Genomic DNA, 72089 nt, shown 5'->3' on the forward strand with positions numbered 1-72089 from the left:
GCATAGTTGCGATATAGAAGATGACATATTTGTGACGATTTGTTTTATGTTTCCATGAAACATAAGTTTAAATTTAGATGGAACGTGTTTATAATTCCTAAAACTATTTATGTCAGATTAAGTTTTCCCAAATTTGCTTAAATAAACATATATGTCACATTGACATGATATAACTATAACTTTGCATCATTGCATGCTTGATAATATAAAACTTTTTGTTATAATAATTTGTCATTGTAAGTTAAAAACTCATGCTAGCCAACTATGAAATGTAAAGTTATTTCGTGTACCTACTTTACATTCACGTATCATCACATTTATCGTAAAGTGTAGAGATCTAACTAGAGGCGGTAAATGGGTTGGGTTGGGTTGGGTTGGGTCGAAACGGGTCATGGGTCGGAACGGGTTAGGGTTGAAACGGGTTAGGGTCGAAACGGGTCACTTAAAAAAGGGTTGTTTTGGTTCAGGTTGGAACGGGTTAGGGTCAACAGGTTCGGGTGAGAACGGGTCAAGGTTGGAACGGGTCAAAACGGGTTTGGGTCAAAACGCGTTTAAGCGATTTTTCAGTTCGTTTCAGCACGTACAGCTCGTTTAAGCGACTTTTCAGTTCGTTTCAGCGCGTAACGGCTCATTTAAGCGACTTTTCAGTTCGTTTCAGCGCGTAACAGCTCGTTTAAGCGACTTTTCAGTTCGTTTCAGCGCGTAACAGCTCGTTTAAGCGACTTTTCAGTTCGTTTCAGCGCGTAACAGCTCGTTTAAGCGACTTTTCAGTTCGTTTCAGCACGTAACAGCTCGTTTAAGCGATTTTTCAGTTCGTTTCAGCGCGTAACAGCTCGTTTAAGCGATTTTTCAGTTCGTTTCTTCGCGTAACAGCTCGTTTAAGCGATTCTTCAGTTCGTTTCAGCGCGTAACAGCTCGTTTAAGCGATTCTTCAGTTCGTTTCAGCGCGTAACAGCTCGTTTAAGCGATTTTTCAGTTCGTTTCATCGCGTAACAGCTCATTTAAACGATTTTTCAGTTTGTTTCATCACGTAACAGCTCGTTTAAGCGATTTTTCAGTTCGTTTCTGCACGTAACAGCTCGTTTAAGCGATTTTTCAATTCGTTTCAGCACGTAACAGCTCGTTTAAGCGGTTTTTCAGTTCGTTTCTGCACGTAACAGCTCGTTTAAGCGGTTTTTCAGTTCGTTTCTGCACGTAACAGCTCGTTTAAGCGGCTTTTCAGTTCGTTTCAGCACGTAACAGCTCGTTTAAGCGATTTTTTAGTTCGTTTAAGCACGTAACAGCTCGTTTAAGCATTTTTCAGTTCGTTTCAGCACGTAACAGCTCGTTTAAGCGATTTTTCAGTTCGTTTCAGCACGTAACAGCTCGTTTAAGCGATTATTCAGTTTGTTTCAGCACTTAACAGCTTGCTTTGATTTTTCATTTCCTTTCATCACTTAACAGCTTGTTTCAGCATATTTTTGTTTCGTTGTTTTCGACTTTTCAGTTTCGGTTAATTTGTCGATTTTTTTAACGAGGACAGCGGACGAAACGTTTTAGTTTTTTTACATTTTTTGTTTTTAATTTATTTTTTGAGTTATGATTTTTTTATTAATTTTTTTGAATATTTTTTGATGGTTTCTATTAAGATCAAAATTCCTCAAAAAAAATTCAGAAAAAAAACAAATAAAAAATCATAACTCAAAATATAAACGAATAACGAAAAAAGTAAAAAAAAAACTAAAATATTTTCGCCGTTATCCCCGTTCATCAAAAAAAAAAAAGAACCCGACAAATTAACCGAAACCGAAATGTCGACGAAAACGAATCAAAAACCTTAATCGACCCGGTCTAGTGCGAAAACTCGAAAGAAACCGAAACCCAACCCGTCCAGTGCTAAAACTCGTGTCGGCACGAAAGCTGATCCGAGCCGAAACCTAAACCGATATCGTTCCAATCTAAAACCCGTTTCAACCCAAACATGTCACTTTTCCTTAAGACACTAACTCACATCGACCCATGTAGTTAAATTTGTCAACCCATTTTGACCAAAAAATAAGAATGTGAAATTTCAAGTGACCTATTTTGACTCATTTAATTAAAATCTGTGACCCAAATCAACCCGTTTGAATTTTAAAACATCCCAAATTAACCCATTTGGGTTTGGGTCAAGGTTACCACCCCAAGATCTAACTCATAGGATCTTGAGCGGGTGAAATTTTAGGTGACAACTAATTCAAATAACCAATTGTATAACTTTGAGTGTCAATATATTAACATCCAACATATTAAAGTACAAGTTATCCGTTTTATTTTTATTATCGTGTAATAGAAACACGTATACATACATCATACATGTACATATATCACTCAAATGAGTTATGCTGCTATGCACATTGACACATAGAGGATGCTCAACTCGTACTTCATCTCATGTGTAATTATATATTGTATTAGCATTCATATAATTATGTTATATGAATCACTGACGGGTTAATGATCCACCCGATAATCTTTCCACCATTATTTGAAATTAAAAAAAAAAAAAGATAAGAAAAACACACATACAAACTTTAATATAAATTTCAAAACATTTATGGAGGTTTTTGAAGCATCTTTATCATATTAAATAAAAACAAAACAATTCGAATTTTGTCGAATTTTGTGGAAATTAATCTACACATTAATTATAAAACTTTCACATATAATTAACAACAAAACATGTGCATATTGCATGTTTGTTCATGCCTTACACACATTAATTAGATTTGAACATGAAGTAGATGTACTATTTTCACATTATCACTTTGTGACATCTTTTAGTACTTAGGCACCAATATTATTAAATGGCAAGCATGAGCCCGGGCAACGACCGCCTGAAAAGATCTCGAGGCTGGCTCCGCCACACAGTGAAGCAGTTCTTTCCCACCCAACGGTTAAGGGGTCTGGTTTTCAACTCCTTAACCGTCAACCACGTGTTAAAATACTCCCTAAATTGGGTGATCAACCCATCTCGTAGCCCTCAGCAATCACTATCTCGTCACCAATGGCTGTTATACTTTGAGGCTCGAACTTGAACTCGGTGTGTTGGGCTTCACCGGTGAGCATGCGCATCATGTGGTGGCAGTTTAGAGGGCCGTGAAACCACCACTCCAAGTCGGCGGCTAAGATTTCGGTGACACTTTTGGTGTCTCCGGTGGCTAATGTGTTGTAAAGAGCATGAACTATGGCTTGGTTTTGGATTTCTATCATTTCTTGTTCATTTGCATTAATTTCTTCCATTTTTGGCTAGAGCTTTATTAGTAAGTTGAGAGTATAATATTAGTGTAAGGTAGTATAGGATTTTATAGGACAAGTTTGGAGAGTTGATTGGGGCCTACCTTTTTCCAATTAATATGTCTTTATAATATTTTTTAATCTGGCTTTGTGCACAATATTTTTGTTGAACAACTTGGTGCACATATATAACGAACTTTTTATATAATTTCCAAAATTAGTTCTCTCTATATGGATCTTTTTAATGTTGCTTCTAGGGAAATAAGAGCATTCTTAACCCATTCTCTAAAGTTGTCAAATCCATATAATTTAAGGTAAATTTTAAGAAAATCATCAAAATCATCTCTCCAATCCATTCCCTATTATATGGATGAATTATATGGCAACTAAAGTAAATCCCTAAATATAGGGACTCATTTTTAATCCATACCATATAATATATCACATATCTCTCAATCACCATTTACTATTTAATAAGATAAAAGAGTAAAAAATAATAAAAAATTAATTTATGGATATGAATAGGGAATAGAATGTGGAAGAATTTTAAAAAATGATATATAAATTTATGAAATTGTGTTTTTTAACTAAATTATAGGGAAAAGTATATGGAATAGGCTGTGAATGCTCTAAGAACAAAAAATGAGCTGAGAAAAATAAGGAAGAACTTTACATGTTAAAAAGTAGAAAACTAAACTTATATATTTGTTTTAATTGTTTTTATAGGAAAATATGGTCTAAAAGAATTGAATCGCATTTGTAACACCTTAGGCAATATCGATTATCGAATCATTATATTACGTCCATGTAACAAATATTGGACGATAAGTAATGTCTCACTTCAAAGATCACCAACGTGTTTTAGGTACAGTGGTTTTGGATAAAAGAGAGCTCATTCTGCTTGAATGGGAATAATAAATCATTCATGATTGATAACCTCTCGGTTTCCATTTGCCCAACCAAAACCAAATTATAAGTTACTCATGAATAAATCACAAAATATTAATGATACGAGAAGTCGTATATTATATTCACTCTAGTTCTTGCATTTCCAATCATATACACGTCTAAAATATATTCATCTACTTAAAAGTTAACTTTCCTATTATAAAACATTTATTTCATGTAAATGTAAGTGTTCCTTTCTCTCTATTCTCTTGTAATTAAATCTTTTCATTAACTCTTTCTTCATTTATTATATCCATAACTATAAGAGAAGTCCATATAATTCACATACAAATCTAAACTTAATACCTCCTCTAGCTACATTTCGTATAGTACTGCGAAGAAGTAAAGGTGTAGGCAACTAGATTGCGTAATGATCTTAAAACACCACTTCTTCGTTAACTGTCCATACGTAAATTACAAGATTGAAAATGAGAAAACGTTGCACATGCCTTTTATGTGTTTAAATACACAATTAGGCATCTTAATTATCGTTTAGAAAGTAGCCTCTTTTGTACTTTGTTGGAAATGAAGTAAACACGCCTAAAACATGATAAATTATGATGAAAATAGGAGAAAGTGCACATGGCTCAATGCCAACATAACGTGTGAACTTATACTTCACACAATACACCAATAATGACGCATATAAGTTGGCTTCATTAGTTATATGTAGCTTGCAAGCTATGTTACACATGTTACTCTCATTAGACAAGAAGTTGAAGTCATATTACACAAAGGTTTAAGCAAGATGACAGAAAAATGAAGTTTAGTACGTATCTCCACAAATACAATTTACTACTAATGCATGATTTTACTCATATTATAGATAATACGAGTAGAGATAAGAGTAGTTAAGTGGAGTTGAAAACAAATAACAATAGGCCTACACATACACTTGAATTCACATAGGTTTGTTATTTGAAAGATGAATTATGTGATCAACATCCTAATGCCTATGCAAACTTGCAAGCTTGAATCATTGATGTTATAATTAGGGTTGTTCACAACTCGAGCTAGGCCGAGTGGTTTTGAGCTCGAGCTCGAAATTAAACGAGTCAGCTCAGCTATGCTCGAGCTTGATTTTGAAGTTAAACGAGCCTAAGATCAAACCAATGAACCGAGCTGCTCGAGCCTGGGTCGATTTTGGCTTGGTTACAAAAATGAGTCAACTCTGCTCAGGTTGTTTTAAATCAAGTTTTTTAGCTAGTTTTATTCAAGCATTTATCGAGCGAGAGCCACGAGCTTTTTGAACGGTCCTAGCTATAGTTAATTGAGCATGGGTGTGGGCGTGGGCAAGTAGTCTGCCATGATGGTGTCATTTTACACGTAGTGATGCCTCTAGTTATTACTTATTAGTAAGGATGGGGTAGTTATGCTTCTAGGTCCTGACAAATGTTTATACAAGATGGCATGCATTTTTGGTAGGATATGTATAGCATGTCTATCTTTAGTGATGATGGTCGATGGAGTAGTTAAGATTCATGTTCTTGTTGGCATTGTAGTGGCAAACAAAAATGTCAAAAGCAATTTTTAAGTCGTGTTCCAAATAAATGTCTAAGTACACTTACATTATGTATTTACTCAACAACTATATACGGTCCGATCGTTAACATCTTTGTGACTCCATGATTCGAGTTTAACATGATTATACTAATTCCATAACCACAGTCGAATAATTGAATGAACCACCACAACATCTGGTATATGATTAGCCGGTGTTAATTGGCCGCAAATCTGGAAAAATTCAAGAATTGTGTTATAGGGAATTCGGGTTGCTCGGGTTAACCTGATTAGACCCTTTTCTAACCATATACCGATCCAATTACATACAACTGGGTTCGGTTTTTATCTTTGATTGGGTTCGGATAAGTCGAATCTTGCTTATTTTGGCTTCAAAACAGGTTGGTTAAAACCGACACCCCTACCGGAAAACAAGAAAATAGACTCATGAGAGACAATATAAACTTTTTTATACTAATTAAATTGGGTGAATTATCAACTATTAATGTAATTTTGGTTAAATGATATAAACAAAATGCAACTTTGATTTGATATTATTGTTGCTAGTAAATAATAAATTGAAATGACAAGTGAATAAGAGAGAGAAATAGAGCATTTAAAGATTCCAGTTGGAGCCAACCAGTTTTCGTTCGTGTGTCCATGTCATTTGCTTTCGACATTCTCCGTAATGAAACCCCACACAATATGTCGTTCAACTAAACGATCTAAATTATACGATAAAGCTAGATAGAGCGATAATATACGAGATCAACGTATATATAATTAGACTATATGAATGTGGTGATATTACTCCCTCCGTCCCATTATAAGTGTCATAGTTTGAATTTTCAAGTCTTTCTTTTGCAACGTTTACCGTACATATTTTTGTTCGTGTCATATAATACTTAATGAAAGTTATATCAATGTAAAACACGTTTAAAACCCAATCCATTCATATATTTTACATCAACTATTATATAACACAAACAAAAATATTGTCGGTCAAAGTTAAACAAGAAAGACTAGAAAAATCAAACTAGGACACTTATAAGGGACGGAGGGAGTATTTCATAATTTGTAATGGCCATTTTCGTCCTTGTGGTTTGCTACTTTCGCCACTTCAGTCCAAAATTTGTAATTTTGTCAATTTAGTCTTTATAGTTTTAAATATTAGTCAATCGCGTCCCATCCGTCTAACGGCATCCAGCTATGCCGTTAGTTTAAGGGTATTTTTGTCTTTCTCCTTTTTATTCTGAGTTAATGGTCATTTTCGTCCATATGGTTTGATACTTTTGCCACTTCAGTCCAAAGTTTGAAATTTTGTCAATTTAATTCAGTTTTTTTTCTATAACCCTAGAGAGCATTATCCAAGCTCAAAACAGGTCTGCATTTACTCTGTCAACAACAGTAATCATACCCCCTCCTCTCGTATTTAGTTTCTAGACGGTTCCTAAACTCTCCCCCATGGTGGAATTCAATGGTAAAGTGGTCAAAGCAATTCCGTGAAACAGTATTGTACGCGAAAAACTAAAAATCGTTTCTTCGATGAATGCATAATAGCTAGGGTTTAAAGATTAACATATCATAACGAAATCTGGGCCGTAATCAACTATTATACATTAATCAACAAAACGATTTTTAGTTTTTTTGTACAATTCGGTTTCAGGGAATTACCTTGACCACTTTACCATTGATTTCCACCATAGAGAAGATTATAGGAAATGTCTAGAAACCAAATATAGGGGGGGTATGATTACTATTGTCAACAAAGTAAATGCATACCAGTATTTGAGGTTGCTCGATGGTTTTGGGCTTTAATTATACTCTTTAGGGTTATAAACAAAAAAAAAAAAAAAAAAACTGAATTAAACTGAACATTAAATTGACAAATTTTTAAACTTTGGACTGAATTGGCAAAAATATCAAACCACAGTAACTAAGATGACCATTAACTCAAAATTAAAAGGAGAAAGACAAAAATACCCTTAAACTAACGGCATAGCTGGATGCCGTTAGACGGATGGGACGTGATTGGCTAATATTTAAAACTATGAGGACTAAATTGACAAAATTACAAATTTTGGACTGAAGTGGCGAAAGTAGCAAACCACATAGACGAAAATGGCCATTAACTCATTAATGTAAGAACATGTACTAAACTATAATGAACAAATTATATGTAAATATATGGTGTAACGATAAATACAAGTAAACACAAGTAAATACAATCTTAAAATTATATGTTTTATTTTGGTCTACATGTAATCATTGTCGGTGAATGCAGTAAACACTAACCGTGTGATAAAATTCTTAATAAGGCATATCTTAATATTTAGTAGTTTCTATTTGAACATGATAATAATAATAATAATAATAATAATAATAATAATAATAATGGTAATGGATGATGAGATACAGAAAAGGGCCATGTACTTTGTACCCACAAATTCTTATACATTGCGATCATCTTTTGTCATTGATCCTAAATGATCTTTGAGGTCCCTATTCCATAAATGAACCAAAGCAAATGCATGCACACAAACTTGCTGCTAGACTTATAAATTGATTCATATGTTTTTATTAAAAAGATAAGCAATAGAAAGTAGTAGTATTTGATGAGTTCTATAATATTAGGGCATCGTTAATGGTCATTGACTCATTGTTGTGTCGGCGTACATGTATAGTCGCAACTCACGGCTCCATCTTCCAAAGATCCATAGGATATACGGAGATGGGAGACTAGGTTAATTACTAAGAGATTAAAAAAATTATAGGCCGGACTTTATGTTTATAAACTTGTAGAAACCACAAAATATGTTAACCTTATAAATCGTCTTCATGTAGGCCGGATTTTATATTTATAAACTTGTAGAAACCACAAAATATGTTACACTAACAAAAAACAGTTTAGACATATATCGATCTTAATAAATAATACGACTTTAAGTTTATAAACGTGTAGATAAATAATCATGTTGTGTTAAAAACTTTTTCATAATTGCATCATCTGCATACATGTATACATTTGACATACACATTCTTGTTCAAAAGATACAAACAAAAGACTTGCTCACGCTTTAGCCGATCTTCATTTAGTTTGATCCACGACTCTTGTGTGGTAGTCTACTAGTCTTTTAGTACAACACGGAATGATCAGATGAGCATCTCCAACACTAAGATGACGTCAACTATTCTGTAACAAAATGCAAGTTATCTTGTGTTGGTTGCTAACTTGCTACATACTAGACATATAAACAACGTTGGCATTGTCATAAAACCCCAAACAAGCTTTGTATATAAGATGATAGAAAGATGCATGCCCTCGTATTAAACTATGTTGATGTTTTGAAAACAAAGAAAACAAGGAATTTACTTGTATATGTACTGTTTCATTCGATCTTTTAGTCTAACTCTCTTGCTGTGTGCAAACAACCTATAAACAACCAAATGTAAATATATTTTTATAAAAATTTTCAAAAGTTGCCATTTCGTACTTCTTCTTCTTTTTCCTTTTTTTTATATATTTTTTTTAATATTTTCATAAAACAAATACCTATTTCAATGTGAGCAAAAAATAGGTGTGTATAAACTCAACTCACATAGTATCAATATTCTAAGAATAGTCAAGACACAAATATACGAGTCTAGTGGGTTCTCATCGATCCTAGAATTTAATGTGATTGGTCAAAATCAAACCAACTCAATCATGACAAATGAAATGTACTTGTCAATCGCACGTGCACATCGATCTACTTAATTATTTGAGACGGGCCATAGACAACTCATCACAATCATTCAAAGACACACGTAGTAGTACTAGCATTATTTGGTGTTTGATGAAGACTAAAGAGAGTCAATGTAGGTTTCATTTGTTCATCATCTTGAATCTTGATGTATTAAATAAATGTTTCATTTGTGTATACAAACAATACAAATCTATATGTTTATACTTGTATAAAAATAATAATAAGTGAAAAGTGTAAAGATGAAGTTTCATCGTTCTTTTGGGATGAAATAAATAATTGTTAGCATAATCTCTACATTTCATAACCATGGAATCTACCACTTTCCTATTATATAAAGAGATTCGATGAACTTAATGTTGTAGGATCTCGATTCTAGATCACTCCTTTTTCTTAACGGCGTTAAATTGGTGGTAGTGGTGTTTCTCTCAAAATGTCGTAATACTTTCCACCGTCTCGTTACCTAAGTTCGCTCCTAGAACAATGATTTTCTTCCTTTTAAATGGCATACACATGTTAGATTCGAACCTAAGAACCCCCCCCCCCCCCCCTCTTTTTCCCCAAGGAGGAAAGCCTTATTACAAACCCCTTGACCACTTGGATGAACATGTGATGGCCTAGATCACTCTTGACCTCTTGTTATCGGGTTTAGTTGGTTATCATGTTCCAAACTCTAGATGATTGATCGAATGGATATTTTATCAATCCACGATAAATCCTTGGGTTAGAGGTTGGCAAAGAACCCGGTTCCGGACCCAGTCCCCCTGATCTTAGGGTACTGAAGAGGTAGGTCCCAGCAAAGCCCAGTTGGACCCGCAAGACTCACCTTAAACAGGGACGTCTGCGCAGAGACCAACTGGATCCGCAGGACCAACCATGCTCAGAGACGTGACGTCCTTACGCGCAGTACGCAAGCTGTTCCCGCAGGAAATGCCTCCCATGGTGAAGGACTCCGCCTGTTCCCGCAGCCTCGGATACAAGCCATGAGGGAAGGCCACCCGCGCAGCATGGCTACACGCACAAGGTACTTAGCTCTCGATCACTCAGTGTCACCTGAAGGAATGAGCGAAGCCGGGAACTATCCCGCACAAGGGCGGGAGGGGGAATACTCCCGCCCAAATAAGCCAGTCCGTACGATACAGGAAGATCTTCTGTACTGTACCTGACGAGGTATGGGAAAAAGATCTGACTAAAGATACGACAGCTTATGGACAACAGTATGGCGAGCAGCATGCTCCTACACTGTTTGTCACTGTTAGCCGCTGCCTACTCACCAACTCTTGTCATACCACGTGCGTAGCTGGCAGTTGGTGGAAAAGGAATAGTATACAGCAGGTCTGGTCACTATCAGCCGCTACCTACCCACCAACTACCAGCAGGACACGTGCGTAGGCTACTGTTGGTGGAACAGGAACACTGTTGCAGCCGGCCATACCTCCTTGGAAACCTACCTTCGGCTATAAATACCACAAATGGTATGACCATCTCATCTCATCTTGTATTATCATATCTTAACACATCATCATAATATACCTGATATCTGCTCTAGCAATCTCTTAATATACTTTTATATTTAAAGAGCAATCTAGTCTGATTCTCACGCCGGAGGGTGGTCACAAGGAGGAACCCCCCCCTTCTCAGTGACGAGCTCACGGTGTCTGTTTTGCAGGTTATCAGAAGAACCATCTTCAGGGTCTAACCCCTCGTGGGAAACAGCTATCCAACCCCCAGGTTACCAGTAATCTGTCCGGTGTCCGGTTAGTGTTTCTTCATTGGCGCCATCCGTGCATAAAGCTAGAACTTTATCTCCAGTTTTTTCAAACTTTCTACAAAAGATGGTTAGAGAAATTCCGGTAATCACAACCCCAGTTACTGGGGTGAACACCGGTAACACAGTTTTTACAAACACTACCCCGGTTACCCAAGCCGGGACAAGTGAAGTAAATTTTACGAACACTACCCCAGTTACTCAAGCTGGGGCAAGTGCAGTAAACGATCGCCTACTGGGATCCACTGATACCCAGCTTGAGAAACGAAGACTCCCCCGCCAAACTCTCGATGAAGTTAAGGCATGGGCGGAGGCACGACAAAAAGAGTTCCAGGCTGAGTTGGACGAACGCTTGCGTTCCGTGCAACAGGCCGACGAACTCGAATACTGGGAAGATGACTCGGAGGAATCCGACTCCGACGCGAACCCTCGCCATAAGGCAAAAGGGAAGCGTAAGGAAATGGAATCCCAACCGAAAAGGCATTTTGGACAAGCCTTCAAACCAAAAAGCACAGGTGGAAGTCCACGAGACTTCTCCAAAACGTTCAGACCAAACGTAGCAAATGCGGGAACGTCCAAATTTGCACGGGACATTGCGGAAGCAATTGCCCCAAGAAGTGCCAAAAAGATGCCCAACATAGGCACGTATAACGGTATATCTGATCCAGACGATCATTTGAACAGGTTCATAGCGGGGGCAACCGTCAGCAATTGGACGGAACCCACGTGGTGCTACATGTTCCAAATGACGCTTGTTGGGGCTGCTAGAGCTTGGTTTGACCGTCTACCGGTCAACCACATCTACGACTGGGCAGACTTCCAGCAGAAGTTTAGCCAACACTTCAGCCAGCAACGGAAGTATACCGAGGAGCAATGGACAATCCTCAAATGCATACGAGAAGAAGATGAATCTCTGCCAAACTTCATCACTCGCTTCAACTCAAAGAAGCTAAGTTTGGGCAATATCAGCGAAGATCTTGTTCGCGCTGCCTTCATCCAGGGCGCGCACGACTCAGAGCTTATCCGCACCCTAACAGGTAAAGATGGCATGCCATCCACATGGGATGCCATCATGACAGCAGCAAAACGCTATGCGGAAACGGAGAAGCAACTGGGTAGAGATCTTCCACAGAGCACAAACCTCTACACTCAAAAGACGAGAGAAGACAACGTCCTCTCCGCCCGACTAAATAAAAAACGGAAGCAAGGCATTTGGCAGTCAAGGGTAAACTTTGACACCTCATCCGGCTTGCAACATCGATTGGGCGGAAGGGATAATACACAGCCGCACCGGAACTCCAGATGGACGCCACTCAGCAAAAGCGTCACTGAAATATTCGCCACTGAACAGCTCCTGTGGCCAAAGCCTCCAATAATCCGACATCGTCACGATGCTGATCGGAGCAAATACTGTGACTTTCACAGGACTAAAGGCCACAACACTGAAGAATGCACAGACGTGAAAGACATGGTCGAAGCATTTGTCAGAGATGGGACGCTCGCGCACCTCGTGGCGCAATAAATGCTGAGCAAGCAGGTGCGTGTAGAACCCCAGCTGGGGAAAACACGAATCAATTCCAGCTTCAATATCGAGAATACATGCTGCGTAAAGAACGAGATCCCGAACCAGGTGCGTATCGGCTCGATGGCACTCCCATCCCAACATGGAAGGGAGCTCATTTACACAGTTTGCATGTAAATCAATTCCAATTTGTAAAGAAAAGGCCAAGAGCCACTTCTAATGGAAATGATTCTCTTTTAAGAACATCGAAGCTGATGATTTTACATTTATACTTTTCTGAACACTAATATGCCGGTTTGCACCGCATAATTACGTGAAGTCATTGCATGGGAAGGCGGTCCTACCCGCACGAACCCAATAACGTGACAAACCTTCACGCGGGTCAGTTTGGGAAAAAGTTCAGCACCCAAAAATGAAAGTGCCGGTCTATCCGCATGAATCATTAAGGGAAACTGAATAACCTAACAACCGCACGTCGAACGGTTAAACTATGCAACACTGGTAACGGCATACACATTACGTAAAGTCGTTGCGTGGGAAGGCGGTCCTACCCGCACGAACCCAATAACTTGACAAACCTTCACGCGGGTCAGTTGAAGGGGAAGAGTTCAATTATCCTATTAGATGAAAGTGCTGGTCTATCCGCATGAATCATGAAAGGAAACTGCACTAACCTATCGACAACCGCGCGTCGAACGGTTCAAGACAAAATTAAAAAGGATAAGGAAAACCTACACGCAGGTCAGATAAGGGTAAAGTTTTGTCATCCTACTAAGTGCAAGTGACGGTTCTACCCGCACAATCACGAAAGAGGAAGCAAAACTTCACACCTATTATCAACCACGTTCAAAGGTTAACTTATCCTCAAAAGGTGAAGAAAACCTACACGCAGGTCAGATAAGGGTAAAGTTGTCATCCTACTAAGTGCAAGTGACGGTTCTACCCGCACAATCACGAAAGAGGAAGCAAAACTTCACACCTATTATCAACCACGTTCAAAGGTTAACTTATCCTCAAAAGGTGAAGAAAACCTACACGCAGGTCAGATATAGATTTAAAGTTAAAGCCATCCTACTAAGTGCAAGTGACGGTTCTACCCGCACAATCACGAAAGAGGAAGCGAAAACTTTAGTCCATTATCAACCACGTTCAAAGGTTTAACTTAATGCCTTAGAAATTTCGAAAAGGAAAACCTACACGGAGGTCAGATGAAGGTTAAAGTTTAGCCATCCTACCAAGTGCAAGTGACGGTTCTACCCGCACAATCACGAAGGAGGAAGCGAAACTTTAACCCATCATCAACCACGTTCAAAGGTTCTTATTCTAAACACTTTGGAAAATTGCTAATTTAAACTAAGTATGCAAGTCATAAGTTTATAAAGCAAGGAACCCAAAGGAAATAACAATCTTATACGCAAAAAGATTAATATTTCAAGAATATATTACAAGAATGGCCGGGTAACTACCCGCCTAAAAGAATAAAACTATACAAGTCTAAGCAATGGGAAGGGATCTTCAGGATCAGGCTTCAGGGCCGCTTCCACTTGGACCCGCTCCGTCAGAGGAACGGGGTGGTTCGAGGAACGCTTTGAGGACAGCTAACCCATCATCAGCAGCAGCTACTTCGTCCACCTTCTCCACCACCGGATGCGGGAAGGCGGCGTATTGGTTCAATGCTTGGTCATAAATGGCTTCGGTATCCACATTGAACAAAGGGAAGTTGGAAGGCGGGACGCCTTTCTCAACAAACCCTAGACCAAGCATGAAGCCGGCCTTTTCCCCATCCTCATGAGAAGCGTTGAGGGCTGCGGTCATAGCATCATCGTAAGTGGTCTCTGAAAAGACCCGACGCACAACCTACAAAGAAAACACTAAGTATTAGAACCTTCTCTTACAAAAAGAAAGCGTGAGGATAAAAGTAAACATACCTGAGGCAACGCTTCTCGAAGAAGCCATTGGAGGGCAGCTTGAGCTTCATTATGGGCGCGTTCGGCTTCGCTCTTGGTAAGGTTGGCAAGTAAAACTTCCTTTGCGGCAACCTCTTCGACGCCCTTAAGCTTCCGCTCGGCGTGGTCAAGCACCCCCCTTTGGTCCAGGATTTCCTGGAGTTTCTTGGCATCTTCCATTGCCAAGGCATCATGAGCGCGTTGGAGAGCCTCTAATTTGGCCTTGAGCTCCTCATTCTCCACACGCAAAGGCTCAGCAACGGCTTCAGCCTTGGCAGCACTCTCGGTTGCGTTTCGCGCAGTCTCCCTGGCCAGCCGAAGCTGTTCATTCACAGCTTGGGCAGCCTTGGAGCGGGCCTCGAGTCGCGCCTGAACGTCAACCTCGAGGGCCTTGAAGGCCTTCTCCTTGTCGGCGGCAGCTGCCGCCAGCTGTTGGTTCTCCTCCCGAAGAGCACGCGCCTCGGATATGTCCTTGGCGCGAGCTGCTTTCAACTTGTCGTTTTCACGACAAAGCAGCTCGACGCGCGGCTGCATCCGGGCTTGGAGAACCCGAAGCTCATTGGTTAGCCTACCCTCCTGGTAGCTAGCCATGGCTTCCCCTAACGCACCATGAGGAGCAGCGTGGCGAGCCCAGTCCACGCACTCCACAGGGGTACGAAGGGTTGTTCCTCGGCGTATGTTCCATCGTGGAACATACACTTCATTGGAATCCGACACTGCAAAAGAAACAAACGCAGTAAGGAAAAGATGACAAAAAATATAAGGGAAAAAAGAACCCTACGCACCTGTAGGGTCAGTGACAGGCCGATAGCCGCCAAACCCATCACCTGAACCTAAAGGAAATCCATCCAACAGGTCAGGCAGACGGGAAGGGGGCAAAGATCGGCGGGAAGCCCTGCGCGTACCTGATGGTCCGGCCATCGGTGCCGGTTGCGCGGGCATGGTGGCAGCCGCCGTGGTCGCCCTTGTGGTCGCCGCCGCGGTAGCCGCCTCAGTAGCAGCAGTAACCGCCGGCCCCGTGAAGGATGCTGTAAAAATCGCACTCACAGCCGGCGGTGACGTCATTTTAGCTGGAACAGTCTGCTCAGAGGGAGCAACTGAACCAGCGTAAGCAGGCGCGGTCACTTGGGTCGACGCCTCAGGTAGGCTGACCAAGCCTACCGTCATTGGCGGGGAGGTACTCCCCTGCGTTTCACCCCGGAATGCGTCAACATCCACGCCTGCACAAAGAAGAAAGTGTTAGATAAATTCATGAAATAATAAATCTACAAAGACTAATTGTACTTACGGGTTCTCTTGACTCTGAACGTACGGACGGGCGGGGAGGAACCCGATGGAGCCGGCCTCTTGGTACCGGTCACCGTCGTCTTCGTTGGTTCTCCGGAGGTAACGGTCGTAGCCTCCGGAGCAGTGGTCTTCTCACCACCGGGCTTCCCCGCCACCTCTTCACTATCTGACTCCGAGTCAGATAGAACCACCGGGTCAGCTGTAGAGGCCTTCTCCTACCCCTTCACGCCGGCAGCAGCCTTCTTCTTCCGCACAAGGGGAGGACCATCTGCGGATTCCTCAGAAGAAGACAGAATGTAAGGATTTCCAACAGCAGACACAGCATTGAGGGGTTCAGGATAGAATCTCCTTACCTGGCCGCCGGTGGCTCAGGATCTCTTGGCCCGGCGGATAGACCTCCACAAACCTATCCGCCGTCTGCTCCAGGATGGGCAACTCATTGTCGTCCAGAGCACGAGTGCCCACCCGCACGGGACTGTCAGCTTCCCGCGGGAACAGGAGCGACTCCAAATTATTCCCCTCTGAAAGAAAAAGAAACAGTTAGAAAATTAACTAATATCAGCAAGAAAGACAAGACATACCATAAGGAATAGAGTTCAAACCGTATTCGAGAAGGATAGGAAACCGAGACGCATCCTTCCATACCCGGCTCATCCCCAGCAGCACCATCCCGGACTCCGCAAACCGGTAAACCGGAGATTGGACCCGGGATATCTTCGCGAACCATTCCGCCTCCTGGTAGCTGGAAGCGTGAAGGCTCGGAAGCGCTTGCCCCTTTTTGAACATAGCAATGGGGATGGCGCGGGCAGAAATGTAGAAGAACTCCCGCTTCCACGATCGGAGACTGCGCTCGGTCACGCAGATCTTCAAACCCTTAATACGGGTTGTCAGCGTGTACCACCCCTGGACGCACCTCCAAGTATAGAAGGTCATCAGGCGGTCCACGTAGGGCTCAATACCCAGAATCCGGCACACCCACTCGAAGTGCCGGACCTTGGCAATCGCCATCGGATGCACCTCGGTCAGGTGCACCCCGTGCCTCTCCAGGACACGATACACAAACTTTGTCAATGGGAACCTAAGGTTCCCATAAACAAAGAATGCAGCATATACCCCGATCTTGCCACTGGGGGCATCGTACACAGTCTGGTGGGATTCAGGAAACTCAGGCTCGAGAGACTCGAGCATGAACTTCCTGACGATGTACTGGTACTGATCGACAGGTAGAGCACACTGGCACTCGCCAGCAGTACTCCTATCGTCGGCTACAGCCTCAGCATCATGGGAAGACATCTTGAAGAAGAAAACGATTTCGAGAGAATGCTCGATTGAATAAAAGAGTTTTCGCCGGAAATCGCCTTAAAGATGAAGAGAAGAGTGAAAAATATGGATTACAAATAACCCTCTCCCCCTTTATATAGTAATCGCAATTAATGCGGTGAATTTAATGCGGAGGAGAGAGAAATCGACGATGCAATGAAACTTTGACACGTGGCAAAAAGCAAGCTGGCAACAGCGGTGGAAAGGACGTGTGCCAGTAATTTCGCGGCCACGCGCCCGAAAAATCACGCCCACGCGCCTGAAAAGGCGACTGGAATGACCATGTTCTGTCACGTCACCATAACTTCCTGCACGTCCTGACACAGTCAGAAGAAACCGTCGCACGACATTTCAGAGGTTTGGACTGTTATCTTTTCACCAACTCTTCGAATTTCAAAATTCAAAATTCGAAAATATTAAAAAATAAGCGGGAAAGTACCCCTTACCACTTGGCAAACAAGTAACCGTAAGACGGATGCGGGTACAGTGTAAAGGCAAAACCCTTCACATACCTAGCACCCGCAGGGAATTGAAGCCAAGAAAACCTTGGCAAACAAGTAACCGTAAGACGGATGCGGGTACAGTGTAAAGGCAAAACCCTTCACATACCTAGCACCCGCAGGGAATTGAAGCCAAGAACCTTGGCAAACAAGTAACCGTAAGACGGATGCGGGTACAGTGTTAAGGCGAAACCCTTCACATACCTAGCACCCGCAGGGAATTGAGGCCAAAAAAATCTTGGCGAACAAGTAACCGTAAGAAGGCTGCGGGTACAGTGTTAAGGCAAAAACCTTCACATACCTAGCACCCGCAGGGAATTGAAGCCAAGTATTCCTCGGCAACCAAGTAACTATAAGACTGGTGCGGATACAGTGTAAAGGCAAAACCCTTCACATACCTAGCACCCGCAGGGAATTGACGCCAGGAATACCTTGGAAGTAAAGTAACCGTAAGACGAGCGCAGGTACAGTGTTAAGGCAAAACCCTTCACATACCTAGCGCTCCGCTGGGAATTGAAACCGAGAAGGATCTTCTGGGCAATGCTTGCGGAAACGGAAATAACATCCCCGCATAGCGGGAACGTCGAGAACTACGTTGTTGGAAGTTCCAGGGTGGAATTGATGGTTTTAACATAATTGATCACTATGTTCAAAACTACCAAAACCTCATGGAAAGACCAAACAAGTGGGACTCAACGCTCCTGACTTGCGAGGAGGTTACAGACCTACCCGCATCATACCCAAAGACCAAGCAGGAAACTCGGGCATTTCTGCAAGTGACAAGGACTTCCGCGGGAGGAATCCCTATGGAAAACCTTAAAAAACCCCTTTTCAAAACCCTTTGCCTAAGTCCAAAAGTTCACCTCACTTTATTAAACACGCATGAGAAGAACATTGGACTGGGGGGACTTGAAGAGGTAGGTCCCAGCAAAGCCCAGTTGGACCCGCAAGACTCACCTTAAACAGGGACGTCTGCGCAGAGACCAACTGGATCCGCAGGACCAACCATGCTCAGAGACGTGACGTCCTTACGCGCAGTACGCAAGCTGTTCCCGCAGGAAATGCCTCCCATGGTGAAGGACTCCGCCTGTTCCCGCAGCCTCGGATACAAGCCATGAGGGAAGGCCACCCGCGCAGCATGGCTACACGCACAAGGTACTTAGCTCTCGATCACTCAGTGTCACCTGAAGGAATGAGCGAAGCCGGGAACTATCCCGCACAAGGGCGGGAGGGGGAATACTCCCGCCCAAATAAGCCAGTCCGTACGATACAGGAAGATCTTCTGTACTGTACCTGACGAGGTATGGGAAAAAGATCTGACTAAAGATACGACAGCTTATGGACAACAGTATGGCGAGCAGCATGCTCCTACACTGTTTGTCACTGTTAGCCGCTGCCTACTCACCAACTCTTGTCATACCACGTGCGTAGCTGGCAGTTGGTGGAAAAGGAATAGTATACAGCAGGTCTGGTCACTATCAGCCGCTACCTACCCACCAACTACCAGCAGGACACGTGCGTAGGCTACTGTTGGTGGAACAGGAACACTGTTGCAGCCGGCCATACCTCCTTGGAAACCTACCTTCGGCTATAAATACCACAAATGGTATGACCATCTCATCTCATCTTGTATTATCATATCTTAACACATCATCATAATATACCTGATATCTGCTCTAGCAATCTCTTAATATACTTTTATATTTAAAGAGCAATCTAGTCTGATTCTCACGCCGGAGGGTGGTCACAAGGAGGAACCCCCCCCTTCTCAGTGACGAGCTCACGGTGTCTGTTTTGCAGGTTATCAGAAGAACCATCTTCAGGGTCTAACCCCTCGTGGGAAACAGCTATCCAACCCCCAGGTTACCAGTAATCTGTCCGGGGTCCGGTTAGTGTTTCTTCAGGTACAAACCAGGTTTCAATTTCTCTGAGAAATCGTACCTATACTAGGAAGTGAACCAGTCTCGTTGGAAGCGGTTCCACCTATACTTGGTCAAAACTCGGATCCAACACGGCCAAACCCCAAAAAAACGGTCAAAAACCTTACGATACCTGAAACCGCTCCTACCTGACCCAGTTCTTAACTTTTGTTAACCAAACACGGAAACGGTTTCTGTAAAAGCCCATTTTGCCCACCTCTACCTTGGGTTTGTTCTTAGTTTGTTATAATTTAATGGATATTTTATCCATCCTTTTGATAAGTGAGCACTGGGCTGGTAATCAGTCCATTGAGCTGAAGTTCTCATGAACGTTGGGCCTATTACCTTATGTGTACGTGGGTAGATCAACACATCAAGTAGGTATTCCTAATGTTTTTTTATTTAAAAGAAATGTTCAAAATTAAATTATTTTTTTACTTCATTACCTCTTTTATATCAGTTTTCTACTTTTAAGTGCTAAATCTGTATATTCGTCTAGTGATTTCTATCATTGTCATTGATCCGAGTTCATATAATGTGCGTCGTCGTCGTCGTCATCATCATCTCTATACTAGGGTTTAAAGATTGATTGACCATTATAAATTGTGTATGATGCTAGTTAATATCTCTATACTAGGGTTTAAAGATCGATTGACCATTATAAATTGTGTATGATGCTAGTTAATTTGTGGTATCATCATCAACCAATCAATTAGTTAGTTGTAGTCCTTTTAAAAAGAATATACCCTAACTACATTTTGATCATATAATAATGCATATATGAATTATAATCAAGCCACTAACATTTTCAACCATTGATAGTTTTTATCAAAGGTTTAGAATTGGTTCTCAAACGTGATTCTCGTTTTGAACCTTTGCTTACAATGACTATATATAATAATCAATCACCGTAAAAGAAATAACTTGCATTATGTAAGGATCGATTGTAGTCATGGTACTTTATTCAAGTTAAGTGTTTAATGTAGGTTGATCACTCGAACGCGAATTCATGAACTTGATAGGAGAAAGTTAATGTAATAAAACTTTGGTAATAATATGATAGACTCCATAGATATTTCTAACAATATTTAAAGTACTTAATTAGAAAAACTAGGTATATTTGTTTTTATTAATCTCAAGTTCTCAACTATCGTCTTTTAGTCGCTGCCAGTCTCAACTAACGAATTGGCTATTATGGATCCCATATTTCAACGTATTTGTTCCCAGCAGTTCGCGACTAATAGAATTTTCTAACCACGTTGGTTATAGGTCGCTGGAGAAACGCTTTTGGTTGGAAAAGTCACATTTTTTTTTGGGGGGGGGAGTCAACATTTTCGTCATAAACATCTTTGTAACCTTGGATCGGACCTTTAGAAACATTTTTCTCGTAGAAACCCCAAATATTGAGGTCTCCGGAACCCTAGAACCGTCGAAATCGGTTGGTGGTGCTCAAGTGGTGGTGGTTGGTTGTTGGTGTCAGTTGGTGGCGACGAAGGTGTTCAAGCTAAGTTTTCCAGCAAAAAATATGAGGTTTTTTGGTCAACATCATGTTTCCGGCGAACTGCAAGTAACGATGTTACAATTTTGTTAGTCGCTGACCATTGGAAACAAACACATTAAAAGATAGGATATTAGCATCCAATTCGTTAGTTGAGACTAACAAGATCAAAAGATGATATGTAGAATTAATAAAAACCAATACATCGAAAAGTTAAAATAAAACACTTCTAAGTTATAATACATTAACTAAATATATCATTCTTTTATTGATCAAAGAAAAATAATAATAAATCAAACTTTTGTTTAAAGAAGCAACAAATAAATAAAGTGTGCCTAGTGGGTGCGTGTAAACGTAATTCTTCACAAATTATGTAAAAAATACCCGTTACTTTATAAGTATTCAATCAATGTTAGCATCCAATACCGATGAGGTTATGTAATGGTCAAAAGACAGCAACTAAGCTACACCTTTGAGTTGTAAAGCATGTGTACTTGTTTAAATACATTTAATACAAATATACAATATTAAAGTTAATATAATACCCATATTTAGTGGTTGACTAAGAGTTTTAACCCTAGCTGACCCGAAGGCTGCGAGCTCACTGACCCCATCCTTTCGAGTTTCTAATTTGGGTTGAAGTGCGAGTTCATGAAGCCGCTCCGAATGGAAGGCTGGTGTGAGAGCAATAGTCAAGCGAGTTGGTGGGTTAATCTTCCTAGCACCACATAATATTTAATTAGTAAGAATATTCAACTAATCTTAAGCCAACACCACTAAAACCTTGTCATGATTAATGTGTTTAGGATGATTTATGTGTTTAGTAGTAGGTGTTATCTTTTGTCAAAAAGAGAGATTACAGGTTAATTAGAGTGTATATTAATTGCACTAACCTAGACCATGAAACAGCCGGTAGCCTTTTTTTTTAATATGTTTTATGTTTTTTAATAATAAAAGTAGATCCCCATATCCTAATGCATTTTATATAACGTCTTATTAACTTGTTTATTAATGTTCTCTGTTAACAACTCAAACAAACACAAAAATGTGTCTTGTAGTATACATGTATATTCCCAACTTAATTAAATTAAAAGAAAAAAAAACTCTTTATATTGTCTAGACAAGTAGGTCACATATGTTGCAAATCAAGCCCCAAAAACAACACTTGTGAACAATGGCTTTTTGTGATCAAACACAAAATCTCACCTCTTCTTTTTGTTCAATACACTTGTAAGCATTTACTAATTAGGATTGACTTCCAATATTCTCTCTTGATCCTAACTAGATCATGCTTCTCTTGCTCTCTTCCTCGATTGAACCACACATGCATTGATTGCTTGGGTTAAATAAATGGGTTAACGGATTGTGTTCGGTTTACACGAATTCATGTAAACCTGGATTAGGTTTGAAATTTTTTATACGAATAAATATATAAGTCTTGTTTTAATTTAATGATTCAACCTTAAAGTCTCTAGCCCAAAGTGATTTATGTTGGCCAAATTAGTAGCTTAGTATAACTTTAATCACTTATATTGGTAGAGTTATTTAAGACCAAAGAAGAAACTAAGAAGAAAAACTTATGCGAGTTGCAAGGTGTGAAATACATGTCTATTCATTACTATTCTTTATTTGTGCACCAACGAACCCGGGGTTCAATGGGTCATGCCTCCTTATTCTTTATTAACCAAATTATTAGTTAGCTGTTAGATTCAGTTAATTTGGTTTGGTTAAGCCGATTAATTTGGTAACGATTCGGTTAATTTGATTATTTTCTCACCCCTAATCAGTTGCAAGTAACATAATAAGTAACTTACTAGTGGTCACTAATGGTAAATGACAAATTGACAATGATAACTTAGCATTAGTAGTGTACTAGTGTTTACATGGGCATCAATAGCAATTGAGTTATTGTTGATGGTCTTCCCACCGATGTAATTGTCTAATTGTCAACAGCTATAGCCATAAACTTGGACCACCATCTAAAATGTTGTGATGGTCCATCCCCTATATATGAAATGCATGTGGTCTAATTCGATACGAATTGTTTTCACAACACATTGTGTATATTCTTTCTTGCGACTGAACTTTCAAGAATATCGTCAAATATTTCATCTCAAAGCAATCTTTACGTAATTCACAAGAGATATCCAGACCCTCTAAATTCTAAAAACCTACAATTTACACCCCTACTTTCTATTATGTAAACTTATATCTTAAAAGACTTAAACATTGTGCTAGGTAAGGACTTACCAATACATGCATTTACATGTATATTTATGCTAAAACCGTGTGCATACACAAATCTTTAAAAGAAAGGTGTCCAAGTTATATATACCATCTGTACGTTATACAAACTATAGTAGTATAGTTTATATCGTATTCAATTCCTTAAATCACTTAGAGATCTAAAAGGATATCACAGTTGTGAAATCACCTAACATTTGACTTAGACCAGCATAATATAGTTTACTTTTAAAATATAAATTGTAAAGAAAATTAAATTCCTTAAAAGTTGGACGATACTTGTTAAACCCACCAACTATCTTTGACTTTGATAATGACAGTTGGTAAAATGTTATGCTAAAATGAATATATAGCAAGTTGGATTTATATTTTATAAAAAATATATATATGTTAATGCAAAATGTTAAAAGCATACACAATCTAAAATAAAATTCAACATAAAATATGAAAATGCAACTCTAGCTAGAAAAAGAAGTTAAGAACACTATATCTATGTCAAATAGTTTATAACAATATTGTTGTTTTTTTATAACATCTTGATGCGTTATAATTAAAAAAAAGTTGCCAAGGTTTTATTACTCTTCATTCCTACAAGTTAACACAATTTCTAGACGTCGTAACGGCACCATCCACAACAAGGTTATGACCACTTACGTATCTAGACTCGTCACTAGCAAGATATAGAGCCGCTTCCGCAATGTCTTCGGCTTTTAGGGTAGTGCCCTTCAAGTTTCCTAAGCTACTCACAAAGTTCTCGGTTTTTTCTATTTCTTTCTTGTTTGGTATTCTGAAACTAATTTCTCCGTCTTCAACATGTTCGTCCTCGTCTCTCCAAGCATTTACAAGCATTGAAGTTGCTACACCGAAAGGCGAAATGCAATTGACTCTAATCCCATGTTTTCCCAATTCACAAGCGGCATTCTTTGTTAACCCGACAATTGCGTGCTTTGAGGCCGTGTATGCATGTGGGCCCATGCCACCCATAACGCTTGCTACACTAGCGGTTGAAATGATGCACCCGACCCCTTTGGGAATCATAACCCTAGCGGCATGTTTCATCCCTAGGGCAACTCCTCTCACATTCACACTCATTACTTTGTCAAACTCATCAACATCAAAATCAACAATGCTTTTGTGCTTGGACTGGTTTCCAAGCACGCCAGCATTGTTGAACAATATATCAATTCGACCATACCGAGAGATTGTTGAGTCGATTAGGTTTTCTACTTCGGATTCCAAGCTCACGTCGCAATGAACATATGTAGCAAAAGGAGACAACGAACTAGCGATTGAAAGCCCGATTTCGTCATTGATATCCGCTAAGACAACTTTAGCACCATGTTTGACAAACAAGCTCACCGTGGCCACACTGATCCCACCGGCACCACCAGTGACAATTGCAATCTTTCCCTCCAATCTATGAACAAGTCAAATGTGGTTTTTAATTTAATTGTTAATGAACAAATAAACCTTAAAAAGCAAAGTTAAAACCTTAAGAAACAAAGACAATTGTCTTTTCACTCATTTTAACTTGAAGTAAGTAAAATTAATTATCAATTCAATATTATATTTTGATTATATTATAAATAAAAAACTATATATATCACCAAAAACAAATGAGATTTTCTTGTCAAAAAATCTGTTTTTACAAGTGCTTAGTTGTCTTTGGTAAACTCAATTAATTTACGAAGATCGAAACATACATTACCAAAAGAAGATATATGATGTAATTAAAATAATCAAATAGGCGTTTTAAGGGAATTTTTTATTTCAACACTTGCATTATTTACGAAAAAAATAATAAATGCTCCGAACTTCAGGGATCTATATTGATATGAAAATAAATACAAATCTTCATAGCTTTTAATAATAATAATAATAATAATAATAATAATAATAATAATAAATTTATTGTTATTCCTAAAGAGAAGATTTGTGTGTGTGTTTACCATAAGTTTGTCGAATAATTCGCAGGAAAAGGCACATGCAATAGCTGTCAAAGTGTTCGTATAAAAAAATAATAATAATAACGTACAATTTTGGTAAACATTGTACACAATTTATTAAATAAATATGACAAAAATGATTAATTGGGATGAACTCATGAAACCATAAGAAAATTATGTTCACTACAAGATTAGGGTTTTCAGCATGAATTTGACAAAAGAATTTGCATGGATTTAAGAAAAAAACTGACAAAATTAGCAACGAAATATAATTGTTGTCGTAGCTTGTCAGTTTGTTGTCCGTTTACCTAACTCTGCCTCGTTTACCTAACTATGCCTGAGTAATGTTCGAATTTGTGCTATCGTGTAAAATTTATAATCTCGTGATTATCATTATAATTATCGGTTTATACTAATATTTATATATTACTATGTGTTAAACTAGGTTCTTATTTACCAGAAACTCATAAACAGTAAACTTTAAAGGTGAACATTCGAGTTTTTATACAACTCATACTTGTGTAAATTGGTTTTCAATACTGTCATGATGATTTTTAAATTCTAGTACTATTATTCTTCACCCTCAAAGAGAGAGAGAGATTGTAATCGTTTTGAATTTAATCTGAAAGATTAAGAAGTGTACCTTCTATAGAAGATTGGGTTGATTTCTTTTCCATGGCCATGCATCCCTTGGAAGGTTTTCTCAGGCATAACTTCAACAGGCATTGTCAAATAACCACACCAAACACTTCTTAATTAATATATATATATATATATATAGAAAGTGAGAGAAAGAGAGATATAGAGTGAGAGAGTTTAGAGTTATGAGAGAAGACACAAATGAAGAGATTTTATTGATGAGGAGGAATGACAGGTTACTTATTAAGTTATTATAGCCAAAAGTTTGCTTTCATAGTCAACGAATATCATCGCTAGTTCTCTACACATTCCAAGATGCATTTTACACACGTATTAAAATATACATTTATGTATCTTTCATCAATGTCCTAGTTGGTATTAATTTATTTTGACTATAACCTGCAGACCAATCTTAGCTAGTTAGACGATGTGTAGTTATAAATCCATTATTAGGGGTCATGTGTTACGTGGCACCCAGTCAGAGTTATGGTTTTGTACAAAAACAGGCTGTAGTCATAACTCTTTACTACTAAGGGTTATGCGCCATGTGGCGCCCAGTCATTATTAATTTTATTTGTTTTTTTAAATACTAAATCATTTAAATAAATTAACATAAAATTAAAAATTACATTAAACTTCCAAATAAAAAATACATTAAACTAAATTAAAACAAAAATACATCAAATTAAAATAAAAAAACATAAATAATACTAATAAAACTAAAACTCATTTATATTTTTTTAAAATTTTCGCTCGTCGATTGGCTTTTAGAGATTGGACTATCGGGTCGTCTTCGGATAGCTTATTTGATAAAATCTCGATGTCTTTCATTCCTTCGAAGTAGGTCGACGGCGTCCAAAGTTACTTGAAGTCGTTGGGTTCCAAGTTGGTGTAAATCTTGGAGTCGAGAGTTCATTAATTGGAATTGGCTTTCAAATTCGGGATTCGAACCCGTTGCCGACGACGAACCGGCCCCTTTCCCCTTTCCTTTGCCCCGGCCGAGGCATGTCGGTAGTATTCACGGGGTCATTATCGCTTAAGTTGAAGTTTCCAGCGTCAGAACGGGGCGTGTCTGGATCAACCGAAGACGATGTTTTAGACTTTTTTTTACGCGGACCACCTTCGTCTTTGGCTTCGGCTTCGGCTTCGGCATCCAACACCAAGCCCCATTTTGGGTGAAACCTCAAGAGGTCTTTCCAAATGCCAAAGTAGTTGAAGGTCCCGCCGACCTTATGTTGAAACTCAACCAACGCATTATCCATGACTTCCGCGTCCGAGACACCGCTACTCCTAGTTCGATTCATCCGAGAGAAAACCGTATGGAAAGCCATGCATTTGGTGTTTATGTCGCCCCATTTCGACAGTAACGAATCTTTTTCTCGACGCGAGTCCCCGCCAAGGTTGTGAAACCTCTCTATAATTTTGTACCAAAATACCCTCATTTTTTGATAGTTCGCTAAAAAAATAAAACATTACAAGTTTAATGTTTGTTATAAGAAATTTAAAAAAAATAATGCATTTTAAAAACCTACCGCATTTGGCATCTTCCGATATCTGGCACCAAGCACGAGCATATAGTACGCACTCGTCGATACTCCACGCTATCACCGTCTTTTTAACCCGATGTTCGCCGGTGGGCTTCTTTGCGTGTTTTTTCGAACGTCCGTGTTGGCTCGAACCGCCTACGGTCTCCGGGACGGGTTGTGTCTCCGGCACGAACTCGACCTCGAGTTGGGTCTCCGGGGCGGGTTGAGAACCCGAACCGGCAAAAATGTTCGCCGTCGGGTTTTGGAAACCGGGCACCGCGTTTGGCATAGAGTTTTGTAGATATTGAAAGTAGGCGGCCATTTGCGAGTCAAACATTTGCGGGACGGGTACGGTTGGCGTCGGGGCGGTAGATTGGTTCGGTTGTGGATTTTGGTTGCCTTGACGGGCATATTGGCCGAAACCGAGAATATTTTGGTTGTTGTTTGGAAACATGATGGTAGAAATATTAGTGTAAAAGATATAAATATTTGTGTAAATTGGTATAGATTGGAATGAATGTGTATAAAAATATGAGTTTGGTTTGTTTATATAGTATAAATATAATTAATATAATTTTTTTTTTTAAAAACCCAACGGCTCCAAACCCACCCAACGACTACTTTTTTGATTTGTGTGCCCTTATTCCGCGTTTTGTATACAACGTAACTCAAAAAAAAAATTGCATAACGCAGGGAGGGCGGTGTACCCCCCGCGTTTTCCTCCTTGACACAACACACAACGCATCTATTACGGGTGGTCTTAACATTTACATAGAATATGGTGTTTGGTGCGACCAGCTGGGATCAATGGAGTAATTTTGATGTATTAAATATGTAGGAACCCGCACAACCAACTAATAAATGTGTGCCACCTCACATCATCCGGTATATTTACGTTGTTAGACATTTTCCTATTTAAATAATAAGTAATAACTTGGTAAATACAAATTCATAGACCATTTTATCAACTTTTCTAGTCAAATGGCTGGTTTTGTGATTTTCTCATAAATAAATAAATATGTAAGAAAGTTAAAACACCTTTAATTCAGTAATTTGAAGTTTTGAACAAGTACACTACAATAGTACAATCTATGAATCTAATGTATGGGCGGCCCTTTACGATATAATAACGAGCAAATTAAAACACACTTGATGCCTTGAACTAAATGTATGACATGGATTTAAAAAACCGGCCTATACATGTTCTGGACTATATGAAATTTTGGAGCCACTTTTGGTGTTGGGCTATTGGGTTTGAACAGCCCACTTCATACTGTCGAGGGCCAGGCCCATAACATGATAACAGTACTTAAGTTACTAACTACATAAAAGACATTTTAATTAACACCTTAGACTATCATTAAATCTCGTTACTTACTAAGGTGTAATCGAAGCTGATCCGTTTATCGGTTATTCCAAATCAACTTAACATTATGTTTAAATGAGATTAAACATGAGCTTCATACATCAAGTTTAACTGGACCTGTAACGTCTCTGTAAGCGTACATATTTAATCATGAATCACTTAACTTTGTTATTTATATTTGAATTCTTATAATTGAATTGCTTATCGATATAATTCTTAGGTAGGTTAAGTTTCTAATTGAATAGTATGCTAAATCTTGTATCCTTTAACTGCTACTTTGTTACTTTCTACTTAGTATTTAATTTTGTGCGATATAATGACGATTTAATCCAAAAAAAACATACGAGTTTACTAACCGGATAAAGAACCCAAAGTATTTTGGTAACTTAACCTGGTAAATAAAGTTCAATAGTCCCGACTCGATTCGTTAGAAAAGTTTCAATGACCGGAGCCAAAAATAAAGATCTATTGATGTATATTTGAAGACGAAAATTTTATGATATCTAAAAAAAGAAATCATAAGTGAATTAGGACCTCAAACCAATCCTTAACTTCTAGTTCAAGATTGGATGCATACTACTACTACAGTGAAGTAACTTGTCGATAAAGTTTAGGAGCACATCGAGGTTGCATCACATCATGTGTTCACAGTGTCCAACGTATATATACACAATGCTTTCATTTTTGGTTGGGACTAAAATATATAATAGAGAGTCATATAACGTGCAACTTATAGAAATTGATAAAAGAAAATTAATAATATTAACTAATCTTCTTTCTACTTTCTAGCATAGTTCCAACACTCGTGATGAGCCCTTCAAGAATTTAATGCAGTCGTATCGCTTACTTTTTGTTAGATTTTATGTTCATAACATGTCTTCATGTAATGATTTGTTTAATAATAATGACTAGGGTGTTCACGGTTCAATTTAACTGCTTATGATCGAAATGAAGCACTAAATATTGTCTTTAAAGCCTTGCTATTTTAAGAAAAATTCAAAATCAAAAATCATTACTTAGTATTAAATTTATAAATATGATAAACATGATTTGTTAATATATACCAATGAAAGGATGCATATTTCAAAAATTAATAGTAAAAATAAACGGCTGGTGTTAAGTTTTAAAACGAGATTAAAGCATTAAACAGATTAAATCTCAATTTAGAATATTTACTTTTAGTATCTATTAAAAAGAAGAAAATAATTGTTTTGTCTCCACTCTCCACCAACTAAAACCATATTTGTGGAGTGGGATTTCTGTTTAAAAGCCTTCCAACAAATCAAATCTTCAAAGCAAAGTTTAGATCATCATTTTAAGTTAATGATTTTAAAGATATAATGCACAATAGTTTGATATTTTAATAAAGTTACAATGCTATTAAACATGTGCAACACCTAACATTTTTTTTAAGTGTGAGAACCTATTACTGAAAAACTTAAAAGAAGTCATTGATTTTGTGTTAATCAATATAACTAATAAAATGCAGTTTGCTTTATATATATATATAGAAGAGGGTTCAAATAAAAACAATTATTTTGTGAAAAGTATGAGGATGCTTTAAAATAAAACAAAACCACCTAAATAGAAAATTATACCATGTAAATAGGAAACTATACGGTTTTTAGAAACTACTAATCCCAACCACCAGATCTTAGATCCAAGGGTCTAGATCTCTTCTTATGCTTCTCACAAAATTATTGTTTTTTACGTTAACCCTACCCTATATATATAAAATCATATTAGTTAAATACAATATAATTTTAATTTAATTAAATATTTTATCATTTTTGTTCTCATTTATAGAATAACTTGAATCTATATAATAATATCAACAAAAATAAACTATAATGTTATTAAAAAGTTATATTTATTTTAATAAGGTCTCAAAGTCATTACATCTAATTCTTCGATCCAATAATAAATCGGGGTGTCTTGAGTAAAGTATACTCACAGACTAAGTTTTAAAAACCAATACATAGTGGGCATAATGGCATATCAAAGCTACTTTATATTGTATATTTAGTTATACGGCATAAGTTGCTACAACTAAAAGAAAAAAAATAAGTCAATAAAACATTTGATTTATTGTCATTACTGTTATTATTATGTTAGCTTACTATCAAAAAGTGTCACGAGCCATTTCTAACAATTGCATTCGTTTATATGAAAAAGTAATATATGATTTAAATTGCTCCCGTCGAACATGAAAACCCGATTTTTTAAAATTGAAAAGCCCGATTAACACCAACGGTTTATCTCAATTTTTGATGAGTTTGATCTGAGTCTCTTCGCATTACATTTGTTGTAATTCACTTGTACAAATATAGTTTTATTTAATCGAAATACCATTTCCTATGTCGTAGCTATACATATTCATGCTATATAAATGTCTAAAAATTCTGAGAAATATACAACGTGAAAGCTTGAAATTTCAAATCCTCAACTCGACTTTAACTTTTATCATATTCAATCATTTGTTTCTACGGATTCGTTGAACGCATGCCATTCGCCATCCTACAACTGTGAGTCGAGACACCAAGAGTTTTGTCAATACAATGAATACCATGACATGTAAGTATGTAATAATATTTGTCACACACAAATAAAATAAAATGTGTAAATATGGACTTTTAAAAGTGTTAAGCTCCCTATAAAGTTAAGTTATTACATTCTTTTTATCAGTTTATTCCCTTCCATGATATTTGTAGCGTATTTTAAGGCCCATATTCGGTTGCAACTAATATTATATTAAGTTATATTAACTAATTAATTTGAGGCCTAATGCACTCTACCCCTATACTTTTATTTAATTACACTTTTAACTTTAAAACTTCTACGGTATTTGGAAGATAGCACAAAAGTTGATGGGAACAACTGAACAATTTACACACTAAAAAGTACCTTTCAAGCATACAGAAAAAGTTAAGTCTTTTTGGTCTTTTACAAGTCTTTTACAATTGTTTATATGATTGTTGTGTATTTTATGTTTATATGTGTCAATGTTGATTATCTTTCAATTTGGAAGACAAATAGATGATACATGTTACATATTAAATATTATGTTTGGACGAAAACTGAGATATAAAATAATTGTAATAGCTTTTAACAAATTCTATAGATTATTAAAAGAGTTACAACACATAATAATGTTAAAGTGACATCTTGATTTAATATATTATGAGATGTAATACATGTAGGTGAAATGTATAAAAATATAAAGAGTTATCGTTTTATATGATATCTTTGTATTATATATATATTTTTAAGGGTCAAGTTATTTTACAAAGGGAAATTAAAATGAGAATGATGAGAAGCCATAATTAATTGACATGTGTCAAGTAGGGGACCAAAGGAAAAATGGTATAGAGATAATTGTATACATTTTCTCTCTCCACATGCAAAGCACATGTTAATATCTTCATTTTATAACTTTTATAACTTTTTCATATGATATTTTTTTAAATAAAATTCACCATAATAACAAGCGTTTTTTTACGTTTAATATGAGTATAATTTTGTTATATAAAACTAAAAAATAATTTACGTCATTGTGTCTTTTTGCTTACCATTGTGTCTTTTTTCGTCATTGTGTCTTTCTGTTTATTATTGTGTTTTTTCACCATTGTGTCTTTCAACTGATCATTGTGTTTTTTTTAATACTAATAACACCGTTGTGTAATACTAATATGTAAATGTAATGAAAAATACCAACAAATTATCTAATACTAAACACAATGATGAATACATATTACACATTAACATGAAACGTAAAACACAATAATGGATACATATAACACAATGACCTGAAACGTAAGACACAATGGTAAAATACATATAACACAATGACTTGAAACGTAAGACACAATGGTAAAATACATATAACACAATGACTTTAAACATAAGACACAATGGTAAATACATATAACACAATGACCTTAAACGTAAGACACAATGGTAAATACATATAACACAATGACCTTAAACGTAAGACAAAATGGTAAATACATATAACACAATGACCTTAAACGTAAGACACAATGGTAAATACATATAACACAATGACCTTAAACGTAAGACACAATGGTAAATACATATAACACAATGACCTTAAACGTAAGACACAATGGTAAATACATATAACACAATGACCATAAACGTAAGACACAATGGTAAATACATATAACACAATGACCTTAAACGTAAGACACAATGGTAAATACATATAACACAATGACCATAAACGTAAAACACAATGGTAAATACATATAACACAATGACCATAACGTAAAACACAATGGAATCTACATATTATACAATGGCTTGAACGTTATACACAATCAACATAAAGCAAATGTTGAGCACAAAGACACGGTGACAAACGAAAGACACAGTGACGTAATCTTTATTTTAATTTTTATCTTTAATATGAGTATCAGTTGAAAAACACAATGACCAAAATATATAACACAATGCATAGAAAAACCCAATTAAAAAACACAATGGACAACCAAATAACACAATACAAAAAAAAAACCCACCAACTTTTTTTTATTTTTATATAACAATATGATATTCATATTAAAGATAAAAAAAACGCTCGTTATTTTGGTAAAAAAATTTTCTAAAAAAACGTCGTATGAAAAAGTTATAGAAGTTTTAAAATGATGGGGGAATTGACATGTGCCTTGCATGTAGAGAGAGAAAGTCTTCATAAATGAGCATTCTCATCTATTTTTATTTAATTTTTATTCTTGAATTAATCTCCACCATCCAAATATAAGATCAATTTAGATTCCTTTTTTCCTTTTTTATTTTTATTGTCCTTTGTATTTTAACTTTACCCTATTTTAAAAGTGTTATATTACAATGACAAGTCAACTCATTCATGTTTTTTTTATGACTTTTACATTGCGTTTCCGAGTTTTAAAATATGGAAGAATATAGTTAAGGAAAGAAAAGAAATAGATGGTAAAAATCTTCATTTTTTTCAAATGTGTATGTTTTATATGGAAAGCCATGGAAAAATATTATTAAAAATCCTCTCTCTTTTATTTTCATTATGAGAACTTAGGATCACATATATTTTCCAGTTTCTTTTCATTTCTTTCGCAACTTTTTTGAAAAAGGACTTGAGAACATATATTTTGCAAACACCCCTTTTAATAGTTTATATTAAATACATCCCTCCTATTGTCATATCCATCATTCCATCTATTATATGAACATATATACCCATATAGACTTGGTATACGTACGTATGTACACACGTATCACGTATGTATGTATGTATGTATGTATGTATATATGTATGTATGTGTGTATGTATCCAAATACCACTGATACACAAGCGTATAATTCTCCCAATTATAATACCCCAACGATAAAAACGTTAAACTCTGCTAGAGGTGCACCAACCTATTTAAATCTTAAAACTGGTTCGGTTTGACCAACAAAAGTCAAAACCGGCTTATGTTTAGTTTCGGTTCGGGTTTTGCTTGGTTTTAATGGAGAAAATTACAAATCGATTCCAAACCAGTTTGTACATAATCGTTTTCAAACTGGTTTGATTTTCAGATCGGTTCGAATAACCTGTTTATTTCCCCACATCTAAACTCTATTATCATCTGGAATGAAACCACAAAATCACCCAATTTACTCAAGGACACGTGACTTTCCTCACTCCCTCATGTATGTCGTATGACTAGAGGCGCACAAAAAAACTAAACCCGAAACCGAAAAAAATTGGATGCAGGTTTTTTTATACCCGGGCTTTTATTACCCGAGCATGTACAATATTCATTTAAGTACCAAAACTTGTACTTGGAACCAAACCCGATTTGTATCCAGGAATACCTGAAAACCGGAATTGGTTCCGTACCCAGTTTTACTCGATTTTATACCCGACTCGAACCTGATGCATAAGGTATGGTTTTTAGAGACAATATCCGATTATACCCGAATCGGTTCCATTACCCGAACCGAGTATTAGAAAAACCTGATTTATGCACGTCTACTAGGACTGGTCGGTGAAGCTGTGAAGGTTATATAAACATATAATATAAGTTATAAGGGTGTATATTGACAACAAATGTAATCTAAAAGGACTCAAACCAAAACACTACACCTCACCACCGAGTGAGTCGTCTTCATTATTCTCTGTCCTCTTCATAATAATAATAATAATAATATTACATTCATTCACATTCATTACAAACATTTATACATTTACATACAATTACAATTTCAACACATCTTCTCTCAACATTACAACGTGAATCTGTTATGAATATTATTAACCACCGGATTCAATTTTGAAAGCACAATAACAACAAATGCCGTTCAGTAGGTACCAGATACGAAACGAGTTCAGTTTAGCGGATCCGGAGCTGTATAAGGCGGCTGATAAGGATGATCCTGAGGCGTTGCTTGAAGGCGTTGCTATGGCCGGTCTCGTCGGCGTTCTCCGTCAGCTCGGTGACCTAGCTGAGTCAGTACTTGTTATTTGATTTTGATTTTTGACCTAGGGTTTTGAAATTGTTGATTTAGTGCGATTGGATTGAAATTGAAGGTTTAGGTATTGAATTGGAGTTGTGATTGTGAAGAATTAGGGGTTTATGGTTGATTTAGTGCAATTGGATTTGAAATTGTTGATTTAGTTCTTCAATTGAATTGAAATTGTTGATGATTTAGTGTAAATTGATTTGGAATTAGAGGCTTAGTTATTGAAATGGAGTTGTGATTGTAAAGAATTGGATTGAAATTGCTGATTAAGTGCAATTAAATTGAAATTGAAGGTTTAGGTATTGAATTGGAGTTGTGATTGTGAAGAATTAGGGGTTTATGGTTGATTTAGTGCAATTGGATTTGAAATTGTTGATTTAGTTCTTCAATTGAATTGAAATTGTTGATGATTTAATGTAAATTGATTTGGAATTAGAGGCTTAGTTATTGAAATGGAGTTGTGATTGTAAAGAATTGGATTGAAATTGCTGATTAAGTGCAATTAAATTGAAATTGAAGGTTTAGGTATTGAATTGGAGTTGTGATTGTGAAGAATTAGGGGTTTATGGTTGATTTAGTGCAATTGGATTTGAAATTGTTGATTTAGTTCTTCAATTGAATTGAAATTGTTGATGATTTAGTGTAAATTGATTTGGAATTAGAGGCTTAGTTATTGAAATGGAGTTGTGATTGTAAAGAATTGGATTGAAATTGCTGATTAAGTGCAATTAAATTGAAATTGAAGGTTTAGTTATTGAATTGGAGTTGTGATTGTGAAGAATTAGGAGTTTATGGTTGATTTAGTGCAATTGGATTTGAAATTGTTGATTTAGTTCTTCAATTGAATTGAAATTGTTGATGATTTAGTGTAAATTGATTTGGAATTAGAGGCTTAGTTATTGAAATGGAGTTGTGATTGTAAAGAATTGGATTGAAATTGCTGATTAAGTGCAATTAAATTGAAATTGAAGGTTTAGTTATTGAATTGGAGTTGTGATTGTGAAGAATTAGGGATTTATTGTTGATTTAGTGCAATTGGATTTGAAATTGTTGATGATTTAGTGTAAATTGATTTGGAATTAGAGGTTTAGTTCTTGAATTGGAGTTGTGATTGATAATAATTAGATTGAAATTGTGATTTAGTACAATTGAATTTGAAATTGTTGATTTAGTTCTTCAATTGGATTGAAATTGTTGATTTGGTTATTGAATTGGAGTTGTGATTGTGAATAGTTAGGGATTTATGGTTGATTTAGTGCAAATTGATTTGGAATTAGAGGTTTAGTTCTTGTATTGGAGTTATGATTGTGCATAATTAGGGATTTGGAAAAGTTAATTGAGTTCTTGTGTTTATATGTTGGTTGATTATTATAATGCTTTTAAGAATTATAATGTGTATTAGATTCAAATTGTTGATTTAGTGCAATTGGATTGAAAGTGTTGATCTAGTTTTTGAATTGGAGTTGTGATTGTGCAGAATTAGGGATTTTAGGGGATTTGGAAAAGATGATTGAGTCCTTGTGGTTATATGTTGGTTTATAATTATAATGATTTTAGGAATTCGGATTTGTATTAATTGAAATTGTTGATTTAGTGCTGCATAGTGCAAATTGTTTTGGAATCAAATGTTTAGTTTTTGAATTGGAGTTATGTTTGTGCAGAATTAGGGATTTTAGGGGACTTGGAAAGTTTATTGAACTGTTATGGTTATATGATGCTTTGATTGCTTTATTGTTTTTAGGAATTGGAATTTGTATTGTTTCTAGGTTATAATGGAGTGCAAGATGAATAGAATGATTGATTGATTCTGTAATTTTTGACTTGGTTTATAATATATGGTTTGTTAGGGTTAGGTAGGCTTATCTCATCATATATATTCAAGCTTAACAAATTTTTGACTCTATTTAACTAAGGTTGATGATATGTAGCTTTCGTTACTCAACTTCATATATGCTAACTAACTTGCTATATCTATCGACTATCAGTTAGTGGAGGTTGTTAAAATCTTGAATTTTGCCATATTCATCTGTGTTTCTAGAACCTTGAATTGGTTTTTTATCTGATCCCAACATTGACCTAGGGATTACTCTGTTATATAGATTAAAATTGTTGATTTAGTACTCTAATGGATTTGGAATCAGTTGAGTTCAAAACCTTAATAATTTTAACTTTTAGGGTTCAGTATTGGTTTAGTTCTGGAATTGCAGCTATGATTGTGTAGAATTAGGAGATTGAAGTTTATGCCTAAAATGGATTTTAGGGAATTTACGAAAGCAATTTGATTTTCTTGTGCTTATATGTTGTTTGGTTATTATAATGCTTTTGGAGATCTGGACGTAATGTTTCAAGGTTATAATGGAGTGTAAGGTGAATAGAATGATTTTTTTTTTGTTTTTGACTTGGTTTATAATATATGGTTGTTAGGGTTAGGTAGGTTTAGCTCATCATATATAAGCAGGCTGAACAAACGTTTAACTTTATTCTACTGAGGTTGATGATATGTATCTTTCATTGCTTAACTTGGTATATTGTAACTGACTTGCTATATCTATCTGCTACTTGAGGTCGTTGGAATCTTGAATTTCTAATTTAACCACATTTATCTATGTTTTTAGAATCTTGAATCAGTTCTTTCTTACACTTGGTTCTACTTACATTTGTGTATAAAGAAGATACATTTTCTAGACAGTAGAAGCATGCCAATATGACATATGATATCACTTTAATTTAAGGTTAAATTTAATTATGAAGATTTGCTATATCTATCGGTTACTAGAGGTTGTTGGAATCTTGAATCTTGCCATATTTATCTGTTTCTAGAATATTGAATCAATTCTTTCTTACACATGGTTCTAATTACATTTGTGTATGAAGAAGATATTATACCAGAAGATATACTTTACAGACATTAGAAGCATGTGAAATGCCATAGGATATCACTTTAATTCAAGTTAAATTTGATTATGAAGGTTTGCAGCCGAGATTTTTCATGGTCTACATGAAGAAGTGATGGTGACTGCTGCCAGGGGCCATGGTTTACTGACACGCGTCCAACAGGTTGAGTCGGATCTCCCTTTAATTGAAAGGGCGTTTCTTTCACAAACGGGCCATTCAGCATTCTTCTCTAGTCCGGGTTAGAATTTTGTTCCTAAATTATTATAAATCTTATTTCTGGATGCCATTTATACAAAACATGGCAATCCTAATTAATCTCTTCCAAGAATCTATATGTACTAGGCTAAACTAACCTAAATCTTTTATTATAATTAAGGCCTATATTTACATTAATTCCTATTAGTGGAATTATAGAATCACATCTGTATAGATTTTTAATATAATTTAATGTGATGTGGTGTCTATTGATGTCACAGGTATTAGTTGGCATCCTAATCTGCAAACAAAGCAGAATCTTATCACCAAGGGAGATTTACCTCGGTTTGTCATGGATTCTTATGAAGAATGTCGGGGCCCACCTCGCCTATTTCTGTTAGACAAGTATGAAATTATATTCTTATTTAAATATACTCGTGTCTCATTATTGGAGTTGAAAATACATGCACCTTTCAAAATACAAACTTGACTTTAAACGTTTTTTGTTTATTAATGAGTAACAACGTATGTGGTTTTAAAAGGTTTGATGTTGCGGGTGCTGGAGCATGCTTAAAACGTTACACCGATCCATCATTCTATAAAGTTGAAGTTTCATCATACGAAATGATGAATGCAGAAGCTCAAAGGGACAAAAAGATCCGTAAGATAAAGGTTAGTTTCTTAAAGTCAATTAAAGCAGATTTTTTTCTTTTTAAATAATCTATCTGATTCTTCAGTACATATGCGCCAAAATAAGTTGTGAGGATTGACTGCATGTAAGTTTAGGAATTTTTTTGACTCTTTGAAAAACATCTAATAACTTTCAGTATAAACCTAAAAAGGATACTTGTGAACTTAATGCTATTTGTATCTTGCAATAATTTGTTAATAGGTAATTCTAGATTAAACTTTCTATTTAATATACCTTTTAACAGAACTAACTATCATCATTTTTTGTTTTTCAAAATTTATCATGTTCAATAGAAAAAGGGATCACGGTTGAAAAATGGGGATACTCCTGAGATTTTACAATCGTCACATGTCAAGTAAGTTCCTTATTAAGCAATTTTTTTCTTTATTATTATTTATTTTTTCAACGTCCTCGCACAAAGTATATGTTGACTTATTTTATTTGCGTAAATGCAGACTCCATCAACTACTTCTCGAAGAGCGTGTGCAAAATGGTGCAAGTGAACCGGCACGCCGTGTGAAAATAAAGAAACGGGATATTAAATTTCCATTCGACACTGAAACCGGTAAAGGATACATGGAGACGTTATTAAATTCTCCACCAGAGGATAAACTCGTCCACGAGGTTGAAGTGGTAAATTCACCCTTACGTGTGCCTACCAAGATTCCTGAAGAACCAGAGCTTGAAACACTCAAGGACAGAACGGTAAATTCACCCTTAGACGACATTGAAGAAAAACACATATCTGTTGTTGAGGAAAACAAAGAGGATGGTATTGAAGATGTTTACCAGTCTGATGACGTGGTGAGTGAGACAGACAACTACATGGATGCCCTTGCCACCATGGAGTCAGAAGTTGAAACTGATGTCGAGTTTAAAGCTGCCAACTCAGATCCAATCATAAAGCAAGAAACCTTTTCTGATTCAAATCTTGCAAAGATTCAAGAATCACAAGTTTTAGATTCTCAATCTGCATCAGATGATGAAAGTAGTCCAATGAAGGGCAAAACTACAAACTTTTCGTATTCTGATTCTAATTCTGCCACCTCCTCACCCAATAATATGTCACCACCTGGCGACTCTCCTCACGCCTTTGCAAGTACGGAAATCCCGTTTCGCCCACGGGGTTTATCCACTCAAGTCACTGATAATGAGAATTTGGTTGTGGATCAAGAAACAGTTTTTAAAGAAAGTAATTCTAAAGAATCAGACTTGAGTGAAACGTCTTCAAACAATTTTGTTGATGCTAATAATTCTGTGAAAAAAGGAGAAATTGAAATCGACCCGGAAGTTATTATGGCGTCTGTTACTGATGAGGATAACAAATCCAGTTCTACCTCTGTGAATTTGCATGTGGAAGAGCAATCTGTTGGTCCAAAGAGGGACCAACTTGACATTTCTGAAGATGATGTTGTTGAGAGTGAATCTGGTCCAGCAGAAGCTAGGCTTTCATATTCTAATGAAGATGAAACTGAACTGAAAGATAAAGAAACGGTATCAGTTGACTCAGTAAGTCAAAATGCAAATGTTGCTGTTTGTGATCCTGATGATGGTAAAGATGGAGACAATAATCCTTTTATATCAGAGGACGAAAAAGAATTAGACGAGAGAAAACCAGAATCGTTTAGTTCAGAAACTAAAGATTCTATTCCTGTCACTGATGAATCAGTTGAAAAGGAATCTATCGAGGAATCAGTTACATCTCGAGAATTAGATTCCATTCCTTCTGAATATTATGATGACTCACACATACAAGTTATCGATAGCATTCATAGCAATGGGAATGAAAATGATATCGATAAGCCATCTACTGAGTTGGTTGAATCTGATGAAAAGAAGGAATCTAGTGAGTTATCAGATACTTCTTTAGAGTTACATTCTATTCCTTCTGCATCTAATGATCACTCAAACAATCAAATTCTTGACAACATTTGTGACGGGAATGAAACTGATGTGATTAACCAGGAAAAGGAATCACTTGAATCTGGTGAAATGAAGGAATCAAGTGTGGAATCAGATTCCATTTCTTCTGCATATAATGATCAGCCAAACATACAATTTCTTGATAGCAATCATAAAAAATGGGTCGAAAATGATGTCAATAATCCGGAGAAGGAATCAGTGGAATTTAGAGAAAAGGAGTCGAGTGAGGAACCTGTCATTTTCCCGGAATCAGACTCCATTCATTCTGCATATCATGATCCCTCAAGCTTACAGTTACTTGATGTCATTGATAACACCGGGAATGAAAGTGATGACGATAAGCTGGAGAAGGAATCAATCGAATCAGTTGAAAAGAAGGAATCAAGCGAGGAACCAATCATTTCCCCTGAATCAGATTCCACTCCTGCAAATCACGATCACTCAAACATACAGTTTCTTGATAACATTCATGACAACAGGAGTAAAAACGATATTGATAACGATTGCCCATCTACAGAAGCTATTGAATCTGGTGAAAAGAAGGAATCAATTGAAGAATCCGTTATTGTTCCGGAATCGGACTCCAATCCTTCCGCATTACATGTTCATTCTAGCATACAACACGAAACTGTTTTCGTAACTGAAAAAACAGATCAATATGGATTCCAAGATGTTTCACCAAATGTTGACTTTCAAGAATATGTACCTGATCTGGCTGAGTCAGCAGAAGCCCAAGAATCCAAATCTTCATCCGTTGACCAAAATGGTCAAATCAGTAAGCTTGAAGTTGAAGCTGCACCATTCATCTCAAACCATGTAACTCAGGATCTTGTAGAACCGCCAATGGTGGATTTATTGCTTCCCAAATTAGCTCCAATTACCATGGAAGAGATGCCACCATTGCCACCACTGCCACCTATGCAATGGAGGATGGGAAGGTCCCAGAACCCAACCATGATGTCAATCCCAGGTGGCGGTCAAGCTGACATCAGCCACTTCCCGCCAGCTTTTCCCCAAATTCAAACCCACCAGTCATCAAGCCAGAATGATATTTCAAGAAACGAGAAATTTGTTGAAGAAATTATTCCACAACCGCCAGTTGTTAGGGAGGAATCTCCAAAAGATTCAATTAAGGAGGAATCAGCAGAAGATTCAATGAAGGAGGAGTCTCCAAAAGATTCAATTAAGGAGTCGTCTCAGAAAGATTCAATTTCTGAACGAGATATTATTCGGTTACCGAGCACATCTTCACTTCCTTCCGGTGATGGTGAAATGCCGAACGGTATTCGGCCAATGAAGGTTCAGACAGCGCGTACTCCTCTTATTGATGCGGTTGCTGCTCATGACAAGAACAAGGTAATGTCTTAATTTTTATAGAAAAGTCAAACTATGTTTTATGTTTTAAATAAGAAAATAGTGTAAAGTTTTGTTTTTTTTTTTTCTGGTATAGTTGAGGAAGGTGTCAGAAAGAGCAGTGCCTTTGTTTCCAAAGGAAGAGGAGAAAGACACTTTTCTTGAACAGATCAGGGCCAAGGTATGATTACTATCGAAAACAGTATAAATTTTGTTATCATACATGACAGTATGACACACTTAACTATTTATAAAAAACGTGAAATTTCTCGACCAAGAATTTTTCCGGGTCAATCCCCGTTTTAACTCACAAAGATACTTGACACAATTAATAATCTATAAAAAAATATATTTGTTTTTTTACCAAGACAGTGTTTCGGGTCAATCCAACACGACTCATTTCAACACACACAAAGACCCGTTTGACACGTGAGCCAACAGATCTTGCCTGAAATAACGCGCTCGGAAGGATAAAGTCATTGTGGCGAACTATTTGTATACAAGATGTAAACTTTTTTGACCAAGAAAGTGTTTTGGGTCAATTCAACTTGACCCATTTCAATCCACACAAAGCTGACCCATTTTAACACGCAAACCAACAAATCTTGCCTGAAATAATGCATTTCACATCATGAATATCCAATTTTAATACTGAAAATTTTCGTCGTCTTTTGACTACACATGTACTGACAATTTTCTTTTGTTTATATTAGTCCTTCAACTTGAAACCAGCTGCCCCGACGAGGCCAATCATTCAGGGTCCCACAACCAATTTGCGGGTGGCTGCCATTCTAGAGAAAGCAAACGCAATCCGTCAAGCATTTGCTGGAAGCGATGATGATGAAGATGGCAGTGATAGTTGGAGTGAATGATCATGAAAACATCACATTGATGCAAAAGATGAAGACTTCACATGCTCATTGTAGTTATCACCATCGGTTTTGTGGGTTATATCCGTTTTTCAATTAATACAAAGATAATGAGTTGTATTAATGTAGGTATGTTATATCACTATATATCTGTATAGATTTCAACCTCTCTGGTACTGTGATTTTACTTGTTTGTTCTTCTCAGTTCTCATGGATGTTATATACATATACAGTAGGTGCAATTGTGTAATTTTCTTTTCATTTTATAGTGTGCATGTTGATGAATTTATGTTGGGTTTTTATGGGTAACATTAACATCAAGTATTCAAGAATGATGCATTGTTGGTAAGTTGAATATCATATTTTTGAAGGCAGACTAGTTTCAATAATATTAAGTTTAATGTAAGCTAAGGTTAAGCTTCGAAGAATTAAAAAGGTTATGCAAATGGGTCCGTTAAATGGATAATTTAGGGAAATGACAAAGATTATGGGTTCTAGTTTCACTTGAGACGTAAAAATATATAGATTATGGGTTCTAGTTTCACTTGAGACGTAAAAATATACAGCTGTTTAAAAAAAATCAAATTCTCAAAAGAGGCGGTTTAATTAAAAAAAGATGGGCAAAAAAATGAACATGTGGCACAGTGCGAGTTTTATTTATTTATTAGATCAAAGATTAAGAATTCAAAGAAAAAAAGAAATTAAAATTTAGAACACTTAAGGCCTTGGGGTGTGGAATTGTGATCCTTGGGTGGGAAACCTGTCACTTACGCCACCTTATTTTCACATCATTTTCGTGTGAAGGCAAATTGCCGTCTTATTAATTATTTTTGTAGAAGTATACAATAACTAAAAATACAATAGATGATTAAAAGTACGATAATAACGTACTAAATATACAATATATAATAAAGATACAATTATTCGTCATTAAGTATTTAACTATGGCGATATAATCTACTAACTCCGCTCAAAGATTGTTGTGTTTCTTGGTTGCACATATGCCACTGATTAATACTTTTTTGTTGCTCGCTAACTTTCTCTAATCCAGTTCCCACCTCAAACTCTTCCTTGTTAAACTCACTAATTTTGGCTTGGCCTTGATCCTCTAATACCATGTTACGTAGAATTAGGCACGTGGCATGACGTGTGAACGTCGTGTTTTATGAAGTTTCCATGCATGAGCCGGGTATTTTATATTATGCAGTGTTGTTTAAGAACACTAAATGCTCATTCAATGTCCTTTTTAGTAGCTTCTTATATTGTTATGATAGCGTGTAAAATATTTGAGAAAGGTAGGCCACTTGGTATATATGAAAAAGAAAGGATTTGACTGTTAGATTATTTTTAATGAATATAACTATTTGAAAATGCATATATGATATTTTTTAGTTTTTACATAGATATCGATGATATATTTGTGAGAGGGGTTAAATGATGATTTTTAATATATATATATATATACATATAATCATTGATTTCAACAAAAACCATAGGCTAAAGTGCATCTTTTTCTTAAAAGACCCTATTTGAAATATATAACCTAAAATATATGCATTAAATACGTAAGCCTTGAGGCTAAGTAAGCTCAAAAGTTTGTTTACTAAAATATCACGCATGATCAATATCAAGAAAGTATTATAAATTTAGAACTGAATCATCACATTTTAATTTTAAAAGGAGAAGATATTTCATATATGGGTTTTGATATTGCATTCACTCGTTACATTTCAATCGCATCAAGTTGCTTCACCTTCAAAATTACAAATATGTGAATTAAAATAACATTTATGCCTCATAAATCATTTGATTTCGATATATTTGGTTGTTTATGAAATTCATGATTGTTGATTGTAATAACAAGATTATTTAAGGGGTATTTATAACTTTAACAAAGATAAAGCCTCTAAAACACCCAAAGGTCTTGAGATCGAGTCTCGAGAATAACAAGAAATGATATATTTATAATACCTAATAATAGTTTTTCATTGAATAATTTATATTTAGTTAGGCTACACAAAAGAGGGTAGCCTTCCTCTTAAACCAAAACTTAAGCATAAATATAAAAACTAAATGCAGGGGTTGATTTCTTTTACAAACATGTCATTAAAAACCAGAACATGCTGAAAAGAAAAACTTACCTCCACAATACCAAAAAAAGAAAAGTTCTTGTGAAAGTCTAAATAAAACTTCTAAATAGTAACATAACATATTATCATATGTAAATTAACTCATAAAGATGATGAGTACTCCTACCCTTGCCTTCTCATCTCTTCCAAAGTCTTTTTGATAAACCTTTCAGCCCTTTCATCAATTGAATCTTCTTCAATTTCGCCATCTCCGCCATCGTGGGCCCCACCAGTCTTGCATAGTTGCAGCAGCTCCTCCACTGCAGCCTTAATCTCCATCTCTCCTTTAAACCTCAATGCAGCACTCATTTTCTTGGTTTTTTCCCTCACAGCTTTCCCTAACTTACTCACCATCACATTCTGCACAACCGCTGCCACGTTCTTGCGCCCGAGCCACCCGTTCCCATCCCTCACCACCTCCACACCAACCCCAACTTCGAAAACCAACCGAGCGTTGACCGGCTGGTCAAACTGCATGGGCATGGCTATTATTGGGACACCAAACTTCATAGCTTCCATGACTGAACTCCAACCACAATGACTCACAAAACCACCAACATTTTTGTGTCCTAAAATTCTTGTTTGTGGGGCCCACCCTTCAACTAACAAACCCCTATCTTTTACCCTTTCAAGAAACCCTAATGGCAAAGCTTCGGAAAGCTTTATTTCTTTTTGCCCTTTTGGGAACCTTAAAACCCATATGAAATTCATGTTACTCATTTCCAACCCATGTGCTATATCTTCCAAATCATTACTAGTAAGAAAATATTCACTCCCAAAAGAAACAAAAACAATGGATCCAGTGGTTTTTTTGTCAAGTCACTCCATCACACTGTTTTCTTTCATGTTCACGTGACGTGGGTCCACCACAAGTGGACCCAAATGCACAATCTTTTTACCAGTCAACACAGAAAGATAATCAGAATTCTTACATTCGATCTCATTAAACGATTTAACAAGAATGATACTTGTCGAATTGTTATAACACCCAATGATACTCCCTAAATCTTTGCGGTTTTCTTCCGTGCACTCGACACGATAGGTATTATTAGCAGCAGCAACACTAGTGGTGATAAACACCACCGCACGGATTCCAAGGGCGGCAGCCGCCTTTGGAGCCCACGGTTGTAGAATATCATAAATGAGCAAATCAGGCATCAGGGTTTTCAAGATTTTCGAAAACCTAGGGCTTGACATATCAAAAGCATGTTTGAGAACAGGCATAAGATGGATAGGAAGGCCATTGGTGGTATGAAGGTGTGGTGGAAGTTCAGGTGATGTGGGAAGTGGGAGTTCTACGAATCGACTCGAGGCTAAACCTAAACTTCGCTCGTTTTTCAGCGTTTTGGTGACCGAATTGAGGTTGGCAGGAGTCGAGCAAAGGTAGATGTCGAAAAGGTTCGTGTTACTCAGTTTTTTGGCTAGTTCTAGGAAGGGTGAGATGTGACCATGGCCTAGCCATGGGAACATCAAAACAGTAAGCTTTTGGTTGTTCATTGTCATTCTGAAAAACAAAAGACAAAAGGAATGAAATATGCAATTTGATTTGAAGGTGGTTGTGTTTGTTTGAGGTGTTCAACGTTGGTGTATATATATTAATTTTGCAACTATGGAAAGTTGCTTTACACATGGAAGAAATTGCATGAAATCTTTTATTTACATGCATCGGGATTTTAGTTAAGAGTTGAAATTTTCCACATATAATTACTCGGACGTTATTGCAGTAATTATTTTGTAACCGTGGAACACAAGACAAACATAATATCTTGAAAGGTTTAATTTCTAGTTAGATATTTTGAATCTACAATCAATATAACTTTACTAGCTTATATCCGGGTTAAAAAAAATTATTTTAACACATTAATATTAATAAACATAAACTATAAAAATTTAAAAATCAAAATAACATATAACCAAGTAACTTAAATATGTACAATTAAAGATAAATAATAAGTGCATAAAGTTATGTTTTAAAATGTTACAAAATGTTCAACTGAGACTCAACTTCTAGTGTGAACAATGCATATTTTTGTCGGTCATACTCACAAATGAAACAACGCTAAATTGGCATTAGAAGTGATCATATTGTTTACCCATAAAAGTTTACAAACTTGACAATTCACATTACTAAAAAAGGACTTAAAAAAGAGCGTCTTTCGAGAACCCGTGATTCAATACAACTTTGACAATTGACTTATTCCTAATACCAGGATTCAACATCACCTACATTTAATCAAGATAAATATAAATAACAATAACATAATCTTGATGTGACAAATAAACACCCAAATTCATTAAAAAAAAGAAAGAGAAAATTAGTAATGAAATTGAGCTTACCATATGTCTTTAAAAAAGCTTTCTCTCATAGCTTATTACCTATGTTTTTATACCGGACTTCAAACCTGACTTCAAAACCTGCAGATAATCATTTTTGTGCGTCAGCTTAGTTACTGAATGGTTTATAGTTAAAAAGTACTGTTAGATAAAAAAAACTTAAATGGCAAAATAAAAAAAAATCGATATCTCACGACAATTTATTTGCTCTATTTCTCACACAGAGAGGAGAAAGAATCTTGATAGATGAAGTACACCTTAACTCTTAGATTCTTAGAATTAGAATTTTAAATATAATATATAATATATGATAAAAGTCAAATAAACATGTAATCAAATAAACATAAAAGATGAACAAATATTTAATCATGAGGCCACCTCATCTTTTAACTCTTGATAATACGACATCTAATTGATCATTTGTAAAAATTGGTTTTATAAATAAGACAGAATTACAAATTTTGTCCTTTAAAAAAAGCAAAATTACGGTTCGTGTCCTTTTCTTAGTTTCTTTGCAGGCGGTATCCTTTAAATATTTTTTTCCTACACGTTATGTCCTTTACGCTAACTGGGTTAGAAAAACTCTGTTAAATCCCATCACGTGAGAAGCATGTGAGGGTAGTTTTGTCTTTTCGTCTGTACTTGCAAAATGATAACACCTTCTCCTCCTTTCTCTCTTCTTTCTCTCTCTAAGGCACCACCATTTTTGTCTCTCTTTCTCTCTTCATTAATATCCGCTTCAACAATAAACACCCCCTTAGATTCCTGCATATTTCGGCGAGACCATTTCAGATCTGGTCATAATAATCATTAAAGTGATCAATTCCGACAACACCGTCACCTCGTTTCTTCTACGCAAGCGCCATGTGTGACCCAACAAACCCGTCGGCGCCGGTGATTAAGTACTTGTTAAGGAAAGTACTTGTTACCGGAATATTCCGGCGAGACCTTCATAACTTATGCATATCATCAAACAAGAACCACATGAATATGAAATGACTATTTTGCCCTAAATTTAACAAAACCCCATAGCCAAGAAAACCAGAAATTGTGAAAAATGACAGTTATAACCTCCAATCTGAGATTGAATCTGATAAGCTTATGCACATATTCAATCACATCTTTCCTCTTCTCTTCGGAATCCAAAGTCAGGTATATACAATTCAACACCTCCCGGGCCAAGTCTTCCGCCAACCCCCACGTCTCCACCCGAATCGTATTCGGATCTGGGTTAGACAACGGCCCAGCAAACGACAGCATAAATTGACGGTAGCAACTGATCTTCCATTATTGGTGAAATTGAGAAGTGGGTTTTGCAATTGAGGTGTTGAATTGAAGGAAAGTGAGTTCAATTTTGGGAATTGGTAAGATCGAAATTAGGGTTTTGGAGCGTACATGAGGGAAGAATAAGGTGGGGTTGAGATTATATAGGGAGAATATACGCGTGAACGGGTTTCCAGCTCGAAGACAGAGGGAATCGGAGATGGAGCGGTGGCTGGTGGCGGAGCTATGGTGGCGGTGGTGATGGTGTTTGAGGAGTGGTTATGGTGATGGTGTGGTAGAACATAGAGAGAGAAGTGAGATGAGGCAGCTGGCGGCGATTGGGCGGAGGGTGGTGGTCCAGTGGCGGAAGAGGAGGAAGTGGGCGGAGGAGTAGATGGTTAAGAAGATGGAGAAGAAGAGTGGGAGGTATGGTGATGAAATTGGGATGGTGGGATCCATTGGTGAAACCCTAGATTGTTAATTGATGAATCCAAAGTGTGTGTGTTAATAGATACAGAAACAGAAGCAGTGACGGAGACTTAACTGACTTTTTCTAATTAAGATCTGCAAAATGAAGAAGAAGAAGAAGAAGAAGAAGAAGTTGCAGGGTAGGCAAAAAGACCAATATGCCCTCACATGCACCTCACGTGAGGGGATTTAACTGACTTTTTCTAACCCAGTTAGCGTAAAGGACAAAACTTGTAGAAAAAAAAGTTTAAAGTACACCGCCTGCAAGGAAACTAAAAAAAGGACACGAACCGTAATTCGTCTTATTTTAAAGGACAAAATTTGTAATTCTGTCTATAAATAATGAAAAGATGGATTTCATATTTGAATGTGAAAATCTTTTACATTGAAAATATATATAACTTGGAGAGAGACCCATTTTTATGATTGTTTTATTTGTCCAATGAAAAAGAAATTGATAACTAATGTTGATCGATACATTTAGAATGTGAAAATGACTTCATGTGTTTTGGCTTCATAAGCTTTTGAAACACTAGAATTGTTTATTTCTATAGAATTGCTACATTATCAACATTCAAACAAATTCAATCAATAAGGTTCCTCAAAACACTATCCATTTACATGTGCCAATTAAATAAAAGTGTCAAAATAGCAATTCTAACAAAGTACAAAATGTATTAACATAAGTAAAGTGGTTTTTGTGTTATTGTAACTAAAACATCAGTTGAAAGTAGTCAATATTTTGAAATATAACTTATAATATGATGAAAATAAAAAAAAAACAAAATTAACTGTAAATGATAAGTACATAAAGAGGTTTTAAATTTACAATTTACAAGATTAAAAGAATATGTATGTAAACAACATTTGAGGTTCTATCAATACTTCTCCCATATTTATACTTGTATTTCTTAAAAATAAAAAAAATAAAAAAAACCAAAAAAAAAAAACCTTATTACTGTTGTTGATAACTTGTATTTTTATCAAACCGATTAATGATTCATTTGATCAAAGGCGGGTTTTGTGTAACAATTATTACAATGAATTACAATGATCAATTTTTCGTGTTATGATCATTGTATGTAGTGCCACTTTTGATTAACTAACCACCCTTCATAACACATAGTCTCACATTTATTACAATAATAAATTTTGGATAACTATCATAAACATATAAAGTCATATATTTCAATCAAGCTAAACATAATGCCTCATAAGACCGTAAAAACATAAAACATGTATCCATGACACCAACCTCAACCTTCACCTTCTGAATAAGTAACATCCTTGCATTTTTTACTTTCCATCACTTCCTCTTATTTTTTACTTTTCACCAAATCTCTATTTCCTAATAAAAGAAAGTATGGTCACCTTATAATAAGTAAAATATGAACATGTTGCTATAAAAAATTTCTTTGATTATCCATTAAAATATTTTAAACCAATGTGACTCCTTTTTTAAGAAGTTTCTCTTAATGCGACTTTCATATCCTTACCATTTCACTATTTTATCCATTACTCTAACCCAATTGACCCGGTGACTCATTTATTAATAACATGGTATGAATAAGAAAGCACCGTAACTCGTATGTACCTTATCAAAAGAGGAGCGAACTGAGCAGTATCAGTGTTGGTTTTGCAAGGATTCATTTTATTTGATACAAAGATCATATGCGCTGCGTTGGAAGTTTCATGTATGTGTTCGGGTATTGATGCAACAACAGGTGTAACTTTGTCTAGCAAAACCCTTTAGATATCACCTGCTTCAATCAAATGATAAATAAAAAACACATGACAGTACAAAGTAAACCGATATAATCACCACAAAATTAGACTAACCAGAAGACTTAGCCCCACGCAAAGATTGCTTCCTTTATACAAAGTTGAGAAGATATTCCATGCCTTCTATGTACTACATGAAAACAAAAATAATAGAGCAATAAGAGAGCTAAAAATTCGTCCATACAACTTTTAATAAAAATTAAATGCTATACATGTACAACATGACTCTTTATTAATAACATTATGGTGTATAAATCATGTACAAATGCCAGGTTTTTCATGTAAGGATGTAATGATGATACACAACAAAAAATTGCTCACTGAAATATGATAAAACCATAAATGGAAGTTTGCACAAACTTAACTCCTATCTAGATTGATATGAATAAATGAGTCAAAGCAATTTATATATGGTGACTATTTTATTATTACGAAAACCAGTAACACACCAAACCCAAAACCGGGTGGCAAACTCAATATTTAAGCGAACAATACGGCTCATATTTAAACTTAATAAATAAGTTCAAAATAATCCTAACCACTAACCATATTAATTCAAACTAATAATCATCCCTAACTCAAACATCAAAAACTCCATAGTTATACATTTAGTTTATTGTTTATGTTACAAAATTGGTCTAATAGGACCAAATCATATTAGCTGCACCAGATTAAAAAGAAAAATATATAAATTGGTTATATATGTATTTTTAAAAAATATAACCAGTTTTAAAACCAACTAATATAACTTTCATCTTCCACTTCTATCATAATACTGCTTCAATTCACCAACATCTGAAAACAACACTTGCAAACGGGCCACATGAGTATAGAGATTTAATAAGTTTATTTCAAACTCAAATAATGTAGAACCTTCAACACCTTACAAATATTGCACCGCCAAATTCAACTCACATATTCCCCTGCTGGGGTTAATATTTAGATGTTAGTTAACAAAAGAAATATAATTTTCTAATAATCCTCAAACTTCTATTTTAATATAATTTTTTAACAAATCCCCAAACTACCCTTTAAATAATTTTTTTAAAGTAATCACCATACTACCTTTCTAAGTAATACTCAAACTACCCTTCAAATATAGTTCATACTTTGTAAAATACCCCGTTAGATTTTAAAAAAATTTACGTGGAGTATTAGTGATACCTGATCTGAGTTCCATGACCATCACTCTGTTAATTTAATTTGATAATAAAAGAACACTGCATCATTTATACACATTTTAGTGTTATAATCCCAGAAGTAAAAGTAAAGAGTTATACAACCTATTGTGTGTATTGATTTAAAAAAAGCATCATCCCAATAATGGTGTCGCATTATTTTGACAAACATTACATCATTTGATTATTAGTTCCGTTGAGATGATTAATATACTAAAAAATCAATATATATACCAATCAACCAAAAAAAGCGAAGAACATAATTTAATTAGTAAATTACTAACAAAAAGGAAGAAAAAAAGTGTATTATATACCAATCGAAGGCAGTAAAGTTTGATCTGACAAAAGATGTCCTTTCCGCCTTGCTTCATTAGTTGAGAGCTGCAACAGACCATACACGCCACTATCGATCAATTAATTAATACTCAAATGAAAAGCAGAAGAACACATTAATTGGTATAAACACAGGAAACAAAACCCTATTCCATAACTCATACTCAAATTCAGATCTGTGTAAACAAAACCCTAAATTACCTGCAAACCTTTTTCATCTTCTGACATATATGAAGGTTTTCAATAGTTGAAATCTGAAACATCCTGCAAGAATAATGGTTAATAATTACAAAGCATAGATCCTAAGATTAGATGATGACTGATTTCGCAAATAGATGTCTAATTTCGTCTAGATCTTATAGAATATTATGGCATTCAAATTTAGGGTTTGTTTCAGATTCAGTGGTTATAATGTTAGAAATCAAATAACATACCTTGTGGAATTGTTTAAGCATGACAATCAAATCGAAATGATTTTCGTGAAGGTTTTATGCATTCATCTATGAGAGAGATGAAGGAGAAATGTTATTAGGTTTGAGTTTGAGTTTGAGTTTGAGTTTGAGTTTGAGATAATGAGAGAGAAAACTTACAGTGGGACCGTGGGTTTGTTGTGGGTCAGGCTGCGTTGAAGGCTGAATCGGGCAAAGTTGTTAAACACGAGAAAGCTTGTTTAGATAATCAACATGTCTTTCTACCATTTGCCTTTGATACATTTGGTTTTCTGGCTCCAGAGGCTGTGAAATTTTTGAGTAGGGTTCAGCGCGTCGTACACGGAACCTCTTCAGCTTCTAGGTCCCAAAGCTTCGTTTTTAGCAGGATTGGCTTTGCTGTTCAAAAGGGGGTTGCGGCGGAACTTGTTGCCCGTTTGCCTGCCACTTTATTGTAATCGTTTTATAGTAAATTATATAAAATTGGGGAAACAATTTACATAATGAAAAAAAAAAAAAATAGAAAGACAAAGATCTATGTGTGTAACAATGTGTTCCCGAGTTCATTCAAGAAAAGAAAGGTAAGGAAAAGAAAATTTTCTCTTCTTATCTTTTCTTTTGGTATATTCTATTTTGCTTTAACTTATTTTCCTTTTAATCTTTCCAATTTGGAAAGATACAAATTCTTTCATTTTACTCATCATTTTCTCTTCCCTTCCCTCCTTTTCTTTCTTTAAATGAAACTCGGGAACACCTCTTTTAAATTTTCCTTCCTTTTTCTTTCTTAAATGAAACTCGGGAACACAACATATTTTTCCATCCCTTCTTTTCCTTCCATTTTCTCAGTTAAATGAAACTCGGGAACATAAATGAACGGATGATTTAACATTTGAATTTGCCTAAAAAAATGTGAAGGGAAGTTTGGTAAGCAGGAGGCTTCTAGAAAAAGATTGGTAAAAAAATGAGACGTGAACCATCTAAGAATTGAACACGATATTAAATAGAACATGATGATGACACGTGTTTTAAATGAATATGGAGTGACACGTGTCAGAACCTGTTTTCATTTATTATATATAGAGATAAAGATAGAGATATAGATTTGACTTATCACAAAGATATATATGGTTTTGTCTTTTATTTAATTCTTGATAGCCGCCCATGGCCTCTAGTTCACACCACAAATGACTTTCTCCTTCCAAACAATTTCATACAAACTCCTAAGACAGAATTACAAATTTTGTCCTTTAAAATAAGACGAATTACGGTTCGTGTCCTTTTCTAAGTTTCCTTGCAGGCGATGTACTTTAAATTTTTTTTTCTTACAAGTTATGTCCTTTACGCTAACTGGGTTAGAAAAACTCTGTTAAATCCCATCACGTGAGAAGCATGTGAGGGTAGTTTTGTCTTTTTGCCTACCCTGCAACTTCTTCTTCTTCTTCTGCTGTTTCTGTATCTATTAACACACACACACTTTGGATTCATCAATTAACAATCTAGGGTTTCACCAATGGATCCCACCATCCCAATTTCATCACCATACCTCCCACTCTTCTTCTCCATCTTCTTAACCATCTACTCCTCCGCCCACTTCCTCCTCTTCCGCCACTGGACCACCACCCTCCGCCCAATCGCCGCCAGCTGCCTCATCTCACTTCTCTCTCTATGTTCTACCACACCATCACCATAACCACTCCTCAAACACCATCACCACCGCCACCAGCCACCGCTCCATCTTCGAAAAATTATGATTACTTGAAAAAACTTTCAACAATCTGTACATTATGAACATTCAATTGATGAATCAGAACATACTTTGTAGTTCGAAACCCCTAACCTGATTTATAGGGCACGATTAAAGGAAGCGCTTAAACCACTGCGAGACCGCCGCCACAATGTCGGGTTCGATTCTAGAACCCCATTTCTCTTATCACCATAACATCGGCTGCCACTACCATCCATCACCGCTTCTAGTTTCCGGTCTACAGAGATAGAGAAATAGAGAGAGGTCACGACAGATATAGGTGGCTGGAAAACCACCGCCACCCTCGCCTAGGGTTTGTTTTTGTTGTACAATCTTTTTAGCAGCTCCGCGTGTTCTACAGCTGTCTGTCGCCTCTTTTATGTGTGGAAAGTGAAATACAGACCACGGTTTATTTTTCCTTCATCATCGCCTCTCTCTACATATGCGGCCACCGCCTCCAACCACCATCGTTTGTCGGTTAGGTGACGATCCTTCATCGCGGTCGGGTTCCATCACCTCAACCGTTCGTCCACCTCCTGTTGCCGGGTTCTATTTTGGAAACCCTAGGCGGCGGTGGTGTGATGACGGCGGTGTTTTGTACCACCGGAGGTCCGGTAGTGTGGTGCCTTTACCGATCGTTGATCCTGGTGGTGCAAGACACTCGGAAGGGGTGGGGTTTCCGGCGGTGGTTTACTTCTTTTTAAGGTATCGTCATCCTTTTCTTTGTTGTCTATCATCGCTTTATTATTGTCAGACCCTATTAAAATTTGAAAACCTCAAATTGCATAAACCCTAGAACTCAAGTAGATGGTTAAGAAGATGGAGAAGAAGAGTGGGAGGTATGGTGATGAAATTGGGATGGTGGGATCCATTGGTGAAACCCTAGATTGTTAATTGATGAATCCAAAGTGTGTGTGTTAATAGATACAGAAACAGCAGAAGAAGAAGAAGAAGAAGAAGAAGTTGCAGGGTAGGCAAAAAGACAAAACTACCCTCACAAGCTTCTCACGTTATGGGATTTAACAGAGTTTTTCTAACCCAGTTAGCGTAAAGGACATAACTTGTAGGAAAAAAAAGTTTAAAGTACACCGCCTGCAAGGAAACTTAGAAAAGGACACGAACCGTAATTCGTCTTATTTTAAAGGACAAAATTTGTAATTCTGTCAACTCCTAATTTATAAATATTAATAATTAATTAATATAAAATATAAACCATAAACATAATTATTATTATTATTTTTAATATTTTATTAAACACAACCCAACTTAACTTCTCAACGTCCGCAACAAGCCAACTCCAGCCCACCTGTTTCCCTCAATTGTTCAACACAACCCAAGAAAATACAAAAAAGAAAAATGAATCTTTAACCAAAACCCACATCAAATCTTGCTAAATCTTGAATCTTTAACAAAACCCACATCAAATCTTGAATCTTTTGTGGGTCAAAAGTTTCAAAAAAAAAATGGAGCATGGTAGTAACAGCGGCGGCGGCGGCGGCAGTAGCGGCGGCGAACGGCGTCTGCCGCTGTCGGATGTGGTGTCTGATTGCTCAAGAAGGTGGTTTCAAGATACCCTTAAAGAAGCTAAAGCTGGAGATCTGTCTAAGCAGGTTTTGGTTGCTCAGATGTACTTTAATGGTTATGGGATTCCTAAAGATCATCAAAAGGTTTGACTTTGACTTTTTTTTAAGATTGATTTTGACCTTGATTTTGACTTTTTAACATGCATGTATATATTGTATAAACCCCTTTTGATGGTTTGACTTTTTGGGTTGATTTTGACTTTTAGACTTGAAGTTGTGTGGAAGTGATTTTGACTTTTGAACTTGAATTTGCAAGTTTTTTAGTCATGTGACTCATATTATCTGTTCATTAGGCCTGTTAACGAACCGAACCGAATGAATAGTTTCGATGAACTGTTCGTGAACTGTTCGGTGGCAAGTTCGTTTATGTATGTTTATTTAGTAAACGAACGAACATGAACAAAAAATTTGTGTTCGTTTAATTGAATGAACATGAACACGAACACGTGTTTCGTTCTTTCATTTATGTCCAATTATTTATGCTCATTTACATATTAATAGAAAATAATTAACTCTACTTAATGGTTTCATATATGTTCATTTCTGTTTATTTACATTTGTTCATATATGCTCATTTATATTTGTTTAGTTATGCTCATTTATGTTCGTGAACTGCTCGTTTAGAATTTAAACAAACAAACATAAACGGGCACGAACACAAAATATGTGTTCGATTAAGTGTTCGTGCTCGTTTAAAGTTAAATAAACGAACACGAACACGAACACGCCCTTGTTCGTGTTCGTTTAGTTCGTTTACAGGCCTAGTTTTTATTTTTGGTATGTTAATTTTACCTATTTATCCCTTTGTTTATATGATAAGTAAATCAAACTTATGCCTTTTAACCTTCACACACTTGTGTTGATCACATTCACTTATTATGTGATTGTTTATGTTTTCCTGAGTGATACCAAACTTTGAGGAATATTTGTTAGTTAAGAATCTGTTGAGTAACCGAATATTCAGTGAAACAGAATAGTATTGGAGCATTTGGGGGGTTGTTTGGATATGAGTTTTGTGACTGGTTATCTGATTATCACAACTTTGTTTGGCAGGCAAAAATTTGGATGACAAGAGCTGCAAGAGTCCGATCTTCGGTCTGGAAAGTTAGCCATAAACGACCAGGTTACCCCCCCCCTTTCTCTCTATATAGACAAACACACATACGCACATACATGTACACACATGGAGTTTGTATGCGTGTGTAAGGGATGTTTGGATGTGCATTTTGAAAGTAATTATGTAATATTATGTTTTATGTCTCCGGTTTTGTTTTTGTCACTAACTAATCTACTCGTTAATCAGGTTATAATGCAAGTGATTCCGATTCAGAAGAGTTATCGGATGACTCTTGATAGGATGAGAAGGTAATGCATCTTTTCTCTCTATATTATGTGTTTATTAGATTTGTTTACACATTAGCCGTCTACGGTCTACCCCCTTTATTTCAAAATTTGATTTATGTCAAAGTAATAAGCTTTTATTTGTTTACGTGTAAACAAGATTGTAACGATAACAATCTTGAAGATGAATGGTAGAAAAGACTGCATTTTTATATCAATTTTTTATATTTCAAGAGATGCATTAATGTAACAAGATATATTTTTTAGCATATTTTTTGTTGGTCCCTTGATTACTTTATGTTTCAATGATGCAAGTTATGTGATCTCATATAATGTTGGAAATAGGATAACATTTAGGGAGCATTTGGATGCATCTTTTGAAAAGATTTTTGTGACTTTTAAAATAATTAGATGGTCACATTTTGACTTTTGAGGTTGAATAAATGTCAAAGTTTGACTTCTGAAGGACCCGTTGATGAATATTTCTTCAAAGGTAGGCCTGGCTAACAGGTCGGGCGGGTTGGGGTCAAAACGAGTCGATTCAGAGAAGGGTTATTTTGGTTTGGGTTCGGGTCAGAACAGGTTGGGTTAATATCTTTTTTTTTTAAATTAAATTACTATACATTTTAACTTTGCTCATATTGGTTCAGTTTTTTTGCAGGGATCTTCGATGTGTTCATCTTATCAATCATTTATACGAAATTGCACCTTGGTTTTTGATGCATTTTTTTGTGTTCTCAAGGTTGTTCTTTTATAACCTGTATGTACCATTGACAGGTTTTCTGGTTTCGGTTTATGCCGATGAACAGTTTTGTGAATTTTCATGAACCGATTGAAGTCCTGTTTTTCATTTCTTTCTGTTTTTTTTTTCTTTTTAATTTTAACTGGAAGGGTACTGCCTTCAGAATTCCATTTTTTTGTTGATAATCTGCATATATGTTTTTTTTCTTTCCAAATGTTCAAAATGTGGTATTTAAGATGTAAAATGAACTACACTTATATATAATTTAGTGTTTGTTTAAAAAGATGCATTTTTGTTAGTTTTATTAATAATATACCGACAATACCTTGCCAATTCGGACTCCATGGACTGCGGTCTCCTTCATTTGGCATTTCATAAGCTCTCAGTGTCGTGTACGCAGATAGTCCCGCTTTGCGATAACCGGAGAAAATTTTTACAATGCATTATTAATAATAATGCATTGTAAACCAAATAAAAAGAAAGTGTTGCTCGATATTTAAGTTAAACAAGCTCGAGTTTGGACTCGGCTCACCTTGTTTGCGCTCTTGCAAGAATCTGGTAACAAAGATTAAAAGATGTAATTCTTTTTTACTTTAAAAACAAAATCTTCTACAGTTATTATTACTTTTAAGTATGCCATAAATAACTAATGTTTGTGTTATAAGCCTTTGATGTCAGAGTACTTAGGGGCTGTTTGTTTACATCTAAATGGAACCATTCAGATGTAAACATCTGATTCATTCAGACTTCAGACTGTTTGGTTCTAAACAGAAAAACATCTGAATGGTTAAAATTAGGTCTGAATCATTCAGACTTGTTGTTGCTGAATGGGACAGAGGCTCATTCAGATCTGATCTTTTTTTTAATGCTTAACGATATTTTTTATATAATTTACTATAAAACGATTACAATAGAGTGACAGACAAACGAGCAACAAGCTGTGCTGCAACCCCCTTCTGAATGAACCAAACAGCCCCTTAGAAGTTAGAACTAGTAGACAGATGAATGAGCTTGTTAAATTATGGACAAAACTAGAAAGATTTGTTGGGTTTAAATGATCAAAAATAAAAGTAAAACTCATCAAGAAGTGAACAAGTTTCATAAAAACAGATTAAAGTTCATCCATCTTCTACAACTTGAAATTAGTTTCACTAAATACCATACTTTTTGCATAAATTAGCCAAAACATTCATACCAAGCTAGCCTTAACCACCACTGTTTTACTAACTTAAAGTTAGTTTTACTAAATACAATATTTTTACATATTTTTTACAAAACATTCAAACCAAGCCACCTTAGCTTCAGAACAACCCGAGCAGATTATAGATAAACTCCAGATCTACCTTCTTAACCTCACTAACAGGTGCAGCTTGATTGTCACCTGCCTTCTTAGGCTGAACCTCACTAACAGGTGCAGCTTGATTGAAACGAAGTCAAAACAATTGTTTTATCAACGACATTCTCAATTACCTTCGGTATCTCGGGGGTGCAACCTCTTGTTAACATCGCATTCTTTCACCTTTTTTTTCATGTCGTAAATGTAATCGTCTGAATCATTGCATGCTTTCACTCTCTCCTTGTATTCTTGGTCCTCACATTTGTACTTCTCGGCTTCTTTTATCATCTTTCCTATTTGAGCCTTGAAGAACCTTCCCTTCTTGTTCGATATCATGAGTTGGTTTGAAATATCAGTCGATAATATCTTCCACCTTAGCATCTTTTAAACATTTGTCTAGAGTCTCCATATACTGATTAAACAAGCTCATGTTGAGTTGTTCGAATTTAGCACGAGTAAACCTCATTGAAAAATCAATCCCTTCATGTAATCCATCCAAATCGATCGAAGTTTGAGTAGTGCTCGTGAGAATCCGTTTCGCTTTCTCACAAGGAAATCTCAACCTCCCAACGCTTTTTGGTTCGTTGACAAGCCCTTGTTATGTTTCCTTTTGAATTCAGAAACACAATGATCTGGCCACCATGCGGCTATCAAAGTCCTCACCTCCCAAATGTGTGTATATCTTTTATTTACATATACATATTAGTTATTACTTACAAATAAATAACTAACAGTGTCATGTTACATGTAAAAGCTGGTCTTGTTCTTTTGTCATGTTAAACTAGATTAAACATTGAGTGTTTACGGATGTACGGTTTTGAAAACGTAGAATTAAGGTGAAGACTTTTAGGGGACATGTAGTTTTTGGTTACAAATGCATGCTAGGGTTTTGGATGTAGGGTCCATTATACTTTTATCACTAATTTTATTCATATACTTAGTAATATGGATATTGTTACTATTATTATTATTAATACTACTTCCGGTTTATTTATTGTATTTATTTGGTTTTTTCTCTTTGAAAGCAACATATCTATTCTTTGTAATACATGTACATTTTGCCTATATTTCACCCTCTTCAGACCCTGCTAATAGCTTTGCTATTGATGAGATTTTTACTAGATATGGTTGTTGTTGTTTTCATGTGCACACGTGTTTATGGAGGTTAAAGACAATGGTAAAGAGTTACGGAATTACCAGGAGAATGCCTGAAAAACCATATGGCGTTCGGCATATCATCAGATTTTGATGATACAATCGATGAACTTCTTGAACATAATGAGAACAAAGCCGCATCACATATGCAAGCATGCACCCACCGCCTTTCACAAAGCAACATAGAAACCTGCAAAATACACACACATTTGTATCATTATTCTGGTTTCTGGTTGTATTTAGGAGGATGCTTAAAAAGATATTTCCAAGTGTCCAATATTGCCAACTCTGTTAAAGCAAATTACCACTCATACACAAGATAAAACTCCTTTACAAGACGATTTGGTTCACTACTTTACTGTCTTGCGCATTCATTTTATTTATCAAACTTACAAAAATAAAGTAAAAAATACATGTACCTAAAGAAAAGGAAAACAACCTATCCATTAACCATTACTATTAAACTAACCCATCTTCTAATCAAACATCCAAAACATGTAATTAAATATAACTCCTGCTAACACGTTCTTCAGCCAGAATTCAGATCTATTTTTGCATCTTAATTTTAATATATCCATGACACATAACAGAAAAGTAACATACTCCAATGTCATAGTTGAAGGAAATTTAATTAGCTAAACCATGAGTATTAACTTCAAATCACACAAAACAGAATATATATATATATATATATATATATATATATAAAGTTAACGTACAAATGAAATTAGTGTGTTAATTGTGAGAATCAAGTAGATTAATTATAATACAAGTAGAGTAATTATGTAATACATCCAAAACATGTAATTAAATATAACTCCTGCTAACACGTTCTTCAGCCAGAATTCAGATCTATTTTTGCATCTTAATTTTAATATATCCATGACACATAACAGAAAAGTAACATACTCCAATGTCATAGTTGAAGGAAATTTAATTAGCTAAACCATGAGTATTAACTTCAAATCACACAAAACAGAATATATATATATATATATATATATATATATATATATATATATATATATATATATATATAAAGTTAACGTACAAATGAAATTAGTGTGTTAATTGTGAGAATCAAGTAGATTAATTATAATACAAGTAGAGTAATTATGTAATACATCCAAAACATGTAATTAAATATAACTCCTGCTAACACGTTCTTCAGCCAGAATTTAGATCTATTTTTGCATCTTAATTTTAATATATCCATGACACATAACAGAAAAGTAACATACTCCAATGTCATAGTTGAAGGAAATTTAATTAGCTGAACCATGAGTATTAACTTCAAATCACACAAAACAGAATATATATATATATATATATATATATATATAAAAGTTAACGTACAAATGAAATTAGTGTGTTAATTGTGAGAATCAAGTAGATTAATTATATATACAAGTAGAGTAATTATGTAATTGTTACTCTACTTGTATTATAATTAATCTACTTGATTCTCACAATTAGAACGTTAATTTTATTTGTACTTTATCCAAACCATATATATATATATATATATATATATATATATATGCATACCATTTTAAATAGTTTCAACTGTATGAAAACAATTATAGTTTTTCATGCAATAAGCAAGATTTGCAAATTTACCATATATAATTGCAAATACAGTTGTTGATACACCAAATCAAAACGATTACATCTCACTGAATTAGTAAGGGAACAATATCAAATCATTTGTTTCCCTGTAACATTATTATAAATCAACATAAAATTAAAACATTTTTCTCTTAAATATGCTATTTTGTGTAGTTTTTCTTTGCATCCATAAACATATAAAGATGATCTCTAAGAACATCCTAGTTAGAAATTCAGTTAGTCGAATCATGAATATTAACTTCTAATCATCCTAACCGAAAAATGACAAAATAAATGTCTTTTTCAAAGGTGGTTTTTACCCTGTATGAAAGCAATTACAATGTTTTATGTAAGAATGCGATTTTTAAAAGCGTTAACTTGTGAAACACAATAGCTAATTTTGCAAATTTACCAAATATAAAACCGATTAGATCATGCTAAATAAACTAAGAGTGCAAACTCAAATCTTATTAGTAAATTAAACCAAGTTTAGGCAACATAATCAAATTTGGGGATAAAACATTTGATCCGTAGATTAGAATTGGTAAAAAGTTAAATTGAATATGTGTAAGGCCCCGTTACCGGTAGCCCTACTTTCGTGTTGGATTTACTCATAAACGCAGTTCTAAATATCAGAGTTAATTAAAACATTCGCGGAATATAAAAGCTTTCATAAAACATTTCATAACAAAACACGTCTTGTCTTAAAACATCATTTTGTCTTTCAAAATAAACGAAACATTAAACTTAAACGTCTTGAGTCTTCCGATGCCAGCCTCTTATTCAGTGCCACGTGTCTCCTCAAGCGAGCTGCCTCATCCTACTCACCTGCGTGCATACTAAAAGTCAGCTACGCTGAGTGAGTTCTAGTTAATCATACACTATACAATACACATAAACTTATATTCTTTCATTCATACTTTCATACTTTCTTTTGTATTAACTTACTTTCATATCTTACGTTATAAAGAGCATTACGCCCTACATTCCTCGAGTATTATTAGGGCTCGGTACCCTCCTTCCTCGAGTATTATTAGGGCTCGGTACCCTCTTTCCTCGAGTATTATTAGGGCTCGGTACTCTCTTTCCTCGAGTATTAGTAGGGTTCGGTTCCCTAGTTCTCGAATATTAGTAGGGTTCGATTCTCTCTTCGTTACCATACAACCATACATCATACCTCGAGTATTATTAGGGCCCGGTACCCTCTTCGTAACCATACAACCATCCTTTCCTTCTTTTATTAACTTTATCACATTCATACACATAAGCATACATATCATACTTACCTTATACTTAGCGTTACCACATGACAGTACGTGCAATATCCGAAGATCGTTCACGTACCGTCAAGCCATCATTCATACATATCACATCATTCACATAAGGCATACACTTATCTCTTAGGATAAGCGTATTAACAAACATATCGAGTATGCACACAGCCCCGAAAACATAACACATAAATGGGGCAAGAAACTCACCTGAATCCTGTTACGCTCTCCTTTAATAGTTATTCCCTTCTTGAGCTGTGCACGGCTAACTGTATAATATTTACACGTATCAATTAACTACTACTACTCATGTTGTATTTCTATCTTTATATGACCCACAACGAACGGGGGTCCGGGGGCAGCGCCCCTGGCAGTGGGGTCTAGGGGCGGCAGCCCCTAGCAGGGTCCAAGGGGCAGAGCCCCTGGCTGGGGTCGAGCTGCCAGGTCAACTTGGAAAAATTTTATTTACATTAACTGTCTTAACACATTTTTCATTAGGTTTTTAATTTATTTTCTAAGCGAACTTAACTTTAGGCGAAGTTAAACCTTAAGCGAACTTAGCTTTAGGCGAACTTGGCCTTAGGCGAAGTTACCAGTTAGGCGAACTTGGCCGTAGGCGAAGTTATCAATTAGGCGAACTTGGCCTTAGGCGAAGTTACCAGTTAGGCGAACTTGGCCGTAGGCGAAGTTATCAATTAGGCGAACTTGGCCTTAGGCGAAGTTACCAGTTAGGCGAACTTGGCCGTAGGCGAAGTTAAGCTTTGAAGGCGAAGTTAAGCTTTGAAGGCGAAGTTAAGCTTTTGCAGGCGAAGTTGTGGTTTTGCAGGCGAAGTTGCCCAGTTCAGCTACGGGCTTAGTTTTTATCAAGCATTTTGGCGATTTTAATACCCTTGTTATGGTTCGACATCACCCACTACGTTCCCTAACCGTTTTCGGTCGTATATATATCCCGTATATACTATAAAGCTTGGACCTTTAAGTAAAAACGTTCAATACTACGTAAACTTTAAAGGTCAAGAACATACCTTTAGCGCTCGTTCGATCTTGGTTAGCTTGTTTATGCACTCTAGATCTCGTGTAATAAGATCTAATACCAACTAACGTTTACTCTCTCTCGGGTCTTGCTCGTTTATGGTGTGTGTGTGTGTTTGGAGTGTGTAGAGATTATGATGGAAATGAAATGAGGGTTTAGGGTTTTAGCTTGGTTTAGGGGATATTTATATTCCTTAAAGCCCATGGACCTAAGGCCCATTCTCATTTAACCCATCTTAATTAATCTAAGTCCATGATCCGTTCTTTACTCGACATTAATTAATTAATAGCGCGAAATCACTAAACGTAACTTTCTTTATTCAACATTATAAATTTTAGGATGTTACAATATGTAACAACTAAACATGATTTTATAACCCTCAATTTCAAAGAAAACATGGCCCGTATATTTTAATTAAGAAATCTGTAGAAGATAAATTAACAAGCAACGAGGAAACATTGAAACAAAGAAGTCATCACCCAAGGTGGAACATATACCTGTTGTTGTAAATAGAGTTGCAGATGGAGTCGCCACAACAATGGAAAAACAACAATGAAGACAGAGAAAAATCAAGATGACGTGTATATAATGGAGGTAACCACCTCTATACTAAACCCTAAGGCCCAGATGCCCAATGGGCTATATATTGGATTATAATGAATTTAATCTAACTCACGAGATTGAAAATAGAAATGACTAAAACTATAGATATAAATGATTGAGATAGGTAAGGAAATAAAGGCTTGTGTAATAAACGCGAGAAAATATGCCCAGAGGCGGATACAGAAATTTTTGATACGGGGGCACAAATTGACCCGGTAAAAAAATGGGTCGGAACAAAGAGAACATGGGCGACACAATTCTTGAGGCCCGTGGTGAAATGAACTTTCGGGACATGTAAGAAAGTAATTTGTTTTATTTCCACACGTCATTAAGAACTTAAAATACATACTATATAGATAATTAAGTTGTATTTTGTTAAAAATTAAGCCCAAAATCACATAAAATAAGTTATAGATAAACAACCAAACAAAATATTAAGTGGGTGTTTGGGAGAGCTTTTTTTTATATTTTTGTTTTTTGGAGGGGCAAAATGTCCAAAATGCCCCTCTAAAAGCAACTAAAAGCACCAAATTGAAGCTTTTAGATGCTTTTGGAGGGACATTTTGAACATTTTACCATCCAAAAAGCAAGAAGCAAAAAAGAAAAGCTCACCCAAACATGTCCTAAATGTTCAAACTTTAAATTTAAAAAGTAAAAAAAGTAGGAAAGTAAGTTAACTAACCAACAAATTTACAAGTTATTTTAAGGATACTTTTCTAAAAAGACGGTTTTTTTTTGTCTTTTTGTGTTAATTTTATTTTACTTTTAATTATTATTATTTTTTATTTTGTTGTTTTAATAAAAATAGATTTTTTTTATTTTCTTTATCAACATTATAAAAATTATAACGAAACAATGTTATTATTTGTTCAAACTCGTTTAATGGTGATGGTTTTTGTGTTTTTTATTGTACAACGTCGTCGTTGTCCTCGCGACCTAGCCTAATGCTCGATGTGCTCGCTTCATGGTGAGAACGTGGTGGTGGTTTTGTGTTTTTAAATCGTCACATAATCCTACAATTTAAGCATCGCCTGTTACCGCGCTAGTGACGCTGCCATTTAGATAGATTTATACATTTTGTTATTATTTGTACAAATTTGTTGTAATAGTTGTGTGTGTGTGTGTGTGTATATCATTTATTTACGTTGCTTCGTTATAATTGTTGTAATTCTTGATAAAGAAAATCAACAAAAAAATATTTTAATAAGACAACAAAATAAAAAACAATAATCAAAATAAATAAAAATAGATTAAAACTAAAATATACATTAAACATAAAAGACAATAAAAACATGTTTTTTGAAAAATCACCTATATGCCATGGATAGGGTTATACGCGGATGTTAGACAAAAGACAAAAAAACACGTCTTTTTAAAAAACATCTATATGCTGTGGATAGAGCTATACGCGACGGTTTTGGCGGTTTCTAACCACACTTCCGGTGTGATTAGAGAAGCCCTATTTTAAACAATAAACAATTAAAAACTCAAAAACGGACAAGTTAATAAAATATATGTTTTGACATCACCATTACCATCAGTTATCTTCCCAGATGTGTTTCAACCTTACGCATGCCACACCAAAACACCCGGCTTATCATAGCCGGCTGCCGGAAAAAAATATAAACCGGTAACTTTTAAAGTTGTTCTCTTCACTCTAAGTATTCATCCCTGTCGTAATGATGGTAACCGACGGTGGGCACCAACTAATGGTGGACTCGCGTATACTGACACATACCCATAAAAACCACACTCCGGCGGAGGTGGACGGTGGGCACCGGCCCATCGTCGCCAAGCCCTAGATCCGCCCATGAATATACCCATGTATAGGGTCGTGTTAAGCTTTTTTGAGTATATAACTTTTTTGAAATCAAATTATAATAGCGGTATAAAAACGGTTATCAGATGAATAAATGAGATATTATACTGAAGAGGTAGGTCCCAGCAGAGCCCAGTTGGTCCCGCAAGACTCACCTTGAACAGGGACGTCTGCGCAAAGGCCATCTGCTTCCGCAGGACCCACCATGCTCAGAGAACCTTACGCGCAGTACGCAAGCTGTACACGCAGGGAAAGCCTCCCAATGGTGAAGTACCCCTCCTGTTCCCGCAGTTGCGGATACAAGCCATCAGGGAAGGCTACCCGCAGACAGCAGGGCTACACGCACAAGACAATAGATACTTCAGTAGTCACATGAAGGAATGAGCAAGGCGGGAACAATCCCGCCAAAGTGAGCCAGTCCGTATGATTCTGAAGGATCTGTACTATACCTACCAAGGTATGGATAGGACAGACAATCTGATCAGAACAGCCCATGAGCCAATCACAGGGTGACAGCTCACCGACAACAGTACGAGGAGGAGCACCCTCTAGTACTGTTTGTCACTATTAGCCGCTGCCTACTCACCAACCCTTACTGCAGGGCGTGCGCAGCCTACAGTTGGTGAAATAGTGTTACTGTTGACCGTAACCTATTCACCAACCAGCATGGCCTGCGTATAATCCACAGTAGGTAGGACGTGCATAATCTACAGTTGGAGGAATAGTGCAGCCGACATAGTTACTGTTGGCCGTAACCTATCCACCAACCAGTATGGCCTGTGCATAGTCCACTGTTGGTAGAACAGGAATACTATTCAGCCGGCTATACCTTCTAGAAAACCTACCTTCGGCTATAAATACTCCAACATCTTGGAATGGTAAGATCATCTGCTATCCTGTTATCTAGCAATCTCTCAATATACACTTATATTCAGAGCAACCTAGTCTGATTCTCACGCTGGAGGGTGGTCACAAGGAGGAACCCCCCCCTTCTCAGTGACGAGCTTACGGTGTTTGTTTTGCAGGTCCCCTGAAGAACAACCGTCTCTGTTGGACCTCATTCTCGTGGGAAACATTACTTAACCCCCAGATTATCTATAATCTGCACCGGGTCACTTAGTGTTTCTTCATTGGCGCCATCCGTGCATAAAAGCTAGAACTATTTTAGTTTTTTCACAATTTCTGAAGAAATGGTTAACGTTACTCCGGTTCAAAGGCCAGTAACCGACCAAGAAACCCCGGTAACAACCCCAGCAACTGGGGGGAACACCGGTGGTTATACAATCCTTACGAACACTACCCCGACTACCCAAGCCGGGGCAAGTGGAGTAAATATTCCACTGGGATTCACCGATACCCAGCTGGAAAAACGAACGAGGGTCCCTCGCCAAACACTAGACCAAGTGAAGGCGTGGGCCGAAGAACGTCAGAAAGAGTTCCAAGCTGAGTTGGACGAACGCTTGCGTTCAGTTCAACAGGCTGACGAATTCGGAAGTACTCGCCAACACCTCATTATGAACAGCGAGGGCGAGTACTCAGACGAGAGGGAGGAGTCCGATACCGACGCAAACCCTCGCCATAAGGCGAAAGGGAAGCGTAAGGAAACGGACTCCCAGCCAAAAAGGAATTTTGGGGAAGCCTTTAAACCAACAAATGCGGAGAGAAACCCGCGTGACTTCTCCAAAACCTTTAGACCAACTGCTACGAATGCAGGAAAGTCAAAATTTGCAAGGGACATTGCGGAAGCAATTGCCCCAAGAAGTGCCAAACAAATGTCCAACATTGGCACTTATGATGGTCTATCCGACCCAGATGACCATTTGAACAGGTTCATTGCAGGGGCTACCGTCAGTAACTGGACGGAACCCACGTGGTGTTACATGTTCCAGATGACTCTGGTCGGAGCAGCCAGGGCATGGTTCGACCGTTTACCGGTCCACCACATATATGACTGGGCGGACTTTCAGAATAAGTTCCGCCAGCACTTCAGCCAGCAGAGGAAGTATACTGAAGAGCAGTGGACGATCCTCAACTGCGTAAGAGAGGAGGATGAATCTTTACTAGACTTCATCACCCGCTTCAACTCCAAGAAACTGAGTCTGGGCAACGTAAGTGAAGATCTCGTTCGCGCCGCTTTCATCCAGGGCGCCGAGTACCCAGAGCTTATCCGCACATTAACGGGTAAGGACGGCATGCCATCCACATGGGATGCCATCATGACGGCAGCCAAGCGCTTTGCCGAGACGGAGAAGTAGCTGGGAAGAGATCTTCCCCAGAGTACTCACCTCTACACGCAGAGGACAAGGGAGAACAACGTTAGGACCGCCCGACAGAACAAAAAGAGGAGGCTAGGTATTTGGCAGTCAAGGGTAAACTTTGACACCTCATCCAGCTCTCGCCCTCTTGTTGGCGGAAGGGACAACACACACCCTTCAAACCGAAAACACCGGTGGACGCCACTCACGAAGAGCGTCACGGAGATTTTTGCCACGGAAAAATTGCCATGGCCTAAAGCCCCATTGATCCGGCAGAAACCTAATGCGGATCAAATCAAATCCTGTGATTTCCACGGGACAAAAGGGTCATGGTACTGAAGAGTGCACATCCTTGAAGGATATTATTGAGACATTTGTCAAGGATGGAAGACTTGCACATCTCGTGGCATCGATCAGGAAGGGAGGAAGGAATGACAACCGGTACAGAGGTAACGGACGAAAGCCCGTCGACATCAGCATCAACATGGTTCATGGCAAGGTCGGAGGAAGAAAAAGACGAGCGACAGAACCATGCGCATGGAAGGAAGCTGAGGTGCGCTTCCCGCGAGTGCCAGGAGGCCCCAGCAAAGAAGGCCCCATCGTCATCAAAAGCCAGCTGGGGCATTACATCACTTCCCGCACTCTTGTTGACAACGGCGCTTCGTCGACGGTGATGTACAGGCAGTTCTTTGACAAGCTGGATGATGAAGACAAAGAACGCTTGAAAACGGTGTACGCTTCAATGGAAGGGTTTGATGGCAGCACAGAAACCCCCCTGGGTATCCTATCTTTCCCCGTTACTCTTACCGATGGGAATCATTCACGCACAGAAGACGTGGATTTTGTCGTGATGAGAAAGCCACACCACACGTACGACATCCTATTCGGAAGAGACGGGATGGCAAGATTCAACGCCGTGGTATCTTCAGTCCACGGCATGATGGGATGGCCAACAGCTGAGGGTGTAGCGATGATCTCTGGCATTCCCCAGGTATGCATCGCATCTGTCTCATCTAAACCCAAACCGAAAAAGGCTAAACCAACCATCACTGAACCGGAAAAATGGGCCTTCAATGGCAAATACCCCGACCAGGCCGTTACCATTGGACCAACAATTGTTGATCCCACCCGCACCCTACTCAAACGCTTACTGCAGAAAAACGCTGACATCTTTGCGTGGGCACCAGCTGACATGACTGGTGTACCCCGAAGTAAGGCGGAGCATAAGCTCAAGTGCGATCCGGCTGTTACGCCAGTCGTACAAAAGCGCAGAGTAATGGGGCCTGAACAAACTAACGCGTGTAGAACCCAAGTCAAGGAACTCCTTGACGCAGGGCATCGTACGCGTTAGTAGATATCAACATGGGTTGCAAATCCCGTAATGGTACCCGAGAATGACAAACAATGGCGCATGTGCATAGATTTCAAAGATTTGAACAAAGCATGCCCCAAAGATTGTTATCCGTTACCAGAAATTGATCTCAAGGTGGATTCGTTGGCACCATTTCGCCTTAAATGCTTCTTGGATGCGTATAAGGGGTACCACCAAATCCACATGGCCATAGATGACCAGGACAAAACCGCATTTCGGACACCCGATAGTACATTTTGTTATAAAATGATGCCATTCGGACTTAAGAATGCAGGGTCCACGTACCATCGACTGATGGACAAAGAGTTTTATGCCCAAATCGGGAGAAACTTGGAAGTCTATATGGATGATTTGGTCATCAAAAGCCTTGAGCCAGAAGCGATGTTGAAAGACATTGAAGAAACTTTCAACACGCTCCGAAAGATAAACATGAAGCTCAACCGAGCAAGTGTTCATTTGGGATGGAAGAAGGGAAGTTCTTGGGAGTCATTGTTACTAAAAATGGCTTCAGAGCGAACCCTGAAAAGGTCGAAGCCATTGTTAAAATGGAATCACCTACCACCATCAAACAGGCTCAGACACTGAATGGACGACTGGTCGCACTTAATCGCTTCTTGGCAAACCATGCGGATAAGTCGTTTCCTTTCGTGTCAACATTAAGAAACTGCTTAAAGAAAACGCACTTCCGCTGGACACCAGAAGCGGAAGCAGCTTTTCAGGAGATTCGGTCACGCCTGATCGAACTCCCAACACTTACAGCACCACAGCGGGAGAGGAGTTAATCCTATACCTTTCCGCAACAGATAGAGCAACCGGAGCAGTACTGCTAACAGAACGAAAAGGCATCCAGATGCCAATCTATTATGTTAGCCATGTACTAACAGACGTAGAAACCCGGTACTCTACCCTCGAAAAATTAGTCTTAGCACTTATACACGCTTCACGCAGGTTAAGA

At 36.7% G+C, this 72089-nt stretch overlaps 3 protein-coding genes and 1 pseudogene across 4 annotated transcripts; 2 read left to right on the top strand and 2 right to left on the bottom strand.

Annotated features, from left to right (window-relative positions):
* Positions 1 to 23979: 23979 nt before the first annotated feature.
* On the bottom strand, positions 23980 to 26170 carry LOC143597446 (short-chain dehydrogenase reductase 2a-like). Its single transcript, XM_077075952.1, has 2 exons — positions 26040 to 26170; positions 23980 to 24867 (listed from the first exon to the last, which is right to left on the bottom strand). Exons 1-2 carry the CDS (start codon positions 26120 to 26122, stop codon positions 24039 to 24041), a joined length of 912 nt encoding a protein of 303 aa, XP_076932067.1. The 5' UTR covers positions 26123 to 26170; the 3' UTR covers positions 23980 to 24038.
* An 8983-nt stretch (positions 26171 to 35153) lies between these two features.
* On the top strand, positions 35154 to 43640 carry LOC143597450 (uncharacterized). 2 transcript variants are annotated; one of them, XM_077075955.1, is made up of 9 exons: positions 35154 to 35417; positions 38401 to 38564; positions 38803 to 38926; positions 39064 to 39193; positions 39506 to 39567; positions 39668 to 42248; positions 42303 to 42491; positions 42586 to 42669; positions 43202 to 43640. In XM_077075955.1, exons 1-9 carry the CDS (start codon positions 35263 to 35265, stop codon positions 43358 to 43360), a joined length of 3648 nt encoding a protein of 1215 aa, XP_076932070.1. In that variant the 5' UTR covers positions 35154 to 35262; the 3' UTR covers positions 43361 to 43640. The 2 variants fall into 2 exon arrangements, with proteins under 2 accessions (XP_076932070.1, XP_076932069.1); XM_077075954.1 differs by having other exon boundaries at positions 39668 to 42491.
* A 1775-nt stretch (positions 43641 to 45415) lies between these two features.
* Positions 45416 to 47103, bottom strand: LOC143597447 (UDP-glucosyltransferase 29 pseudogene; annotated as a pseudogene).
* Positions 47104 to 56476: 9373 nt separating this feature from the next.
* Positions 56477 to 58793, top strand: LOC143597448 (uncharacterized). The gene is made up of 4 exons (XM_077075953.1): positions 56477 to 56683; positions 57653 to 57722; positions 57903 to 57964; positions 58602 to 58793. The coding sequence occupies exons 1-3, from the start codon at positions 56480 to 56482 to the stop codon at positions 57950 to 57952; spliced, it is 324 nt and encodes a 107-aa protein (XP_076932068.1). The 5' UTR covers positions 56477 to 56479; the 3' UTR covers positions 57953 to 57964; positions 58602 to 58793.
* Positions 58794 to 72089: the final 13296 nt, after the last annotated feature.

Source organism: Bidens hawaiensis, unplaced genomic scaffold (assembly GCF_021521415.1).
Source record: "Bidens hawaiensis isolate Kalapana, Puna unplaced genomic scaffold, B.hawaiensis_p1.1 tig00048307_1, whole genome shotgun sequence".
In the NCBI taxonomy this organism is placed as follows: Eukaryota; Viridiplantae; Streptophyta; class Magnoliopsida; order Asterales; family Asteraceae; genus Bidens; species Bidens hawaiensis.

Bases quoted from the DNA above. Each gene is read 5' to 3' on its own strand.
- LOC143597446 (XM_077075952.1), bottom strand. From the start codon at position 26,122: ATGCCTGTTGAAGTTATGCCTGAGAAAACCTTCCAAGGGATGCATGGC. The intron at 24,868-26,039 runs GTACACTTCTTA...ACTTGTTCATAG, and splicing joins AACCCAATCTTCTATAGAAG to ATTGGAGGGAAAGATTGCAA.
- LOC143597450 (XM_077075954.1), top strand. From the start codon at position 35,263: ATGCCGTTCAGTAGGTACCAGATACGAAACGAGTTCAGTTTAGCGGAT. The intron at 35,418-38,400 runs GTCAGTACTTGT...TTGATTATGAAG, and splicing joins CAGCTCGGTGACCTAGCTGA to GTTTGCAGCCGAGATTTTTC. The intron at 39,568-39,667 runs GTAAGTTCCTTA...GCGTAAATGCAG, and splicing joins TTACAATCGTCACATGTCAA to ACTCCATCAACTACTTCTCG.
- LOC143597448 (XM_077075953.1), top strand. From the start codon at position 56,480: ATGGAGCATGGTAGTAACAGCGGCGGCGGCGGCGGCAGTAGCGGCGGC. The intron at 56,684-57,652 runs GTTTGACTTTGA...TTTGTTTGGCAG, and splicing joins TTCCTAAAGATCATCAAAAG to GCAAAAATTTGGATGACAAG. The intron at 57,723-57,902 runs GTTACCCCCCCC...CTCGTTAATCAG, and splicing joins AGTTAGCCATAAACGACCAG to GTTATAATGCAAGTGATTCC.